This window comes from Phyllostomus hastatus, unplaced genomic scaffold (genome assembly GCF_019186645.2).
Source record: "Phyllostomus hastatus isolate PE091 unplaced genomic scaffold, TTU_PhHast_1.1 phas_contig_86, whole genome shotgun sequence".
NCBI classification, from domain to species: Eukaryota; Metazoa; Chordata; class Mammalia; order Chiroptera; family Phyllostomidae; genus Phyllostomus; species Phyllostomus hastatus.
Window position 1 is genome coordinate 58,144,436 of NW_025333977.1, and position 72,089 is coordinate 58,216,524.

A 72,089-nucleotide genomic window follows, 5' to 3' on the forward strand; every position below is an offset into this window, starting at 1 on the left:
CCCTAAGATTCTCACCCACAGAGAGAGAAAAATTCTCAAGACGAAGACTCTGCAGGCTCACTCTAGAGTACATCCATGTCTCTTCCCAGGGATAGACTTTTTATTTCCACCTAAACTCTAAGGGTCCCCATGAAAATTGCAACCAGGGAGAAGCGTGCAGCAGCAACTTTTCCTGAGATTACCCTCTGATTTTGTCTCCAAGGTCCCCTTTCCCTGACTTCTCACCAAGCTAGAAGCAGCCCTGACTTGGCTCATTCCTTTCCTATGATGTTTTTAGGTGTTAAAGCAGAGCACTGCCTAGGCTCTCACCTCCTGCTTCTTCTAAACTAAGTCCTCCCTTTGTTTCACTGTCCCTGGCTTGAATAAACATACTTAAAATCACCTTGGCTTGTGTTTTGAAATCTTTCCTGTGTGCAGTCAAGAACACACACTACAGGCCAACCTGAAACAGACTCACTCCAGGCTGTCTCCTGTCCAGTAACACTTAATGCTACCAATTTGCTATTTTCCTGAATTGGCAGAGTTGATGTGTAAAAATCTTGCCTCAGCTCTTAATTATTTTTTTCATCAAAACTTAAACAAATTCAAGAAGGACCTATATGCCTCATGCATATTATTTACCAAAAATAAGTACATTATTCCCTTAGGAATAATGGGAAAGGTACTAAAAAAAAGAGAAAAACTAAATAAAGTGAACACAAAAACACCATACAGGAGAGTTAAAGAAAAAGTAAATAAACCAATCAAAAATGTGTACATAAGTTAAGTGGAACTTCATGTGTGCTAAAAATAAAAACAAATATTAGGTGAAAAGTATAGTGCATAACAAATAAATTTATTTAGCAAAAAAAATGTATTGCAAGCCTCTCAGATTTTGTGACTGCTTGTTAGGTAGCATTAATGAAATTCATTGACTAATACAATGCCAAATTATCCGATTTGCTGATAAGTTTAATTCAGTCAGCATTGTATTCCTGAGATGATTTTTTAAAGGTCTAATTATAAAAGACACTGGAAAAAATAGCCAATATTTTAAGTAATTTATTAAGACTAGTTCTTAGCCCTGGCTAGCGTAGGTCAGTGGATTGAGCGCAGGCTGCGAACCAAAGTGTCGCAGGTTCGATTTCCAGTCAGGGTGCATGCCTGGGTTGCAGGCCATGACCCCCAGCAACTGCACATTGATGTTTCTATTGATGTTTCTCTCTCTCTCCCCCCGCCCCGCTCCCTTCCCTCTCTAAAAATAAATAAATAAAATCGTAAAAAAAAGACTAGTTCCTGATTAAGCACTGTTTAGTTCCATAAAATAGTCTAAAATTTAAAAGGTGTGGAATACTAACAAAAATAAAGGTTAATAAATGTACAGATTACAAAGATCCAAGAACAGTTTCAAATTTGTGTCAACATTAAATTCATTAGTGAAAGTTGGTATTTCAAAATGGTAGAGTAATTTTGATAACCCAGTTTATTTGGCTTATTTGCTGTTAAGTTTTTACTTCATGAAATTATTACATGAGTTGAGAAAACTTAAGATATAAAATAAGATATATAATCAGATAAATATACTGAAAGAAATAATATACCTTTATCAAATCTCACAATTTAAAATTTTGAAATGCAGTACATAATGCCAACATGTACTAAATGCTTTGAGTTTCTTAAAATGTTTAAATCCTAAAGCAAAAATAAAACATTTGAATTGTTCAAGACCTCTATGTTATGAATTATTCAGTTTAATGTCTAATTACATGTAAATTTAAAATTAACTGAATATCACTTAAATAAAGAAATAATTTAATAATAAAATATCTGAATAAATTGTGGACCTTGAAAACTATGATTATTATGGAACTGTTAGAATTGTGTTTATAAAAATTGTCAGGATATAATTGTCAAAATACAACAACTTTTAAAAATATATAAAGATTCCAATTCCATATATAAAGTAAGATTCTAATTACAATTAACTTTCTTTCATTTTATTTTTTCATTTAAAATGAAAAATCACTTATTAAAATCATTTATTTGACAAACATTTGAAAAGTATATGCATATAATAAGACATTATCCCTGTCAAGGAATTTAGGGTCATAACTACATCTTTAATATTAAGATCACACTCAACCAGTATTTTCCACATCAAACAATTGGATCTTGGACCGTGTATATCTGGAGTATCAAACGCATTTTCACTGAGGGCCACATCAGCCTCCTAGTCACCTTCAAAGGGCCAAATGTAATTTTAAGACTATATAAATGTAACTACTCCTTAAACAGGGGCAAGGAGCTTGGCACTGCTGCCGGGTAGAAACAAGGTGCAGGGCTGGATAAAACAAGGTGGAGGGCTGGACTCAGCCTGTGGGCCTTGTGTTTGCCACCTGTGGTGTAGATAATGAAAAAACTTTGTGATAAAATCTCTTAATATATAGTAAGTAAATTACTTGGGTAGAGAAATGACCAAGATGTATGCACCTTATGCAGTGGGTTTTTTTTTTTGAAATTAACAATGTTATAATAGAGCTCTTGATAATTTCACAAACTGTTCTGAGTACGTTATTTAAAAGTATTATAAAGCCCTAGCTGGTGTGCCTCAGTGGGGTGAGCACTGGCCTACAATCTGAAAGGTCCCTGGTTCAATTTCTGGTCAAGGTACATGTCTGGGTTACAAGCTGGGTCCCCAGGAAACAACAGATCAATGTATCTCTCTCACATAAATGATTCTCTCCCTCTCTTTCTCCCTCCCTTTTCCTCTCTGAAAAAATAAAATCTTCAATATGATACATTTTTATTAAGATCCATAGTTTACATTAGAGTTTACTCTTCATGCTTACAGTTTTATGGGTTCGATAAATGTATAATGTCATATATCCACCATTTCAGTATCACACAAAATAATTTCATTGCCCTAAAAATCCTGTGTTCCACCTATTCATCATTCCCTCTTTTCCTTCTTTCCTTCTCTGAACCCTTGACAACCACTGAGATTTTGACTATAGTTTTGCCTTTTCCACAATGTTATGCTGTTGAAATTATACATTGTAAAAGAAGCCTTTTCAGATTGGCTTCTTTTACTTAACAACATGCTTTTAATATTTCTCCATGTCTTTCAGTAGTTTGATAACAGTTCTCTATCACTGAATAATATTCTGTTGTATGGATGTACCTCAGTATATACATTTTCCTACTGAAGTCATGTAATATTGATTACTTTTAGTTTGGGGCTGCTATAAATATTTGTAAACAGGTTTTTGTGTAGACAGAAATTTTTAACTCATTTGGGTAAACAGCTAGGAGTACAATTGCTGAATCATATAGTAAGACAATGTTTTGCTTTGTAAGAAAGTGCCAAACTATTTTCCAAAGTGACTGTACCACTTTGCATTTCCATTATCCATGAATTAAAGTTCCTGTTACCTCACACCTCATTAGTATTTGGTGTGGTCAAAGTTTTGGACTTTAGTCATTCTAATAGGTGTATAGTGATCTCAGTTTTGTTTTAGTTTGCAATTCCCCAATGATATTTGATGTTGAGCATCTTTTCATATGCTTATCTTCCATGTCCATACTTTCTTTGGTAATGTATGAGTTCAGATCTTTTGCCTACTTTTTGATGGGGTTATTTGTTTTCTTATTGTTGGGTTTTAAGAGTTCTTGGTATATTATGACTTTTTAAGTCAGATATGTTTTGCAAATTTATTTTTCCTACTCTGTGCCTTTTTTTCTCATCCTCTTACTATAGTGAGTGTCTTTTGCAGAACAGAAGTTTTAAATCTTGATATTAAGTGTGACTTACAAATGTTTTCTCTTTTTTTAATCCAAATGATTCCTTTTTTATTGTTGTTTACAGTTGTCCTGCCCTTTTCCCCATTGCTTCCCCTGGCCCATACCCCCCATTCCCATAGTCAATCTCTCCCATTGTCAGTACCCATGAGTCCTCTCTTTGTGTTCCTTGGCTTGCCCCTTCCCCTTCTTTTCCCCATTATCCTCCTCACCCCTCCCCTCTGGTCACTGTCAGTTGGTTCTTTATTTCCAAGTCTCTGGTTCTATTGTGCTCCTTTGTTTGTTTTGTAGATTAGGTTCCTCTTATAAGTAAGATCATATGATATTTGTCTTTCACCACCTGGCTTATTTCACTTAGTATATGTTTTCCAGGTCCATTCATGCTGTCATGAAGGGTAGGAGCTCCTTCTTTCTTTCTGTTGTGCAGAATTCCATTGTGTAAATGTACCACACTTTTTTGACCCTCTCATTTATTGATGGGCACTTAGGCTGTTTCTAGCACTTGGCTCTTGTAAATAATGCCACTATGAACATTGGGGTACATACATTATTTTGAATTGGTGTTTCAGGATTCTTAGCATAAAATCCCAGTAGTGAGATCGCTGGATGGAAAGGCAGTCCCATCTTTATTTTTTTGAGGAAATTCCATACTTTTTTCCACAGTGGCTGCAGCAGTCTGCACTTCCACCAGCACTGCACTAGGGTTCCCTTTTCTCCATATCCTTGCCAGCACTTGTTGTTTGTTGATTTGTTTATGATGGTGGTTCTGACCAGTGTGAAGTGTTATCTCATTGTGGTTTTAATTTACAACTCTCTGATGATTAGCAATGTTGAGTGTTTTTTTTTTTTTTATGTGCCTATGTGCCTTCTGTATGTCCTTTTTGGAGAAGTGTGTGTTCAGGTCCTTGGCCCATTTTTTAGTTGAATTGTTTGTCTTCCTGGAGTGGAGTAGTGTGAGTTCTTTATATATATTGGAGATCAAACCCTTGTCCAAGGTATCATTGGCAGATATGTTTTCCCATACAGGTGGTTCCCTTTCCATTTTGTTGCTATTTTCTTTAGCCAAAATGAAGCTTTTTAATTTGATGTAGTCCCATTTGTTTATTCTTTCCTTTATATCCCTTGGTCTACCAGGGGTGTCAAAACTCATTTTTGCTGGGGCTCACACCAGCCTCCTGGTTGCCTTCATATCCCTGAATGTAATTTTAGGACTGCATAAATGTAACTACTCCTTAACAGGTAAGTGAGAGCTTGGGGCTGCCGCTGGATAAAAAAAGGTGGAGGGCTGGATTTGGCCTTTGGGCCTTATGTTTGCCACCTGTGGTCTAGGGGATGTATTGGTGAAAACATTGCTGCATGGAATATAAAATTTTCCTGCCTATGTTGTTCTCTGGAACTTTTATGGTGTCACAATTAATAGTTAAATCTTTTGTCCATCTTGAGTTTATTTTTGTGTATGGTGTAAGTTGGTGATTGGTTTCTTTTCTTCACATGCATCTGTCCAGATCTCCCAACACCATTTGTTGAAGAGGCTATCTTTATTTCATTTTATGCTCCTGCCCCCTTTGTCAAATGCTATTGATCATATTGACATGGGTTTATTTCTGGGTTCTCTATTCTCTTCCATTAGTCTATGTGTCTTTCCTTAAGCCAATATCAAACTGTGTTGATTATAGTGGCCTTATAATATAGTTTGATATCAGGTATTTTGATCCTTTCTACTTTGTTCTTCCTTCTCAAAATTTCTGAGGCTATTCAGGGTCATTTATGGGTCCATATAAATTTTGAAATGTTTGTTATATAGCTGTGAAATATATCATTGGAATATTGATAGGGAGTGCATTGAATCTATAAATTGCTTTGGATAGTGAGGATATTTTGATGCAAATTTCACTTCTTTTTATAGTTGTATCTATTGCATAAGTATTTTTCAAAAAATACATTATTTTATAATACTAAAAAGTACATATTAACAGAGCTAAAATTTATTATTGATTATATATTTTGTAAACTAAAATGTAACATGGCACCCTTTTCTTTTAAAAATAAATGGTTTCTAATATTTTTAGCTTTAATAATCTATAACTTAATACTTCTCCTAAAGAAGCTTTATTTTGGCCTAAATTTCAGCTATCATTTAGTGACTATCACCAACACACCCAGTGACATTTAGAGGTCAGAAAATAAGGTATACTGTTATTATCATTATTTTATTTCTAAATTAAAAGATCATAATTATATAATCTAGGTTTTAGCATAAAAATTGAGAAAAATAAATATTATGAATATAGATTTAAAATAATAATGATCAACTTGATGTTATCCCAGAATCCAAGAAAACCCAGGTAGTGTATTTCCAGAGCTATAAGATGTGAAGACTTTTCTAGAATCCCCATTTTCCTTTAGGTCTTTAGTTAAATTAGATAAGTAAGTATAGCAAGATTGAATTTTTGAGGAAAATATAAATTATGGTAAAATTACACAAAATACCTAATGAATAGAACAATGATAGTCACATTTTTATTCATATTAGGACTCTCACAAGTAATATGTTCTCCTAAATACTCCTTTTCTTGGCAAGTTGTTTTTGGAGAATCTGTTTCAAATTTAAACTTATATATCATAACTTGAATTGGTAATAATGATGTCATATGCACAGTGTGGTGCAAAAGTACTTTTTCAGTTGTGAGTATACAAAACAGTTTATTTTTGTGTTATTATTAATTATAGTATTTTTTCTACATGAACAACTGTAAACCTACTCTTGCCCCATCATGTAGTTATCTATTGTTTTAATCTTGTGACATTACCTAAAAGTACTAATTAAAAAAATTAAATATATTCCCTATTTCAAATTCTGAATATAAAAATTGTAATATTATATATAACACTAAATGGTAGGACACCAAACCATCATTGGAAGCAAAGTATCAAAATAGTTGCATGTTTCACCTTATTTTTTATTTCAACCTTTCTTAGGAAATGAATACTAAATAGTAACTGGAAAAGTTCAATTCAGAAATAGTATATCTAAGAAGCTGGCTGCCATTCTATTATTATTTTTTTTGCTAAATTGTATAGCCTGTCAATAAAGTATGTTGGAACTTAATTGATTTACTAACTCTTCAATAAAACCAAAAATATAATGTTAAGCTGCAAAAGGTTAGCCTGTTCTGAGGGAAATTGAAGAACTATGTCTTTCTGTAATTTTGTTCTTATAAATAAAATACAGTTTTCTAGTTCCTAGAGGAGGATATTATTTGTCACACTGACTGAAAACCTTGTTTCATATTATGGTAATTTAAAGTGGTGAAAAACAATGTTCTTAAAAAATCTGAGTCTTTTAGAAAAGCAAAAACAGCTGAAATTTTAAGACAAGAAGAAACCTTATGCTTGCTTGCTCTCCTTAAAGACATTGCATATCTGGTACTTCATACAAAAAATATATTGTGTTCTCAGATGTGTGCCTCTTCAAATGAATAGTTTATGACACTATTTTTAAAATATCTTTTTTTTTTGCTTATTGCTTATTTTTACTTGCTTAGACAGGAATTTGAGTGTAGAGAAAAATTATTTCCTCACAGGTTAAAAAAGGAAGTTATATAAAGTTATCTAGTAATCTGAATCATTGAATAGTCATTTACAACAATGAACAATGAAAACTTGAAATTTCCTGAATAGGTAGGTTTTCTTTTGTTGTTATTGTTGCTGTTGTTAGACTATTTGACTAAATTTGTTTTTGTTTTTTTCAAATATTTTATTTATTTATTTTTAGAGAAGGAAGGGAGGAAGATAGATATAGAGAGAGAAACATCAATGTGCAGTTGCTGGGGATCATGACCTGCAACCCAAGCATGTACCCTGACTGAGAATCGAACCTGCGACACTTTGGTTCACAGCCCGCACTCAATCCACTGAGCTACACCAGCCAGGGCTCTAAATTTGTTTTAAAGATATTGATTTGGTTTAAATTTTGCAGCTTTCTCTTGGGTTATTGTGCTGAATATTTTCCTGTTTCTACTATTTTGAATTTTTAAAAATAACTAATTACAAATTTCTAAGTCTTACTATATGTTAATGTGTACTCCTTTGAGAATAAGCTGACCTAGGCATTTTATGAAATCAACATACATACAGAAAATTATTTTTCAATATTTGCAAACAGATAGCATTTGTACAGTCTTAAATATTTGTATATAAGCACATATGTGACTTAAAACTTTTAACCTTATTTTCTTTTCTATCCGTATAAAAGCATAAAAACTAGTTTCTGAAGCTGATTTTTTGCTTTAGTTTTTAATTTTTTTTCAAACACAATAATAGAATTTATGGGAGAAAAAAATGAAGTGCAGCAACTTTAATTCTATCTTTCAACCTAAAGTGTCAATTGAGTTTCTTAAAGATTTTATTTATTTATTTATTTTTAAATATTTTATTTATTTATTTTTAGAGAGAGCTAAAAGGGAGAGAGAAAGAAAGGGAGAGAAACATCAATGTGTGGTTGTCTCTCATGTGCCCCCCCTGGGGACTTGGCCCTCAACCCATGCATGTGCCCAAACTGGCAATTGAACTGGGGACACTTTGGTTCTCAGGCTGGCTCTCAATCCACAGTGCCACATGAAGAAGGAGAAAATGTAATTTCTTTTTAATTTTCATGACTATTTAAAGCATATGACATTACTTTAATAAAAATCAAATTATGGTTAACTAACTTTCACCTTTTTGCCCTTTTCATGGTCTATATATCATCATTCCAACCATGGAGAAAAATTGACATAAGGACATAATGTGTTTTAGTGGAATGTTGTAATTTCAATGCAATTCATTTATAATGAGTGTTTCTCATCTGTTAGCATAATAATGTCCACAATATTTTAAAGAGATATAGGATCCTCATTGAAAAACAACAATGAAAATAGTAAGTGAAGCTAACTAAAATGAGGTCACTTTAAATTTATCACTTAAGTGGAAAAGGATTTACACTATTGAATGAAACCTGGTTAGAAAAGTAATAAACCTGTTTGTCTTATTTTTTCCAAAGTAGAAAGATGCAGAGAAAAGACATCCTCTGTCCATAAGATATATTACACACTATATATTGCTGAATAAGTGCTCAGCAAAAAAAAAAGATCACAAGCTTACTTCTTTATTAAATAGGAAAGAATGAAAATACACTATTAGTAGCTGGTGTAAAAAGGAAAAATAAAAAAAATCAACCAAAAATCATGGGAATTCAGAGAGAAAGATTTTATATGAAAAAATAATTAGGGGCAAAAGATGGGAGTGAGGTGGATGGAAGCTGAACCCACTGGCTCACGCACTCAACTGGGACATTTTACTGATCTTGTGAAGAACAGAGTGAACAACCATCGGAATCTCATCTTATATGAAGTTTGGAAGCCAAAGATTGGAGAGGATGATTAAAAACAGATGGTAAGGAGATTGTGTAGGCCCATGGGATGGTCCCTGGGGTCTGTGCCAGGGACTGCAGCTGCCCCAGGAGCTTTGCAGAAGAGCCAGACCAGCAACTGCAAATTTGCAGCTCCCTCTCCTCCCAGATCAGGGAAGCCAGTACCACACTTGGACAGACCTGGATGTTTGAAGTCCCTAGAGTGATAAAGACACAGAGGGGGACACACAACAAGTGATGTCCCTACTGGGATTGTGGTTGCCAGCTGGGACAGTACCAGAGAAATTGGAAAGTTGGATGACACTTGGAGATGAGAGAAGAGTTGGGCCACAACTGACCCTGACCTAGATAGTCTAGGGGCTGGTCAGAGAGGTGAGCTGTATGAAAAGCTGGGCACTTCTTAAGAATGGGCAGGCCACAACCAAGGTAGATTCATTCAAAATAAAAGGCTCTTAGCAGCTGGGCAAGGAACTCCCACACACTGTAGTTGGGCCACCTTAGAGGGAGGAGGAGAGGTATGATTTGTGCCAAATCAAGGTACCTCACGGACTGATCCAAGTGGGGCAGCAGGAGCTCAGAAGGGTAGCAGTCACCAGAGAGACTTAATTTATTAGAGGAACTAAACTGCCTTGGAAGGACTTTGTGTGTGCAACCTGCAGGCCAGCAAAGAGGGAGGAGGGGTGTGAGTTGCTCCTACTTGGTGCACCTCAAAGACTAAGCAAAGGGCAGCACAATGAGGTGGATTAAAGGCACCAGCTTGGTGCATATGGACAGTAGGGGATGCACAGCACTTTTAGAGCTTGGGCTGGAAGCTGCACACTTGTGAATATTGTTGCCTACACCAAGCCACCAACACAGAACCACAGGAAAGGAAAGAAAAACCTACTAGAAAGAAAAATCCCATAAGGTTAACAGCTGATTTTTTAAGAGAAACACTGAAAGTCAGGAGAGAATTGAAGGAAATATTCCAAGTAATGAAAAATAAGAACCTGCAACCAAGACTACTCTACCCACTGAGGCTCTCAATTAAAATAGAAGACAAAATAAGGAGTTACCCAGACAAAAGGAGTCTTGAATAATATACCTCCAGCTAAACCAGCAATGTAAGATGGGGTAAAGGGACTGCTATAAGAAGAGGAAGCAAGAGAAAGAGAGAGAAACACAGGTACAAAGGTGAAGATGAATCAGTACCTCTCAATAATAACAGTAAATGTTAATAGATTAAAGGCTCCAATCAAAAGACCTAGGGTAGCTGAATGTATAAGAAAACATGACCTGCACATATACTGCCTAAGAGACTTACCTCAGAACAAAAGACCTACCCAGACTGAAAGTGAAGGGTTGGAAAAAAATATTTTAAGCAAATGGACAGGAATAAAAAGCTGAAGTAGCAATACTTTTATCAGACAAAATAGACTTCAAAACAAAAGTCATAAAACAGACATTGAAGGACACTTTATAATGTTCAAGGGAAGAACCCATCAAGAAGACATAAACATTGTAAACATATATGCACCTAACATAGGAGCACTCAAATACAGAAGGAAGTCTTGGAGGACTTCAAGAAGACTATAGACAGAACACACTTATACTAGGGGTTTTAACACCCCACTGTCAAAAATGGATAGATGTTAAAATATATGTATCAACAAGGATATTGCAGAATTGAACAATGACCAAAATGAAATGGACTTAACATACACACACACACATATACATGTGCATGTGTGTGTGTGTGTATGTATATATATCCTTTCATCAAAAAGAAGCAAAATATACTTTTTTCAAATGCACATGGAACATTTTCAAAGACAGACCACATCATAGGACATAAAAAAAGACTTAATAAATTCAAGAAAATTGAAGTCATATGAAGCATTTTCCTGGACCACAAGAGCCTGACTTGAAACCAACCTCAAGGAAAAAAAAACTTAAAACAATTAAAATGTGGAGATTGAATAGCGTAGTATTATACAATGAATGAGCTAATAATAAGATCAGGGAAGAAATAAAAAAGTTTCTGGAAACAAATTAAAATGAACACACAGCAATCCAAAACTTATGGGACATAGCAATGACATCCCTGAGAGGGAAGTTCATAGCAATACAGGACTGCCTAAAACACATTTCAAATACACAACCTAACCCTACAGGTACAAGAACTGGAGGAACAACAACAAACAAAGCCTAGAGTGAGTAAAAAGAATATAACCAAGATCAGAGCAGAAATAAATGACATAGGGACTAAAGGACATTTTAATGAATCAATAAATCCAGCATCTGGTCCTTTGAAAAGATAAACAAAATTGACAAGACTGTGGGGTCAAGCAGACTCATCCAGAAAAAAAGAGAGAGGGCCCAAATAAATAAAATCAGAAATGAAAGAGGAGAGATTACAACTGATACCATAGAAACACAAAGTATTTTAAGAAATTACAAACAACTATGTGCCAAGAAATTTGAAACCCTGGGTAGAATGAACAAATTTCTAGAAAAATATTATCTTCTAAAATGGAATGAAAAATAAGTAGAAACCCTGAACAGACCAATAAATGCTGATGAATTTGAAGCAGTAATAAAAAAACAAAATCCCTGGAACATAAAAACCTTGGACCAGAGAGTTTCACAGGAGAATTTTAGAAAACCTTTAAAGGACAGATAACCCCTATCCTTCTCAGACTATTCCAAAAAGTCCAAGAAGAAGGAAGATTCCCAAACTTTGTTTACAAAGACATCATCATCTTAAATCAAAAAGCAAGTAAAGACACAACAATCAAAAAGCAAGTAAAAAGCAAGTAAAGACACAGTAAAGCAAGTAAAGAATGAAAACTACAGGCCAATATTGCTAATGAAAATAGAGGCTAAAAACCTCAACAAAATATTGGCAAACCAGATCCAGCAGTACATTAAAAAGATCATACACCATGAGCAAGTGGGATTCATCCAAGGGATGCAAGGATGGTACAATATACACAAATCAATAAACATACTACATCACATAAACAAAATGAACTATAAAAGTCACATGATCATATCAATAGATTCAGAAACAGCATTTGATAAGGTACCACACCCATTTATGATAAAAACACTTAACAAAGTGAGAATAGAAGGAGCATTCCTCAACATAATAAAGGCCATAAATGAGAGGCCTAAAGTCAACATCATATTCAATGGACAAAAACTTAGAGCTTTCCTACTAAGATCAGGAACAAGACAAGGATGCCCACTTTCACCACTTTTATTCAACATAGTATTGGAAGTCCTAGCCACAGAGATCAGTCAAGACAAGAAATAAAAGGCATCCAAATTGGAAAGGAGGAAGTAAGATTGTCACTGCTTGCAGATGGCATGATAGTATTCATAGAAAACCCTAAAGACCCCACCAAAAAACTTCTTAACCTAATAAATAAATTTGGCAAAACATTAGGATTGAAAGTTAATATTCAGAAATTGAAGGCATTTTTATATACTAAACATGAAATTATCAGAATCATAAATAAAGAAAAAAAATCCCATGTGTTATAGCAATAAGAAAAATAAAGTACCTAGGAATAAACCTTACCAAAGAGGTAAAAGACATATACTCAGAAAACTACACAACACTGAAAAGAGAATTTAAGGAAGACACTAAAAAAATGGAAGCATGTGCCATGCTCATGGATTGGAAGAATTAACATTATCAAAATATCAATATTACCCAAAGCAATTTCTAGATTCAATGCAATCTCTATTAAAATGTCGATGACATATTTCACAGATATATAACAAACATTTCAAAAAGTTATATAGAACCATAAATGACCCTGAATAGCCACAGCAATTTTGAGAAAGAAGAACAAAGTAGGGGGTATCACAATACTTGATATCAAACTATATTACAAGGCCACTTTAATCAAAACAGTATGGTACTGGCATAAGAAAAGACACATAGACCAATGGAACAGAATAGAGAGTACAGAAATAAACCCAAGTCTCTATGGTCAATTAATATTTGACAAAGGGGCAGAAGCATAAAATGGAGCAGTGATTGCCTCTTTAACAAATGGTGTTGGGCTATCTAGAGAGCTACATGCAAAAAAAAGAAAAAGCAAAGAAACTGGAGCACCAACTTACATCATACTCAAAAATAAATTAAAAGTGGATAAAAGACTGAAATATATGTTGTGACATCATGAAAGTCCTAGAGGAGAATAGGGACAAGAAAATCTCAGATATTCCACACAGTAATATTTTCACACATATGTCCCCTAGAGCAAGGGACAAAAAGGAAAAAATAAACAAATTGGACTTCATCAAAATAAAAAGTTTCTGCATGGCTTAAGAAAATAGCAGTAAAATGAAAATGGAATCAACTATATAGGAAAATATATTTGCAGATGGTACCTCAGACAAGGGTTTAATTTCCAAAGTATATAAAGAACTGACACGACTCCACACCAGGAAGGCAAGCAATCCAATTAAAAAATGGATAAAGGACTTGAACACACACTTCTCCAAGGAGGACATACAGAGAGCCCAGAGACATATGAAACTATGCTCAGCATCACTAACCATGAGAGAGGTGCAAATTAAAACCACAATGAGATACCATTTCACACAGGTTAGAATGGCCATCGTAACCAAATCAACAGACAAGTGCTGGTGAGGTTGTGGAGAAAAGGGAACCCTAGTGCCCTGTTGGCAGGAGTACAGACTGGTGCAGCCATTGTGCAAAACAGTATGGAATTTCCTCAGAAAACTAAAATTGGAACTGCCTTTGACCCAGCATTATACCCTAAGAATCCTGAAACACCAATTCAATATAACATACACACCTTAATGTTCACAGCAACACAACTTTTTATAGCCAAGTGCTGGAACTAACCTAAGTGTCCACCTGTACATGAGTGAATAAAAACCTATGGTATATTTACACAATGGAGTACTATGCAGCCGAAAGAAAGAAGGAGCCTGCACCCTCTGCAACAGCATGGATGGAACTGGAGGGTATTATGCTAAGTGAAATAAACCAGGTAGTGAAAGACAAATAGCATATGATCTCACCTATAAGTGGAACCTAATCAACAAAACAGGCAAGCAAAATATAACCAGAGACATTCATATAAAAAACAAACAGTAACCAGAGGGATGGGGTTCAGGGAATAATGGGATAAAATAAGGGAAGGACCATCAAGGAACATGTATAGAGAACATATGGACAAAGCCAAAGGGGGTAGAATCAAGGGTGGGAGGCAGGAATGGATGTGGCAAGGGATCATGTTGGGGTGAAAATGGAGACAACTGTACTTGAACAACAATAAAAAATAAAAAATGTAAAATAATATACTTTTGAACAAAAATTTATTAAAACTGAATTATTTAAGCATCCAAACTGTTTTCTTTATAACAAAATTACAATCTGAAAATACAAATTCTAAACTACTTTTATTTAGGTAGATGGAAAACAAAAATATAGATATTTTTTGTACATGTGAATAAATATTATTAAATGAGTAAGAAGTTAATCTTAGTTACAAAAAGTACAAATCACAACTTTGGTAATAAAATCATCATATTTTATGAATAACAAAATGATTAAAGATCAGAAAACAACCTACAACAACTGTAAATTAACTAGCATGCTAAAAAAAGGGGGTGGAAAATTTTCAGAATCTCTCCAAGGTCTGCTATGAAGCCATTAAGAAATAGGTAATAATGATATACTATTGAAATATACAAAGTTTGCAGAAAATATGAAAGTTTGAAAATGTTTTTTATCACCAATGATTTGAACCATGTTAATATTAAAACCTTGTGCTTTTACAAACAACAAACAAGACACTGAATATATAACTGAAAGAATAGAAGTTTACACCAACATACAGGGTAGGGCAAAGGGAAGTGTATAGTAATTCATACAGAAAATAATACAATAAGTAATTTAAAATAATGCAAAAATAAACTCTGTGTTTTGTGTATTCACAGCCATAAACCACTTTTGTGGTACCCTGTAATACTAAAGAGAGAAGGACAACTTTTTTTTTAACAAAATGTGTGTATTGAATTTTTTTTTTTTTTTGCCTGTAGTGGTGGACTGCTGTGCAGTATGTTACAACATACTGGTATTGTAATAATCGCTTGTAATTATGTGCATAGTCTGTATAACTTATTGTTTGATGTACAGAGGTTCTGGTAGTGGACTAATGGATATCCCTTACAGTAGAATGACTGGCAGGGCAAAGAACTACCCAATGGTGCAGTTTTATAGCAAACAAATTTTGCAAAATTTTTGTATTGAAAAGTCAGTGTATGAAAGACAAGGTGTTCTGTAAATTAAGACTTTAAAAAGCACATTAAAATGCTTTAAAATTACTCTCTGGGAATTTTGAGTATTGCAATAAAATTTTTTATATAGTTATGTTAATAAAATTTATTGACTATAAAAAACAAGATTATGACATAGGTCATTTCCAACTTCAATCCCTCTTGCAAGAAGAACCGTGAAAATCTAGCCCTTGCTGGCATAGCTCAGTGGATTGAGCATGGGCTGTGAACCAAAGCATCGCAGGTTCAATTCCCAGTCAGGGGACATGCCTGGGTTGCAGGCCACAGCCCCCAGTAATGGCACATTGATGTTTCCCTCTCTCTCTCTTTCTCCCTGCCTTCCCTCTCTAACAAAATAAATACATAAAATCCTAAAAAAAAGACACTATTGTGAAAATCCCAGATACTAGTGTGGGGGGAGCGGCTGAAATACCACCCTAATGCACAGAACCAAGAAGGACCATTTTGGAAGGGTAAGAGAAACAGCTATGCTATAACTACATTAACTCCCTCCCTCTGCTGGCACAATGCTCCATGAAGAGTACCTTCCCATACCTAAGGTTTTTCCAGGGGCTGAAAGAGAGCCTAAAGTAAACATCAAACTTCCCCAGCACTGGGATTCAACCCAGAGTCCCACCCAGATCTTGCCTAACAGGAATCAGGTGAAATCTGAAAGGCTTGACCACTGAGGATTAGATAGAGATGAGGAAGACAGGTGATGATAATTTATATATGATACTAAAAGTATAAAAAACAAAAGCATAAATAAATAAATAAATATCAAATTTTCTGCATAAAAAAGGAAACTTAACAAAAGGAAAAGGCAATACATAGAATAAGAGAAAATGATTTCAATTCATATATCTGATAAGTGGCTAATATTCAGTGTATAAAAATCTCATAAAATACAAAAGTAAAAAAGTGATAATCCTATTAAAAAAGGTGCAAAAGATCTGTATAGGCATGTTTACAAAAAGACATATAGATGGTCAACAATCACATGATATTCAACATCATTATCAGTGAGATGCATATCAAAATTACAATGAGATATGACCTGACACCTACTAAAGTTACTATTATCTCGAAGGCAGTATATGAGGTGCTAGTGAGAATGTGGAGAAATGTCGCGGCCACCCGCCTGCAGTGACCGTGGAATGCTGTGGATGGCTCATCAAAACACTAGAAAAACATACACAGGGACAACTGGGTCCTGTGGAGAAATAGAGACAAAACGGCCACTCTCTCTAGTGGAGAGCACTCCGTTTTCCTGCCCAAGCAGGCTTTTATTAAGTATACAGATACAGTTTGTGGGTTATAGTCTGGCACGGAAGACCAAAAGGAATAGGTAGTTTTCAAAGGGTCTGACACAACTCCCGCTGGGATTCTGGGCTGGGAGTTTGTGTTTTATTACTTAAAAAGACTACAGGAACTAAAAGGCTAGTCTTGTTTCCTGCCCGTGCCTTCATATTCTAATTCAATAGCATCCTCCAGCAAGCAGATCTCACAGGATCTTGCATATTCTGTGGCCCAGGCCTGATTACCCTGGGGGTCCACTGACTCTGGTCTGGACTGCACCACCCCTGTTATTTCCGCAGGCCTGAGTCAACAGAGGAGACAATGGCAGCCAGGAAAGTTGGATTTCTCACAACTAAGAACAAGGACTCAGGCTTTGACAAAGCCAAGGGGACAGGGGTCAATCATGATTACCCCTTCATTTCCACAGCCCCTAGTCTCTTCCCTGAGGCTTCCACATGATCATGCCTGTCTTAGGCGAATCTTACCCATCATTGGCTTACTGATCAAGCATAGGAGGCCAGGCAGAGAACAGGCAGTGTTCATGCCAGGGAAGTAAGTTTTGTCACTTTAGTAGGTCCTGGTTCAGAGGTCTCTCACTCAGCCTAAGTGAAGGGGGGTTACAGCTTCCTGAGACCAGGCAGAGCACACCCCAATAGAGAAATAAAGAACTCTTATGCACTGTTAATGGGAATGTAAATTGCTACAGCCAATATGACAGCTTTTTAAAAGTTACACCTAGAGCCCTGGACAGTGTGGTTCAGTTGGTTGAAGCATTGCCCCATAACCTAAGAGTTGTGGGTTCCATTCCTGGTCATCAGGGCGCATACCTAGGTTGCAGGTGTGGTCACAGTCCTAACATGTATGATGCCCGGTTTGGGTGTGTATGGGAGGCAACTGATTGATGCTTCTCTCTCCCATAGATGTTTCTTTCTCTGCTTTTCTCTCTTCTTTCCTCTCTCTCTAAAGGCAGTGAGACATTGCCTTTGGGTGAGGATAAAGAAAAAGAAGTTATGCCTAGAACTAGCATAGCATCCAGCACTTCCATTTCTGGGTATATATCTGAAGGAAATGAAATAAAGGAAATAGCTGTACCTACATGTTCACTGCAGTATACTTTATAATAACAAAGACATGGAAAACAGTTAAATATCTACTGACAGATAAATAGATAAAAATATGTGGTATATGTATATACAATGAAATAATGTATAGAAAAAAGAAGAAAATAATCTGTTATTTGAAATAATACCATTTTACATCATCCTAGTTTTGTGGTTGAAGGTAAGCAAATCTCTCACAGCTGGAATGACTGAAGTTAGGAGTATGTAATTTTTGAAGTTATTTCCTAGGATTCTTATACAAACATGCTTTTTATCTACATGCTACATATTAGTCAGAGTCAGTGTTTACAGGAATAATACCAAAACAATGGTGGGGGGTTACATATTGTTTCAATGCCACATAAACAAAATGAAGGATAAAAACCATATAGTCATATAAATAAATGAAGAAAATCATTTGACAAAAATACAGTACCCATTTATTTAAAAATATCTTATCTATGTTCATCAGAGGTATTGGCCTACAGTTTTCTTTCTTTGTTGTATCTTTGCCTTGTTTTGGAATTAGAAAGATACTGGCCTCAAAAAAAAGTTTTGGAGTTTTCCCTTTTCTTGAACTTTTTTGGAATAGACTGAGAAGGATAGGAGCTAGTTCTTTAAATTTTTGGTAAAACTTACCTGTGGAGCCATTGGTTCAGGGCTTTCGTGTGTCAGGAGTTTTTTGATTACTGCTTCCATTTCACTAGTTGTTATCAGTCTATTCAGGCTTTCTGCTAATTCTTGATTCAGTTTTGGAAGATTGAATGTTTCTAGAAATTTGTCCATTTTGCCCAGGTTGTCCAATTTCTTGGCTTATAGATTTTCATAGTAATTTCTTATAATCCTTTGTATTTTTGTGGTATCAGTTGTAACTTCTTTTTCATTTTTGATGTTATTCATTTGGGTCCTCTTTCTTTTTTTCTTGATGAAACAGGTTAAATGTCTGTCAATTTTGTTAATCTTATCAAAGAATCAAATCCTGGATTTATTGATCCTTTATTCATGGTTTTTTTTTGTCTCTATTATTTAATTGTGCTCTGATTTTGATTATTTCCCTCCTTCTTCTTGCTCTGGTCTTTGTTTGTTGTTATTCCTTGTAGATGTAGTGTTAGGTTGTTTATTTGAGATTTTTCTGTCTTTTTTAGGTAAGCTTATGTCACTATGAACTTCCCTCTCAGGACTGCCTTCACTGGGTCGCATAAGTTTTGGATTGCTGTGTGTTCATTTTCATTTGTTTCCAGGTACTTTTTGATTTCTTCCTTGATCTCATTGCTAACTCATTCATTATTTAATAACATGTTATTCAGTCTTCACTTATATGAATGTTTTTGAGTTTTTTTCTTGAGGCTGGTTTGCAGTTTCAAACAATTGTAATCCAAGAGGATGCTTGATATGATTTCTATTTTCTTGAATTTCTTGAGTCTTGTTTTGTGTCCTACCATGTGGTGTATCTTTGAAAATATTCCATGTGAGACTAAAAATAATGTATATTTTGCTTTTTGGGGTGAAAGTGTTCATATATATCAGTTAAGTCCATTTCATGTAGAGTGTCATTCAGTGCCACAATATCTTTGTTGATTCTCTGGAAAATCTAGCCATTGTTGACAGTAGAGTGTTAAAATCCCCTTCAGTGACTGTGTTGCTGTCGATATCTTCCTTGAAGTCCTCCAAGATTTTCCTTATATATTTTGGTGCTCCTGTGTTGGATGCATATATGTTTACAAGGGTTATATCCTTTTGTTGGACAGGATTTGGTCTACAAAATATATAAAGAACTCATATGACTCAACACCAGGAAGTCAAATAATCCAATTAAACAACGGGCAAAGGACCTGAATAGATACTTTTACATGAAAAACATACATAGACATAAGGCTCATAGACATAAGAAAAGATGCTCAACATCACTAGCCATCAGAGAGATGCAAATTGAAACACCTCACACCAGTCAGAATGGCCATTATTATTAAATGTACAAACAACAAATGGTAGTGAGGATGCAGAGGAAAGGGAACCCTAGTGCATTGTTGTTGGGAATGCAGAGTGGTATAGCCATTGTTGAAAACAGTATGGAATTTCCTCAAAAAACTAAAAATGGAACTGCCTTTTGACCCAGTGATTCTACTGCTAGGAATATACCCTAAGAATACCAAATCACCAGTTCAAAAGAACTTATGCACCTGTACATTCATAGCAACACTATTTATAATACCTGAGGGCTAGACACAGTCTAAGTGCCTGTAGGTAGATAAATGGATAAAAAAACTGTGGTACATTTACACAATGGAATATTATGCAGCAGAAGGAAAGAAGGAACTCCTACCTTCTGTGACATAATGGATGAAACTGGAGAATTTTATGCTAATGATATAAGCCAGTCAATAAAAGACAAAAAACATATGATCTTACCTATAAAAAAATGTAATGGGAAAAAAAACAAACTAGAACCACAGGTATGTAAACTTGGAACAGACTGACAGACACCAGAGGGAAAGGAGGATAATAGTGGAAAGAAGGGGAAGGAACTAATTAGGAGCATGTTAATGAACCTTGGATATGGACAACAGTGTGGGAATTGACTGAGGGAGTGAGGTGTGGGATGGGCAGAGGAGAGAGAAAAGTGAAACACTGGGACAATTGTAATATGAGAATAATACAAGAACTCAAAATAAAATAAAATAAAATAAAATAAAATAAGCTGTAATACTGCCAAAAAGAATCAAAACCAAAAATTCTCAGGAAATTACAAATACAAGAATCATATTTCAGCATAATAAAGGCCATACATGACAAACCCACAGCTAACATCATACTTAATGGGGGAAAACTGAAAGTGTTTCCCTTAAGATCAGAAACAAGACAGGGATATCCACTTTCATCACTCAAGTACTGGGAATCCTATTCATGGCAATCAGACACAAGAAAAATAAATAAATACAAGGCATCCAAATTGGAAAGAGAATATTAAAACTAATTATTCACTGATGATATGATACTTTATGTAGACAATCCTAAATATCCCACCAAAAAACTACTGAAACTGATGAATGATTTCAGTAAAGTAGATATATACAAAATAAATATTCAGAAATCAGTTGTATTTTTATAAACCAATGATGAACTATCAAGAAAAACTAGGAAAACAATTTCCTTTATAATTGTACTAGAAATACCTAGAAACAAATATAACCAAGGAGGTAAAAGACCTGTACTAGAAAAATTGTAAGACATCAAAGAATAAAACTGAGGAAGATACAAATAAATGGAAGTATATACCATGATCATGAAAAGAAAGAATTAATATAATTAAAATGCCCATACTACCAAAAGCAATTTATAGATTCAACACAATTCTTATTAAAATACCAATGATGATTTTAACAGGACATGAACAAATAATCCAAAAATTTATATGGAACCATAAAAGACCCCAAATAGACACAGTAATATTGAGAAAGAACAAAGCTGGAGGTATCATACTACCTAATAACAAAATATACTACAAAGCTATAGTACTCAAAGCAGCATGTTACTGACATAAAAAGAGACATGTAGACCAAAGGAACAGAATAGAGAGCCCAGAAATAAACCCATGTCTTTATGGACAATTAATATTTGACAAAGGAGACAATAACTTACAATGGAGTAAAGAGCGTCTATTCAATAAATGGTATTGAAAAATTGGATGAATACATGTAAAAATTGAAACTAAACCATCTTTTTACATCACATTATAAGAATACACTCAAAATAAATTAAAGGTTTATATGTAAGTCTTGAAACCATAAAACTTCTAGAAGAAAACATAGACAGTCATATCTCTGACATTTCTCTTACAATATTTTTTCTTATATATTATCTCAGGCAAGGGAAACAGAAGTAACAACAAACACATGCATCTATATCAAACTAAAGAAGTTTTTACATAGCAAAGAAAACCATCAATAAAACAGAAAACCAACCTACTGAATGACTTAAAGGATTAATATTGAAACTTAATAAAGACCTTTTAAAATTTAAAACCAAAAGAACAAACCATCCAGGTAAAAAAAAAAAAATGGGCAAAGCGAATAAATAGACATTTCTCTAAAGTGGACATACAGATGTCCAATAGTCACATAAAAGGATGCTAAATGTCACTATCATCAGAGAAATGCAATTAAAATCACAATGAAATATCACTTCACACCTGTCAGAATGTCCATCATCAATAAATCAATCAACAAGTGTTGGCAAGTATGTGGAGAAAAAGGCATCCTTATGCACTGGTGGTGGGAGAGAAGACTGGTGTAGCTAATATGGACAATATAAAATTTCATAAAAATGTTAAATGTGAAACTGCCTGATGATCCAGCAATTCCATCTCTGGATATAAATTCAAAGAAATCCAAAACATTAATTTAAATGAATATAGGTGCCTCTGTCTTCACTGTAGCCATAAATACAATATCCAGGTTATGGAAGCATCCAAAGCGCTCATCAATAAAGAAATGCTTTAAAAAGTTGTGGTTCATATATACAATGGAATATTACTTGGCCATAAAACAGGAAAAAATCTTACTATTTGCAATAGAATGGATGGTCCTAGAGCATATTATGCTAAGTGAAATAATTTCAGTCAGAGAAAGACAGATACTGTATGATTTCACTTATATTTGAAATCTAAAGAACAAAATAAATGAACCAAACAGAAATGGATGCATAGATAGAAAGAACAGACTGATAGTTACCAGAAAGGGGTAGAGTTGTGGGACTGGGTGAAAAAGGTGAAGGAATTAAAAATACAAATTGGTAGTTACAAAATAGTCACAGGGATGTAAAGTACAACATAGTGAATATAGTCAACAATATTGTAAAAGGTATATATGATGTGAGGAAGGCATTAGATATATTGAGAGAACAATTTGTAAAATATATGATTATCTAACTACTAATTTCTATTCTGTACTCCTAAAACTATTACAAAATTTTAAAAAAAATTTTATAATACATAAACAAAATGTTTATAATGGATGTGTTAACTATCATTTTTGTCATAATTATTTTGCAATATAAACATACAGAAATATGTACATCTTAAAGTTATACAATATTATATGTCAATTATGTCTAAATATGGTGGGAAAATAAACCCTCAAAAATACATGATGAACATCAAAATCACTTAAGGCAAAATTTTATAAACTATGTAAAATAATAAACAAAATATGCTAAAACACCAAGCCTATTTTATTAATCCTGACTAAACGTGTATTTCTTTGTCTTATGCCACATTTTGTAGCAAATCTTTCTATATATTTCTGATGTGTTTTAGCTTGGGAGACAATATTGATAACTAAATTATTGTCAGTATTTATAGCATATATTTTATATATTATTTTTTAGAAAATGAAAGCTAAAATACTACATATAAAATACCAATCTCCTCTAAGTTATCATACCTCATACCAGAGGAACTAACCTAATTTTATTGATTGTTCCAAGGTTATAAAATGTTCTACATTATTCAAAAGTATAAAGAAATTAAGAGAAGGACATACACTAGGTCATTTTTATCAAAAAACATTTTAGGAATATTTTCTATTTGAAATAAGCAAAGCAAAATGTGTAATGGGTAATATATTAAATATTTTAAAGAAAAAAATGCATAACTGAACACAAATTATCTTTAATGAAAATAATAAATGGCAATGTTTACCAAAAATATGGAAAGGCTGTGTTTTCTGTACAAAAAAAGTCTTGATGCATCTTTCCAAAAGTATATAAGGTACTAAAATGACTGATCACTTACTAATCATAGATGGTGACAATATTCTAGTCAAGGCTGTCAGTAATCCTCTGAGCCTAGCCATTTGTTTTCAATTTTTTTCTCTATTTATCATACTTTGGTTATTAGAAGCAACATATTAAATGTGTTTTGGAAACCTCTTTTCTGCACTTTTTAGAATTAGACAGGCTTATTTCATCAAATGGAAAAGAGAGCATATACTATTCAAAATATTTTCATGTTTTAATTATTCCAAAGAGACAAATTTAATATAAACAATGAAATCTACCTCCCTTCAAAAGTTTAAGTATTGTAGAATTAGTTTATTTTTAATAAAACCTTAGACAATTTGCATATATATACATACACATATATTCGTGTTATATATATATATATATATATATAGATGATGATAGATAAACAGATGATAGATGATAGATAGATGCTTTGAGAAATTCTCAGAAACGGAATTTTATGAATTTTACCTCTGAATCATTCATGGGTTACTAGGTTATGGAATGAAATATTTATATTTGGAAATTATTTCATAATTAATATTAAAGAGAGTGAGATATACTATATTCTGTGACATCTAACATACATACTTGCCTATACTTTACCATTTTGACCTATAAAATATCAATGTCAAATGTTCTGACTAATGTACATATGAATTACAAAATACATAGTTCTACTGAATAGCACATTTAGATAAATTCTCTACATGTATATGAAAAATAAAGTGTCATTCTAGTTGGTGTGACTTAGTTTGTTGGAATTATGCCCTGCAAACCAAAAGTTTGTAGGTTTGTTTCCTGATCATGGCATATGCCTAGGTTGCAAGTTCAGTCCAGTCAGGGTGTGTAAAAGAGGCACCTGATAGATATTTCTCTCTCACATCAACGTTCCTCCCCATCCTTCTCTCCCTCTGTTCCTCTCTCTAAAATCAATAAGCATGTACTCTAGAGAAGATAAAAATAAAATATAGTATTCAAATATATTTATATGAATGTGTAATTTTGTTTGTGATTGTGTGTAACCCATTTCTACTAAATGGAAAAAATTATTTGGTGTGGAAATAATATAGAACCAAAAACACCGGTATGACATGGTCTCCTGAATAACTGGGCATAGGAAGGTATCAAACACCACTACTGATAAATGGGCCATGCATCACTAAAAAGGTTACACTGTGAAATGATTATTACTTAGTTCAAGTCTTTGCCACTATAAGGCAAAAATAATGGCATCCCATCAATACTTTAATTTTGTTTTAATTTCATGTAAAATTAAGCATATTTTATCATGTTTGTTGATGACTTATTATTCCAATTCTGGAGATAGTCTGAACATGACTTTTTCCACAGAAGTTAGGGACAACAAAATGGCCAAATGCACACAGTCTCTTAAACTTTCATCAGTCCAGGGAGAAGTGTGCTTTGCGTTGGTCATGGCTGATCACACCATGAGAGGGACCCCAGGAGATGCTGCTAAACACTTTTATAGAGCAGTTAGGAGGGATGCAGAGATGAATAAATGTAAGTTCTCTCACCAAGGCAATGGTTTGAAGACATTTGTTTAGGAGAGTTTATATATCAGCATGTGGTCAGCTGGGGATCTTTCGGCTTTGCCTGATGAGCCAGTGGAGTACTAGAGAACAACCTCATTGCTAGGCTGTCATGGGTGTGGTGTCGCAGAGTCAGATGGTGGGACTATTCAGCAGAAAAGGGTTTTGCTTCTTAAAAATGAAGGTATAATAATATATTTACATGATAATTAGTATATTTTTATAATATGCATGTATATTTTAAGTACAAAATATTTTTGAACTCTTATGACATACCTTGTTTTGTGCTTGATTTTGAAATTACAGAGATGAATAAGGTAAGTTCCCTATTCTCATGCAACTCACATTTTGTTTCAACAGAAACAAAATAGTCATTCAAATGTAATACAACATAATACAAGCAGTGAGATGAAGATGACATGAAAGCATCTTTCTTAGAATGAGTGGAAAATAAATAGGAGTTAGGGTATACTCATCAGAAAATGTAACCCCCAAAATTGATCTGGAAGAACAAGTGAAAATTTAGCCTGCAGATTAGTGGAAGGTTATTGTTGGTAGATGAAACTCTATAGGAAACAGTATGTACAAAAGTCTTATGTTTAATTTTTAGGGAGTGAAGTAGTTCACAATTACATGTCAGTTGGGGATAATAAAAGAAAGGAGATGGAGGCCAAATCTTGCAGGCTCTGTGGAATCTGCTAAAACTTTTAAATTTTATTTCAAAAATATTCATTGGAAATATTACTTACATATGGTGAATAATGGAAGGAGAAAGTTCTCTCAATTGGCCTAGGCAATCATAGAGAGAGAGGAAGAGACCAATTTATTTCAGCCACATGACACATTGATGACGTATCTTGTGTATACTTCTAACAAGTTTAGATTAATTATTGTCAATCTTTAATTATAGGTGGACAACACTAAATTCTATGAACTCTATATCCCTGTCTTTCATTAACATTTATTAATATAAAATTTTGCATAAAATATTTGTAAAGTCAGTTTTGGACTGGTATAAAGCACATCACGAGAAGTTGTGATATAGTCTCTCAATCTGTTATCTCTTTTAGTTGATATTAGGTATCACTTAGGTATCAGTAAAATTGAGTAGCTGGAGTCAAATACACATCCAAGGTTCTGTCCGAAAGCCTTATTAATAATGTTACTAAATAGGAAATAAAACAGATAATTAATATACTTAGGCTGAAAATTATGGACATTATGAATTTCAGATACCTATGATGTATTTAAATAAAAAGAAGAAAAAAGAATATAATTACATGGAGTTTAAGAGAGAGAATTGAAAAGAAATTATAGTTTTTAAGTATATTTTATTGATTATGTTATTATAATCATCCCAATTTTTTCCCTATTAGCCCACTTTTACCCAGTAGCCTCCATCCCTTCAGCAATCCACCCTTAGTTCATGTCCATGGGTCATACGTATAAGTTCTCTGGCTTTTGCATTTCCTAAATATTCTTATCATCCCCATCTATTTTGCATCTACCAATTATGTTTTTTAATCCCTGCACCTTTCCCCCCACCTTTCCCCTAATTCTTTTCTTTCCTGCTCCCAGCTGATAACCCTCCAAATGATTTTCATAGCTATGATTTTGTTCTTGTTCTGGTTGTTTCCTTAGTTTTTACTATTTTTTTTAACTTTTTTATTTTTATAGATTTAGTTCTTGATAGTTGTGAATTTGTTGCCTTTTTAATGTGCATAGTGTTGATCTTCTTCTTCTTCTTTAAATAAATCCCCTTAACATTTTATGTAATAATGGCTTGCTGCTGATGAATTTTTTTAGCTTTACCTTGTCTGGGAAGCACTTTATCTGTGCTTCTATTCTAGATGATAGCTTTACTGGAGTAATCTTGGATACAGGCCCTTGCTTTCCATCATTTTTTAAAAGATTTTATTTATTTATTTTCAGAGAGGGAAGGGAGGGGGGGAGAGAGAGAGAGAAAGAGAGAGAGAGAGAGAAACATCAGTGTGTGGTTTCTGGGGGTCATGGCCTGTACCCTAACTGGGAATTGAACCCCTAGACACTTTGGTGTGCAGCCCATGTTCAATCCACTGAGCTACACCAGCCAGGGCTGCTTTCTAACACTTTGAATAGTTTTTGCTAGTCCCTTTTTGCCTAGAAAGTTTCTTTTGAGGAATCAGTTCATAATATTATGGGGATTCCTTTGTGAGTAACTTTCTGCTTTTATCTTGCTGCTTCTGTGTCTCTATCTTTTACTTTTGGCATTTTAATTATGATGTGTTTTGGTGTGGTCCTCTTTGGGTCCAACTTGTCTTGGATTTTCTAGGATTCCCACAGAAATATATATCTATGTCCTTCACCAAATTAGAGAAGTTTTCTTCCATTATTTTTTCAAATAGATTTTCAACTTGATAGTTTTTGAAGTTATTACCAGTATGTTAAGTGTATGGAGGCCATAAGAATAGATAGAAACTCTCCTCAAATTATAAACAAACAAATAAATAATAAATAAATAAATAAATAATAAATAGCAACAACTGCTGCTGTCCAAGTAAATTAAAAGACAATTTTAAAAAATTCTATCATTTCACAAAATAATATAAAACAATAAAATTTATGTATATCTATGTTGGAAAGCTGATCAATTAAAAAATGCACCAGGGTCAAGTTGGTGGCATATGTAAACATGGCTTCTTTGCACAACCACATCAAAATTACAACTAAATTTTAGAACAGCCATCATTCAGAACTGTCAGAAATCGAGCTGGATGTAAGTCCTACAAGTTTGGAATTAAAGAAAAAAACTGCATCATGACTGATATTAAGGACAGAGATGTGAAATAGGTAGTCCCACACCCATGTGTGGTGGATAAAAATTAGAAATGCTTTCTAAGGAGCAAAGGGTCCCAGTCCTCCACCAGGTCTCCCAACTCAGGGCTCCAGTGACAAGAATGGAAGTTGACATAACTTCTGGCTATAAAAACCAGTGGGGATTGAAGCTGTGGAAGACAGAGACTGCTGGACTCCCTGGCAGTTCCTTTTATACCTGCAGAGGTCATGCTCAAAAAACTTTTGATACAGGCCACTTGTATCTGAGAGATACATTCATTACTAGTATGTACTAAAATATAACAAAAATGAAAAACACTATAAAATTGCATTTATTATATAATAAAGCACATGAAATTACTTAAATTATAGTCTATGAATTATTAAACAAAGGATTATAAAAACTTAAAGAAAAAATTTCTGTTCAATAATGGAAACATGTATATTGCTTTAAAAATACAACCAAAATGTCTTTAATATGAATTAATCAGAGCTTTTAACGTTTGATTTTGCAAAACATTTATAATAGTCATCACAAATATTATTGCTATGCTCAAGGCATATATACTTTTCATAACATTTGCAAATGTATTTTGATAAATGATCAAGTAGAATTTGCCTGAAGTTTTTCAACATTTTTTGGATTATCAAATTGATATATATATTTCTAGACATTTTCAACAGAAAATGAAAAAAAAATAAACACAACACTGACTTCAAAGTTTGTGAAAAAAACAACTACACCAAGACTGACTTCAAAGTTCTCAGTATCTCACAGATAAAATTTACCCCTGAATGTCACACACCCTTATAAAATCGGTGTTATAAACAAACTGTTGGCTTAAATGTTATTGCTTAACAGTAGTTGTGTACAATTGTGCAGCTAATTGTGACCTTCAACCTATGTACCCGTTATTTGCAAAAATATTTAAGAAAAGAATTTGCTTGTATGATCTCTGATCATCCACAACCTCCACGGGGTTAATGGGCCTATGGATAGATTTTCTCAGACTTATTCTCTCTGAATTCCAATGCAAAGGGCAACAAAGGGAAAAGCATCAAAGGTGTACAGGGAGGAACTGAGCTATCTGACATCAAGATGGACACTGGTGGGCAGCTTTCTCACAGACAAAATTGCTGGCCAAGGCCACTGTGCCTTTCCTGAGCCTTCCCCTCCCAGAGACACAGAGTCAGCAGGTGGGCACCATATCTGAGTCTCCATCAACTTGACACATATTTTGTCCCACCCTGGTGATTCCCTGAGGGCTTTCCCATACAAATGACAGGTCTTGTCTCATGCTTCAGATTTTTCTAAATTATCTCAAGCAAGCAGCATCTGGCTTACCTCTTGCTATGTTGCCTTAGGCCTGGCACTAGCAATTGCTAGCCTTAGTTTAGAGCTTGGCCTCACCCGGGCACCTCCAAGCCAAGTACAAGGAGCAGCTGTCTGTAGACCATAGGGATGTAAAGTACAATAATGAAAATAGTCATGGGGATGTAAAGTATAGCATAGGAAACAGAGTAGGCAAAGAACACATATGCATTACCTATGGACAGTGAGTGGTGTAGGGATTGCCTGAGGGAATGTGGGGGTATGGGTGGAGAGAGGTAAAGAGGGAAAACTGGGGCAGCTGTAATAAAATAATCAGTAAAATAAAATTTAAAAATTACACCATATTTAAACATTTTAAGAGAAAGTATGACAATCCGATACCACTTGGTTAATGAGTCCAAAAATAAAATAAGATTTAAAAATATTTTTATATTTTGTGTACTGTATTAAAATTTAAAGATCATACAATTTAATCATTATGAGTATACAATTAAATACTTGTGCCTAGGTTATACAATTATTCAAATATAATTACTTTCCAATTTTAGAACATTTTATTATCCCTAAAATATCTCTCAAATTTATTTTAATCAATTCCTAATCATACTTCCCTGTCCCAAGAAACTTCTGATCTTATCACTATCTCTATAAATGTATCATCTCTAGATACTTCATACAAAACAGAGCCATAGAATATTTAACATTTTTCATGGAGGGTTTTTTTTTTACTTGCTATGTTGTTTTTTGAAGTTCACCCATGCCATAAGATGTATCAGTAGCTTGTTCTATTAGATTTCCAGAAGTTATTTCATTGTATACACTTGCCATATTTTGTTTATTCATTGGTTTAATAGCTTTGGACATATTCTGAAGTAAATTTCAGCATGTTTGAATATTTTTAAACAAGAAATGTTTAAAAAAATAATTGCTGAATAATCTGTCCTTACGTAGGTTATTCTGTGTTCAAAGTTGAAATGTTAAATTAATAAATATTTTTCTGCCTTTATCTAGATCCCCAGGTGACTATAAATTGCTAAGTCTATTAAATTCTTCCTTTGTTCTGTATCATACATCTATTTCTGTTTCCATTTTAAATAACACTTACTAGTTTAAGAGGTAAACAATCATTTGGAAATTATTTCTGGAAAAGTGTATTCTGAGTTTTTGCCAAGAAATAAACAATTTCTTTTATCTCCAGCAAAGAATTCTGCAGAGAGGATTTTCTGATCCCAGGAATGTGTGTCCTATCTATGCATTTCAATATCAGTCCAATGGGAGAAAAATGTAGACATTAATGTGAAAGCATTTCTAGCTCTCCAGAACATAGCTATCATTTCCTAATGTAACATAGGGGCTATTTTTAGTTATAAAACAGTCCTAATCCAAGCTACATAAATCAGAGTTTCTTCACAAGGGACATTAAACATGCTGTTCTTCTGTTAACAAAATATACAGTTTAAGATGCTTGACAAATGGAAATATAATGTATGTTTTAAAATAGCAATAAAAGAACTTTAATATCAGAACAAAAAGCCCTATAGAACATAAAAGCAATTTGATGTTGATGAGTTTCAATAGATAAAGAATATGGGTCAGGTAATTCTATGCACACAATGCATAAATATATAAACAAATAATTTGAATATAAGAGGAAATTGATAAGAACACCTTAAATTGCAGATATTATTAGAAATCTAGTTTTTGACAAATTGAATACTTAACAAATGAACAAAATTATTTTATACTTATATATTTGACTTATGTATAAAATACTGTTCATTATTTACAAAAAAATTATTGAAACTAGGCCATCCAGGTCTGGCTGGTGTAGTTCAGTGAATTGAGCACAGGATATGAAACCAAAGGATCACTGGTTCAATTCCCAGTCAGGGCACATGCCTGGGTTGTAGGCCAGGTCCCCAATGGGGGATGCGTGAGAGGCAACCACATTGATGTTTGTTTCCCTCTCTTTCTCCTTCCCTTCTCTTCTCTCTAAAAATATGAGTAAAATCTTTTTAAAAAAGAAAGAAACTATGTCACATAAAGAGACAATTTTTTGTGCAAAATACAAAAACTTCTGTTTGAATTCCTTATTTTAGGAAAATAGCATATTTTTCAGACCATGTGATATACTCCCCAAATTTGGGAGGAATAATGGTTGTTAATGCTGCCGTTGAGTTTTGTTTACATTTACATTTATAAAATAGTATGCTATTTATGTTATTAAAAATTTTACCACATTTTTTGCTTAAAAATTTCTTCCCTATTTTCCTCCTCTAAAACCTAGGTGCATCTTATGGTCTGAAAAATATGGTAATCAAAGTAGTATGATTTTAAAATATCATAAAAATATATAAAATATTGAAGGAGGAAAAAATAAATAAAAACTGTACTCATAATAATCATGATGCATGTAGAAAATTGATATATAAAAATATATTTATCATATTAAATTGATGGAAGTCAAAGGTGCCATTTGGACTACATCTTTGGTCTTAAACACCTTGATGTTAACCTAAAAAAGATGAATGTGAAAGATGAATGTGAAAAGATGAATGGAAATTCTGTGAAATACTAAAGCAGGAAAAAGAGATTCTAGGAACTTCTGGTCAAGATGGAAGTGTCAAAGAAAGCTATGCCTCATCTCTTTGCACAGCCACATCAAAATTACAACTACAATATAGAACAACCACCACTCAGATCATCAGAAACTGAGTTGAATGGAAATCTAACACCTATGGAAATAAGGAAACCACATCCATCCAGACTGGTAGGAGGGGTGCAGACGAGGACAGGATGTCCCTCATCCACATGTGCTGGATAAAAATTTGGGAGAGATATCTTGGGAGAGATAAAATTCCCCACCTCCACAAAAGTCCTTGCAGCCCAGGGTTCCTGTTCCAGGAAGATAAGTCCCAACAACTTCTGGATGCAAAAACAAGTGAGTTTGGACCCAGTGGAAGCAGCTGCTAGACCCCCAAGCAGTTCCTCTTAAAGAACCTACAAACAGACTCGCCTACTCAAACTTACTCCATCTGAACTCCTACACAGAGGTGGCAGCTTGAAACACACCAGTGGTGTGCATGGAGAAACTGAAGTGCTTGGTATCAAGGCAAGCAGAAGCCATTGTCCCTTTTCCAAGCCCTCCCACCCTCTCTGCAGAGCCAGTAAGCTGGTGTCACATCTGAGATTCCATTTATCTGGCTAACATTGTTTGAACTGCCTTAGAAATTCCCGGAGACTCTGTCCCACCCAATTTCCAAGCCCACTCAAGCTGCTTTTCCATATGAATGGCTGATTTGGGTTCAGGCTGCACAACTTAAATCCTTTCAAACAAGCAACAGTTGGCCTCTCTTATCATCTCTAAAATGAAGGCAAATTTACCCATGTTTTAATGTCTTTCCAAGTATAAAATTAACAAATAGCATGAGCCCAGTGACTTGCATATATATGACTGTTCAACAGATGATAAATATTTTCAGTAAGTTATATAAAACCCTTGATATTTGAGACCTTGTCTATATTTCCAAATTAATCATTCCCAAACTTCCATGAGTAGCTTAAACTTCCACCCTAAATTCCCACAGTTGTTCCATAATGATTGAACTTCTTACTCATTCGTCAGAATTCTAATCAAGTATCACCCACTGAATAAGCCACTATCTGTACTTCCTGGATAGTAAGACATTTTCACTTCTCTAAAATAATATATAACACAGTATATACAAAATTATGTAATTTTCAATTTTTTTACAATTCATTTCCTTCACTAAACTGAATTGCTAAATATATATTTCCTTAGCTATTATACATTTTCTATGCTTAAATATCTAACTGAATTAATGGAAAGCTCAGCAATTAAATATTACAACATACTACATATGAGATTGTAATATGCACAAAGACACTTGGTTGAAATTTAGAAATAATGATCTTTCCAATATTAATTAAAAAGTTAAAGTTAATTTTTCATTATTTTCTAATATTTTCACTTTTACAATGCTCTTTATTAGAGTAATTATAAATAAATTATTGTTTCATTTTATTCGTTCATGTATTTATATATGTACTTATATCATGATAAAGTTCTCTTTGAAAGTTTTTCCCTAAAAGAGGAAAATACTATAATCTTCAGATTTGTTTTCTTTTCTTTTGATAAATCCTGGATATATGTACAAGTCTAGAGCTATAGTGATCTAAAACTTCCTTTTCATTTAATTACACAAATATGAATTCACATATATATAGAATTATACTTTTTTATGAATGACATCATATAATACTATTTATGGTAGGAGGTTTAGGAAAATTACTTTCCCTTTTTTTATTACTTTTTTATCACTCTACAATACAGTCTTATAAGCTATATACACTCAATAATATCCATAAGATTATTTTTCATATTTCTATATCATCATAAACATATGGAAAATTATAAAATGCATATTATCCCTATCACATGCTTTTAAATATGTTTATATTGTAAAATTCTGTCTGACATTTTGTAATCAATAATTGTGAAAATAATTTCAAGGCATTTATATAGTTTTTTAATTTCTTCTTTTTGATGCTTCTATAAAATAATTGTAAATTAATCAATTATACCCCAATTGGTTTCAATTCGCATTGTTGCCTACTTTTGTCATTGTAAATGTGTGTTAGTACACATGCATATTCATTAATGCTTTACTTTAAAAAAATCATAGAAGCATCCTTGATGAATAAAAGGGCATATACATCTCTAAATCTTGGTATTGTGGTACAATTTACATTTGCCCCAACAATGAATAACATCAGCCCTATATTGCCTTTGTATATCTGATTGTGGTAAAATAATAAAGCAACTCTACCTAAATTTTTATGTTTCTACTTTGTAAAATCACTTATAATAGAGATTGTGAGCAACAGTTTTACATTTTTTGACCAATTATATTTTTATAAATGATCAATTCTTTTGTCTTTTAAATTTCTCAATAAATTGTATATTTCCTTCAATCTTTACTTCCTTCTGAACTCCCTTTTTTTAGGTTTTTAAAATTGTTATTCAGTTATAGTTGTCCCCATTTCCCCCCCCCATTGCTTTCCCTTGTGCCGTCCAATGCCTGCTCCCCAAAATATTTCCCATCCCATTGTGCTTGTCCACGGGTCTTTTGTACTTGTTCCTTGACTATAATATATAAACTCTTGCCATTTCCTGATTTTTCTACTGGGTGGTAAAGATTTTTGATTTGTTAATTAAGTTAACCTTAACTATATTTTCCTAAATTTCATTTTTTGTTTATTTCTGGTTAGGGATGAATCTCAAGTAAAATTTTTGAAAGATTTGAAGACTTGGAGAAAAATAGTAACTACTTTGTAGCTCACACCAATTATTTATGATTTACTGATTTACTTCTGTTCCTCCAGGAACATAGGCTTGAAACTTCTCTATTAACCTTTGGATATTATATATATATATATAATATATATTATATATTATATAGAGATTATAATATATATATTATATATTATATAGATAGATAGATACAGATTATATATAAAATATGTATCTATATCATCTATATTTATATCATCTATCTATATATCTATATCTAATCTATCTATATCTAATCTGCAATGGAAAAAAGTAGCATACCACATATGAGATACATGAAAGGAACAGGCATAGGATATTAATTAGTGTTGCTAACTTAATGTTGGTTGCAGTACTTTTTAAAAGATTTTACTTATTTATTTTTAGAGAGAAGAAAAAAGGTAGAAGGAGAAGGAGGGAAACATGATGTGAGAGAGAAATATGAATTCGTTGTTTCTTGTAAGCACCTGCACCCAGACCAGACCCACAAAACTGGCATGTGCCCAACAGGGAATCTAACTGGTGATGTTTTGCTTTGTGAGAGTAAGCGCAACCAACTGAGCCACACCTGTCAGGGCTGATGTAATAATTCTTACTGTTGATACCCTCCCATACAGAGTAAAAGAACTGATACTAAGATGACTGATTTCTCAATGACTGGCGGTTTCTTCTTTAGGAATGTTGAGAAACTAAGAGAAAAATGGAAAGTCATTTGTACCTACATTAGTGGACACATCCTTAATGTGATCCACAAGGACTTTGTGATTTTCTTTAGTCACTGTATGACTCATACCAATTCCTCAGGGCTTTGAACATTTTTTTCTTTTAAACAACAATTTGGTAATAAACATAAATCTTTAGGGATGTAGGAAGTGTCAGCTATTTGGATTCATAAAAATAATCTTAGATTGCAGCTGTTATTATTACTCTTTTTCTCTCAAGTACTTTATGTTGTCTTTCTCAAAGAAGGAATAATATTAAAAAGGCGTGTTAGTTTATCACAGAATAAGCCATAGATGTATCCCATGGTTTTTGAGTCCAATCTATACCCTCACTATATCTGTCAACATTTCATGTTGATAAAAACAAATGGGATAAGGGTAAGATTTGATAAGATTTGGAGAGTCTTTTAAGAGGAAACTGAACTCAGCAGAAGTGGATAAAAAGGCTAGATTTTTTAAAATAACCCTAAAATGTTCTGAAACTTCTGCAAACAGGCTTCTGTCATTTTCATGATGCTGCAGATGACAAGGAAAAGTATGTACATGTGGATCTTTTTACCCATTCATTTGGAAAATATAAAATTATAAATTTGTTCAAGTAAAGAGACTTTTCATAATATAAAGGTAAATAGCTTTGTTTTAGAGATATGAATTATTGCTTATCTTGATTAATCATTGGACATTTGTGAGATTATTTTTACTTTTTATTTAGTTCAATTTATTTTTTTATGTTAGACTTTATTTTATTAATTTATTTCATTTCATTTTTTAAATTTTTGTTCAGGTACAGTTGCCTCCATTCCCCCTCCCCAACACTCCCCACCTGTCCTACTCATCCCCACCTCCCACCCTCAAACCTACCCACTTTGGCTTTGTTCATGCATCCATACGATCTCACCTATAAGTGGAACTTAATCAACAAAACAAACAAGCAAACAAAATATAGCTAGAGACATTGAAATAAAGAACAAACTGACAGTAACCAGAGGGGAGCAGGGAGAGAGACAATGGGGGAAAATAGGGGAAGGGCAATCAAGGAACATGTGAGATTTTTTAAAAATTATTTTATTGTTGTTCAATTACAGTTGTCTGCATTTCCCCCCCACTACTCTCCCTCACCCCAGCCAGACCCACCTCCCTCCCTTGTTTCCACCCTCCCCCTTGTTTTTGTCCTTGTGTCCTTTATAGAAATTCCTGAAAACCCTTCTCCCCACTGTCCCCTCCCCCCTCCCCTCTGACTATTATTAGATTGCTCTTAATTTCAATGTCTCTGGTTATATTCTGTTTACTTTTTTCTTTTGCTGATTATGTTCCAGTTAAAGGTGAGATCATATGGTATTTGCCCTCACCGCCTGGCTTATTTCACTTAGCATAATTCTTTCCAGCTCCATCCAAGCTGTTGCAAAGGGTAGGTGCTCCTTTCTTTCTTTGTGCTGTGTAGAATTCCATTGTGTAAATGTACCATATTTTGTTATCCACTCATTTACTGTTGGGCATTTAAGTTGCTTCCAGCACTTGGCTATTGTAAATTGTGCTGCTGTGAAACATTGGTGTGCATAGGTTCTTTTGGATTGGTGTTTCAGGGCAAACATCTCTGGAATTGGAAGACAAAAGTTCCCAAATGAGAAGACATAAAAATACAGCAAGTAACTACAAGAATTCAGGTGAGGGAGAAGAGAAAAATAACTTGATCAAACAATATAATTAAAAGACCCCTGAGGAAAAGGACAGCTTTAGACTTATAATATTAATATTTTTAAGCACAGAAAAATTAGAGAAGTTTTTATCAAATATCAATATTATTGAAAGTAGATAATGAGTGATTATTCCTAGTGCTAGTAGTAAAAAATAACATGTGGATTATAGCTTGAGTATTTGGAAGACAACTATATCTCTCACTTACCCTCCTCTGACATAAACTGCCATGTTGTGTATGGTTTATGGAATTTTGACTTCCTAAAGCCCATTCTACTTGATTCCAACCTCTCAATTTTTTCAAGTCCTATACTTAGTTTCTAAGGTTGATATTTTTTAAATTAAACATACTAGAGTGAATTATTAACTATTTTTTTCTCAATATAAAATACATCTCTTTAATTCATATGCTTGAGTTATTGATAGAGAAATTCATAGCATATTATAAGACTAGCCTATTTTCTTTTATTGTAATCTACTAGAAAATTATGTTATATTTAGCCTCAAAACCTATATGTCGGGTCTTTATTTTAACTGAAAAATTTACTTGGTACTAGCTATTTGGCTACATATATATCTATAGATTATCCAAAAATTTCCATCATTCTCATTCATAAGTCACCTGATGATCTTTAATAATATTGAAACAATTAAACTATAAAGTGATATCTGTTTTCAAACTTATAGTATAAGATTTTTCTACTTAAACATTCTTTTAGCGTTCAACTGCATGTGTAGCTCAATTAATTAAAATGAATAATATGGTAGCCAACCCTCAGAATTGTGAGGAAAATAATTTTCTTTTAAGACACTAAGTTAGGGATAGCTTACTATGAAGTATTAGATAATTGGTACAAAAGTAGATAAAATAATACACAAATGGTTGTAGCCATAACCAAAACTCAAACTATGTAGTTTAAATTCCATATAAAGCAATAATCTAAGAATGGCAATACAATAGGGGAACTTAGAAAAGCCTGGAAAGTGACAATTTACATTAATAATATCAAATAATCAGGAAAAGATCTATAGATAACAATGGACAAAAGGCTACTTTGGGGAAGGAACATAGGCCAAGTCCAAAAGTATTCCATGACTTCAAAACTGGAAGAACTGTGTGGCTGTCACATTGCTAAGAGCCTTCCATTTTTTCCATTTTCAGATGGAGTTGACTATTATTCTTATTCTATCTTTATGTTATCATTATATGTTACTTCCATTCATTTTATTTTTTATTTTTAAAAATTGTATTTTTGTTGAATTTATGTTGTTTGCATTCTGAATCAAAAGGAGCTCTATTTGAGAAGTTACCATTTCCTATAATTTTAAATCACAAGATTCCAGACTCAGTATCTAATGTTATGATTGGATAAGATACTTGTATTGGGAGAGACATATATTGGGGAATATAAATCAACTGGGAGGAAATTACTGTAGATTTTTGCATTAGTATGTGAACTTCTCCTCCTGTGCATACCCTTTGATAATTCCCTTCCCTATTCACTCTGCATAATGTCTTCAAATTCTTTGACCAATGTAACACAAGAAAACTCACAACAGAAGAGATATGAAAATATTTTTACATTTCAGTATTCCCTCTTTTGCTGTTCTTGGTATTATATAGCTGCTGTATATAAAAGCTCCCAACTAGTGTGTTCTATGATAAGATACATGTAACTCAATTGCACCTGTTAGATCATCTAACAACTGCCTGCCACCTTCCAGATAAGTAATTGAATCCATTCTACATGCTGCTGACCTAGGTCAACCAGATTTGACTAAGCCAGTCCAAATTTAAAGAACAATAACCCAACCCACAGAAACTTGAGATGAATAATTTTTTCATTATTCAGGTATTTTGTTATAACAACAATCTAACTGGTAGAAGTATTCATATTTTATGTACTATGTACTAGATGATATAGATGTATCCAATTCCATTGACCTGAAAAAACTAATCATTTTATAGGATACTTTTTTGTTAATTTAAAATATTTTTTTTAATTTTAATAGTTTTTGTTGTATTTTTTCATTACCATTTATTCCTCTTCTACCCTATTAATATCACCCCTGCCCCTTAAAGAGAAAGCAGAACTGACAGTTATTTAAATCATGCTTTCTTTGCAATTCAATCTTCTTCTTTTCTTTTTTGTTGTTGTTCCACTCATTTATGTATTTATTGGTTGACTCAATTTTTTCCTTGATAAGCAGGCATCCAGGAAGATTCTGAGCCTTTGTGTGAAATGATGCACAGGTTAATGTTTTAAATCCCATGTTCTCAGAAGCTCAAGATTTTAGCTACATTTTATTATTCAATACTATTCTATGATGAAATGACTTGTCCTTGTACTGTATCTTCCTCCAGCCTAAGAGCAAACAATACTACCATTAGAGAGATGACAACACAGGTAGAACTGTTTCTATAATTATTAGACAAAACTCCAAATCTGTATAGGATCAAGGATGAAGAACAGAAGCAGTTACTGCAGTGTACTTTCCTCCCTCCACGGTAAGATAAGCTTAAGGACATGTAAATATAATGAATGCCAGTTATCTAGAAACTCAAAGGAGACAAAACAAACTTTGAACACTTTTTGCAATATTTCTACATCTAAGATTTTATTTATTTATTTTTAAAGAGAGGGGAAGAAAAAGAGAAAGACAGGGAGAGGAGCATCAGTGCATAGTTGCCTCTTGCATGACCCCACTGGGGACCCAGCCTGCAACCCAGGCATGTGCCTGACTGGGAATCGAATCAGCAACCCTTTGGTTTGCAGGCCAGCTCAGTCTACTGAGCCACATCATCCAGGGCACAATGTTTCTTCTTTGTGATCTGTCAAAATAATATTAAAAGTTATTATGTGAGATAAAAACTAGATATTTTTAGATATGCAGTGTGACAAAGGGAAAATTAATTTTTCAGGCAAGAAAAATAATGATAAGCTTGGAACATTTTTTTCCTTTTATGGTTTTCTGAAAATTAGTTGGTTCTTTTATTTTTACCTTAATTTATTTTATATTGTTCTGAAAAGGTTTTATGTGTTTATTCAGATCTGCATATGTATGTATATGCTTTAAATCCCAAATTGGGATTTAAATCCCAAATTGGGGATTTAAATCAACAAAGATAGTTTTGAAAATACATGAATAGAATAAGTTTTGGTTATACAAAGTTAAATATTAAAAGTCTTAGGTAATTTATATTTCTTTTTCCTAAAGATGTCTTAAAAGACTACTTTTCCTAAAGTAGTCTTTTGTCACTGCCTGAAACTGAGTTGACTGATTTGCTTTTTTAATTTTAATTTTTATTTATTTTTAAATTTAATCTTTATTGTATTTTTCCATTACCATTCAATCCCCTTATACCCCCAGTCCCCCAGGAATCACCACACTGTTTTCCATGTCCATGAGTCCTTTTTCCTTAAGGGACTGCTAACCAAAACACCTTCAGGATCTAGTAAGGTAAGTGGTTCTCAAAGTTCAGTCTCAGATAAGTTGAGCCAGTATAACCTCAGAATTTTTTAGAAGAGCAAGTTGTCTCACACCCTTAACACCAACATCAACCTCTTCCTTTCTTATCCCCACCTAATTATGTTAAGAAGCTGTAGGCATGGTACCCAAATCTGTGGTTTTACAAGTATTCCAGGTGCTACTAATACAAGATTAAGAATGAGAACTATTAATCCTTATAAAATATATGGAAAACATCACCTGCAACTCTGATTTTTTAAAATAGCTAATCTTATAACAGTTCTGATTTTTTCTTCTTTTTTTAATACCTAACTCACAATTTATTTAGAAAGAATAATAAATTTACTGGCATGACATTGGTTAGTAAGATTATATAGGTTTCCAGTGTTCATTTCTATAGTTAATGACCTGTATATTGCACTGTGTGCCCACCACTCAAAGTCAAATCATCTATCACCATAAATTTAACCCCTTTAATCTTTACTACTCCCTATCTACCTTCCCTATGGTACCCACCATGCTGTTGTCTGTCTGTATTTGTGAGTTTCAATTTCATATCCCACATGTGGTTCTTAGCTCTTTCTAACTGACTTATTTGACTTAGCATAATATTCTCAAGGTCCATTCTTGTTGGCACAAATGACAGTATTTCATCTCTTCTTATTTTTTTTATTTCAATTTTTCTTCTGGTTAGTATTTTTTAAATTTTATATTGAATTTTAACATGATCTTTATTTACATAAAGAAAACAATATTTTCACTCCTTAAAAATAAGAACTACATAAATAACATTGTTTTGCAAGTGTTTGCAAGTATTTTGTTTTTGTTTTTCATAGTGAAAAACATTTTCCAGGAAACACTCTTAACTTTTGCTGATAAGAACAACAGCACACACAAGTAATACATTTGAATTACTTATAGGAATATTTAACTAAGTTGTCTGGAAAAAAACTTTTAGTTTGATGTGGTCCCATTGTTTATATTTTGTTTCTTTCCTTGCCTAGGGAGGTATATCCAATAAAATATTGCTACCAGTAATGTCCAAAATTTTTGCTGCCTATGTTTTCTTGCATGATTTTTATGGTTTCAGATCTAACAATTGTCTTTAATCCATTTTGAATTTATTCTTGTGTGTGGTGTAAGGAGGTGGATATGGAAAAAAGAGTACATTTTTGCACTGTTGGTGTGAATGCAGTTTGGTACAGCCACTGTGGAAAGCAGTATGGAGACACCTAACAAAATTAAAAATGGATCTGCCTTTGGCCCAGCTATCCTACTTCCAGGAATATATCAGAAGGAACCCAAAACAGTAATTTGGAAGAACATGAGCTTCCCTATGTTTATTGCAGCATTATTTACAATTGCCGAGATATGGAAGCAGCCCAAGTGTCCATCAGTAGATGAGTGGTTAAGACAGTATGGAGTTATGCAATGGAATACTACCTGGCTGCAAAAAAGAAGATAACTTTACTCTTTGCAATGGTATGGATGGACCTGGAGAACATTATGCTAAGTGAAATAAAGTAGTAGTCAGGGAAAGACAAATACCATATAATTTTACTTATATATGCAATCCAATCAACAAACTGACCTAACAAGCAAAATAGAGAAAGACTCATAGATAAAGAGGAGGATGACAGTTAAGGTGGGGGAAATTAAGGGGTGGAGGGGTTAAGCAAAAAAAAGAAAAAGGACCACGGACATGGGCAACAATGTGGTGATTGCGTAGGGGGAGGAGAATATAAAAGACTAAATGGTAACAGAAAAAATACAATAAAAAACTTTTAAATAGTCTAAATCTTTTTCCAAATGTAATAAAATATTATTTATAATAAATGAAATATATGAAATCAACATCAAGAGTATTTTAAAAATGAACTGAAAGTCCTGTTTTTTTTGTGATAAACTTTTTGCATGTAAAGTGTGAAGGATGAATTTTATAGGCGTATACTAGATTATACCTCTTCATGAATTACACCACTTCAATATTTTCTTTATTGCCAATATTTTGGATGATAATAATAATTAAAGACTCAAACTTGTCTGATCTATTTGACTCTGTAAAAAATTTAAACACCTGTTAGTACAGTCATATCATAGGTTTTGAACTTCTAAACTTACACTATATTGCCAGTTATACTACTACTATTAACAGTTTATATTCTAGGCTCTGCAAATTTTTTAAAACTAAGAACATGGATAAAGATTTGTCTGTGTGCTGGTAGTCAGAACACTTATGATCTACTCTCCTAGCAAAATTTAGGTATATAATATGATATTGTTCCTTATAATATAATCACCATGTGTACAGTAGATCCATAGAACTTATCTTATAACTTAAAGTTTATACTCTTGACCAGCATCTCTCCATTCCCCACACCTTCTTCCCCCAGGCCCTGGAATCAACCATTTTGTTTTCTGTCTCTATTAGCTCAACTTTTTTAGACTACTAGATTATTCTTAATTTTTTACATTTTCACTTATGTTTTAAAAGTCACATCTAAGTGAGAATATTAGATATAAATTTGATAAAGGATCTTGACTCTAAAGTCAAGATTAAAGTCTGAATTAAATCTCTGAAAAGTATTTTTATTAGCAAAAATTTAGGTTAAATATTAATTTTAAAGAGTTTAAACCAAAAACACACTAGTCTTTTCATTTTAAGATATTATGTTTTGTACAGCTTTGAGTTTAGTTTCTGTGTTTTAAACTTCGAGAAGAAAATTAGTGAAATCTACAGATTGGGGTGTGTATGGTGTGGTGTGTGTTTATGTGTTGTGTGTGTGTGTGTTCCATGGAAATATTTTGCCTATTTTTATATTGAGTTTTTTCACTTTCCCTTAATAAATAATAAGAGATTTTATATATCCTAAATATAATTTCATTTTTAATTAGAGATATTATTGTCTTTAAACCCATGTATATTTTTTGCAACACTATCTTAATCTATTTAAAATTTATTTATTTATTTATTTTGAGGGGAGAGGGTAAGAGAAGCAAAAGAGAGGAAGAGAAACATCCATGTGAGAGAGAAACATAGATCTGTTGATTCTCACATATGCTTGACTGAGGGTTTGCCTGCACCCCAAGCATGTGCCCTGACTGGTTTGCAGAATGATGCCCAACCAATGGAGCCACACAAGTCTAGACAAATATCTTTTTAAATTTCTTTTAAAGATTTTTATTTATTTATTTATTTTAGAGAGGGAAGGGAGGGAGAAAGAAAGAGAGAAAGAAACATCAATGTGAGGTTGCTGGGGGTCATGGCCTGCAACCCAGGCATGTACCCTGACTGGGAATCGACCCTGTGACACTTTGGTTCACAGCCTGAGATCAATCCACTGAGCTACGCCAGCCAGGGCACAAATATCTTAATTTTAGTAAATTTTATTGTTAATTTTTTAAAATTTTGATTAGTACTTTTCTTCTATTTTGATGAAGTTATTTTTTAACCAAGTCAAATAATCTCCTGTCATCTCCTAGAAGCCTTTTTCCTTTTTATCTTTCACATTTAACTTTATGACATTTCTGAGCTTGATTTTGATGTATTCTGTGAGGTAAGAATATAGGTATATACTCTTTAAGTAGTTTCAAAATTACTATTAAAGCAGTAATTTGAATTACCACGTCATTAAAAAAATTGAAGAGGAGGGAATATTTCCTAATTCATTGTATGAGGTCAACATTACTCTGATACCAAAATCAGGCAAGGACAACACACACACTCACACACTCACAAAAATTAGTAGCCAACATCTCTGGTGCACATAAATGTAAAAATACTAAAAATATAATAAAACATTAAATACAACAATATTTTAAATGTATTATACATTATGGGAAAATAGAATTTATTCCAGTGATGTAAAGATGGTTGTTTCAACATTCAAAAATCAATTAATGTCACATACCACATTAACAAAATAAAAGATTAAAATTATATGATCATTATTAGTGAATGAAGAAAAAGCATTTGCCATAGTGCCACATCCATTTATAATTAAAACACTTAATAACTTCTTCATTACTTAGTTATAACTAAGAAATCTATTTCATGTGTTTAAAATAGAACTTGTAATTGCTGCTGTACTGTCCAATTGCTGAAATATTCTTATTATTCTTTTCTCTTATACCCTGATTTTTTAATAAAAATAATAAAAATGAAGGCACTGGAAAGTCTACTTATGTTCTCTTTTACAGAAGGGTACTATGCCTGAAATTGAAAACACCTACAGTAAAGGTCAGGCCTGAAATGAAATTCTTAACACAGAAAAAGAAGAGAAAAATGTGGATGGAAAGTAATGCATATAAATGTATAATAAAGAAGGTGAAGAGTGCAATCATTCTTTTCCTGAGAGAATATCTTAGAGCAAGTGAATAAAACTCTTAGTTCTTTATCTCATGGTCAATCCTGAAAGAAAGCTTTTGTTTATACTTTTTTTTCATTGTTTGATTGTTTTACCCTGAAGAGAAAATTGAAATAAAAATGTGAGATTTACTGAAGGTCTATACATGGGTGATTTAAATAAGTTAAATCAACCAATATCGCTAAAGAACTCAACTTTAGCATAACATATTAGATTGTCATGCTTTTTTAGTTTTATTTCTCTAATTGGTTGTTCTGTGGTCTTTAAACAAATTTTACCTTTGAAACTGAATGTGTCACTGAGGTATCTGGTAACTGCTGCTCTATTAACCAAGATGTCTTCCTGTTAGGGCAACTAGCCAGGCATGATATGAAGGAATCAGTAGTTTTTATTTTCCAAATCTTTCAATAACCAATATTTATATTAAGTGCAAAATAAAGTCCTAGAGCATCTTGATGCTATATTTCTTTAAATGTTTACAAATATTTACATTCATTTATTGTATATATCATTTAAATGAGTAAAAAAAAAATCTGGCCTGGCATCTTCCATAGGTCAAAAATGTAAAGCTTGAATAATATATACCATAGTAAAATGAATGATTTTCAACATTGAATATATTTAACTATAGAATGAAGAAGAAGGGAATGAAGATAAGGATCATGAAATAGTGTTTAGGTTATATCTGGCACTGAAGAAATATCACAACTAACATAACATAAGAAAAGGAGGGAGATATTTAACTTCTGAATATTTGCTGATAAACTATAATTAATTAAGACTAATAAATAAAATAGTAAAACTGAATAGTATGGAGAAGAGAGAAACAGAAGTTGGGTAGAATCAGTTCCTATACAGTTATAGTATTGATTAGTGCCTGGGAAAGACACTATCAAAAACATAGGTAAGAGAAAAATATTACTTAAAAGAATAGTAATGTGACTTCTCATTCTAGAACAAGGAGGCATAAATTCACTTTTTCCTGTTTTTTTTTTTCTAAATACAACTAAATATCTGGGAAGTTGTCAACAGGTAATGGTAAAATGACTCTGAAAGCTGGAAAGAAAGTGACTCTCTAGAATCCCAAAGACTTGGGAAGCAAGAACATGGTGAGTTCCCTGAGTTTTCTATTTCTCATAAAACCCCAGAACTGGGCTGTAATCTGGTAGAGCCAACAGGCATAAATAAAACTTTAAAAAATGTCCCTTTTTGGCAAAATAATTTAGAAACAGGAATCTTAATGGAGACTTAGTTAGGAAACCCCAAACTCACTCCAAACTAAACTTCCAGCAGATAGTCCTAGGTACAGACAATAGAGACAGCAGTGAAAACTGAAGCTGTTCTAATCCCTTCTCCACAATTTCTTCCTTAGTGTGTAATGCAACCTGTCTACCACAACATTAGCAGTGATGCCCTATGTCTCCTCACATTCCATACAGCAGAATAAGAAACCCATGCTCAATGGATTTGTCCTAAATTCCCACAAAGTTTGTCTAGCCAAAGCAATTGGCCCAGAGAGGTTCCTTGTGATCTGTAAATATCATTAGCAAGGACTCAAAAGAAGTTCTATACCATGAAAAAAAATAATGGATAAGATCAGAAAATCCTGTCAAATGTTCAGTGAACCAAACTGTCATAGAATTAAATCCCACCAAAGTAGAAAAGTACATTCATGTCAAATTTGAATAAAATAGCTAAATGATAAAATACAAATAAATAGTGTTAATTCTCTCAACATAGTGAAACACAGGAAACCCTGAATTTAAGTAAAAATAAACAAGCAAACAAAAACTCAAATGATTCCAGAATCATGTGGGGATTATATGACAAAGATTTTAAGGTGACCCTGACAGTTGTCAGAGAGCTGTCAGACAACAGTGTGGTGATAGCCAGAGGGAAAATGGGGGGAGGGAAATAGAAGAGTGTGAGGGATGATAAATGAGATAAGAGAGGATGGAAAGATAATTTGCTTTGAGTGATGGGTGCTCAATAGAGTATGCAGATGATGTTTTGTTAGATTTTACACTTGAAACTTGTATGGTCTAGTTAACCAATGTCACCCAATTATCTCAATTTGAAAAAAAAAGAAAAAGAAAGGGAAATACCAATAAGTAGAAAAATAAAGTGACTCATAAAAGTTCTGCAAAAAATCTATTCGAGTAGCTAAATAAATCCTAATCAGAAAAAATACAAATAAATCCATACAAGGAAAAATAATAAACTTTGTAGAACTAAATAAAAAAATCTTAAAAGCAGCCAAGAGAAATGATTCATTACTTATAAAAGAAAAGCAGTTCGAAATGACAACAGATTTCTATGTAACTCCATAGAGACCAGAATAAAATAGCACATCTTTTTCTTTTTAAAACATGTATTGTTTGTCTAGTTAACATCCATCAAAATAGTTACATTTATTTTTTTTTAAGATGAGAATTTCAAGATCTACTCTTTTACCACTTTCAAATGGTGAAATATCTGTCAAACTCAAAATGATCCTTTAGGAACAAAAGAGATATACAAGTATTCTCAGACAAAGGGAAACTAAAAGAATCGTTTTTCAGCAAACATTTAAAAATTCTAAAACTAATTTTTATAATAAAAAAATAGCAGATTATGTCTGAGTTCTTCAGAATGGAAAGTAGAACAATAGGATGGTTAAAAATACAATTAACATAATACAGTATCTTTATCTAATGCATTTCTTTAAAATTATATTTGGTACTTGAAACACATGTTGAACACCATCAGATGTGTTAATCAATTGTACAGTGGGAATACTTAGTAAGTATACTTAAAAAGTTATGATAACAAGAGACCTAAATGAAAGTAAGTGTTTGTCACTTCTTGAAGTGAAAAAATATCAACATGAATAGGCTGTGAAAAGTGATATATTATGATACCTATATTAACCCTTCAGAAAACAATGTGAAGCAGTATACTAAAAAACATTGTAAATAAAATAAAGTGAAAATACATAAATGTTTAAAACATCTATAGGAAGGCCAAAGCAATGGAATGGATAAATGAGAAACAGAGGACAAACCCCAGCTGATATGGCTAACTAGGTTGAGGTAAACTTAAAGGTTGTGGTTTTAGTTTCAGTCAGGGCACAGCCTAGGCTGCAGGTTTGTTCCCTGGTTGGGGCACATACAGGAGGTAATGGATTGATCTTTCTCTCTCATATCGATGTTTCCATGTTTCTCTCCGTGTTTCTCTTCCACTTCCTTGCTTCCCTCTCTCTAAAATCAATGAGCAAGCTCAGGTAAGGGTAAAACATAAAGAAAGAAAGAAAAGGGAGGACAGAAAGAAAAAACTAATAATAAAAGAAGCAGTGTGAAACTCTAATATAATGATTACTTTGAATATAAATTTCTTGATACAACAAATAAAAAAAGAAAGATTAGCAGAGTGTACAAAAATCACAATCAACTATACAGTGTCTACAAGAAATTTCAGACCTAACAATATACATTATATGGAAGTAAAATAATATAAAAAGGTGTTATGCAAAATTGATTTAAAAAAAGAGTTGAGCCCTGGCTGGTGTAGCTCAGTGGTTTGAGCATGGGCTGCAAACCAAAGGACTGTCAGTTTGAATCCCTGTCAGGGCACCTGTCTGGGTCGTGGACCAGGTCCCCTGGGGGAGCCACATGAAAGGCAACCACACATTGATGTTTCTCTCCTTCTCTTTCTCCCTCCCCACCTCTCTAAAAACAAATAAATAAAACCTTAAAATGCATTTAAAAATAAATAAAAAGAGTTGAGAGTAGTTATATTAACATCAGATAAAAATATTTCAGATGAATAATTTACCAGAGACAAAATAAGACATTACATAATAAAAGGCTCTACCAAGAAGATAGAATGGTTCTAAACATGTACGCATCAAAAACAAGAGCATAAAAATACATGAAATAAAAACTGATATTCTTAAAATATAGAGAATACCATATCTGAAGTTGAGGAATTCAACACTATATTATCAACAATTGATAAAATTACTAAACATATAATTATAAGTATATGAACAAAGTGAATATCACTAAAAAACAGATCTAACTTACATTATAGAACACTCATCCATGAACACAATACATATTATTTTCAGGTTCCCATAGAATATTGAGCAAAATTAACAATATCCTGTGTCATAAAAGAAAATTTAACATGTTAAAATAATTTAAATTAAAGTATATTTTCTGACAATACTAAAATGAAACTAGAAATCAATAGCATGAAGACAACAGAGAAATCTCTAAATTAATATAATCTATGGTTTAAATAAGTACAAAAATGAAATCAATAAAATGAACTGAATACAAACACAGAACTGAAAAAAAGGAAAAAAATGAGAATATAATCAAATGTGTGAATTGCAGGTAAAGCAGTACTAAGAGCAAAAACTTAAAATGCTAAATAATTACATTAGAAAAAAAAAACCTCATTCAATAAGTTCTTATCTCCAGAAATAAAGGGGAGGGGGTGGAGACACAAGTAGGAAAAAAGGGCCAAATGGACCTAAAGCAATGAGTAAGAAAGATAGCAGAAATCAATAAAATCAAATGCAGAAGAACAATAAAGATTATAAACAAAACATGATGCTGGCTCTTTAAAAATATTAAAATTGCTGCACCTGCAGTGAGACTGATAAAGAGCAAAAGAAAAAAAAAGACAAAATTACCAATATCAGGAATAACACCATATCGAACTATCCCTGCAAACATTATTAAGATAATAAGGAGATTAGTGAACAATTTTATATTTAAAAATCTGACAACTCAGCCATGGCTGATGTGGGTCAGTAGACTGAGCATCGGCTTGCACACCAAAGGGTCAACAGTTCGATACCCAGTCACAGCACATGCCTGGGTTGCAAGCCAAGTCCCCCATGGGAGACACATGAGAGGAAACCACACATTGATGTTTCTCTCCCTCCCTCTATCTTTCTCTTCCCCTTTCTCTAAAAATAGATAAATAAAATATTTAAAAAATAAAAAATTGACAACTCAAGAGAACTTGAAAGCTTCTCAAAAATCACAAATAACCACAACCCAGTCAAAATGCAGTATATAATCCAAATGACATTGCATTCATAATTTTAAAGTTCTCAAAAAAAGAGACTGCTAGGTCCAAATTATTTTACTGGACAATTTTGTCAAACATCCAAAGAAAGATTAACATCAATTTTACACATTTTTTTTCTAGAAAAGAAAAAAGGAGAAAGCAATTTTCAACTAATGTTATGAAGTCAGTACTAGGCTGAATTGAGAAACAACAACAACAAAAATAAATTATAAAGAAGAGAAAGAAAGAATGAGAGAGAGAGAGAGAGAGAGAAGAGAAAGGAGGGGAAAGAGCAGAGAGATAGGAGAGGAAAAGAGGAAAAAAAGTTGTAGTTCAGTATCTTTTGTGACATTCAATACAAACACTTCACTTAAGTTTTAGCAAATTCAGTAAAACATAAATACACCATGACCATATGAGTTTATTTCCAGTATTTTGGGTTAAATATTTAAAAATCAATCATTTACCATATAAACAGATGAAAATAGAAAAGTTATATGATCATATCAATTGACACACAAAAAATTAACTGGCAAAATTCAACATAAAAACTCTCAATGTACTATGAATAAAAGGAAATTTCCTCAACTTCATAAAAAATGTACAAAATCCTTACAGCTCTTATCATACTTAGTGGGTAAACTTTCTCTATGCTTAAAAGGCAAGAATAATGTTTTTACCACTCTACATTATTCAACATACTAATGTTTTAGACACTGTTAATAGGCAAGAAAATAATACAACTTTTGGAAATGAAGAAATAGAACTCCCTATTTGTAGAGAGTGTAATTACATGTATAGAAATTCCCAAGGAATCATCAAAATAAATTATTGAAATAACAGTGAGTTCAGTAAGTTTGCAGAATAAAATACAGACAGAAAAATTAATCACAGTTTTGCATACTTACAACAAACAACTTGAAACCAATATTCAAGCACAATACCAATTACAATTATTCCCAAGAAAATGAAATACTTAAGTATATACCAAAAAAATATATAAAAGAAATGCATGATAGAAATTAAGAAATATTAATTAAAAAATTAAAAAATATATAAATATATATAAAGGTGAACTATGAAATATGCATAGACATAAAGCATGTTACATTATGATGGTTGCCATCTACAGCTCAGGTTTACAATAAACATGCTGAATTTGATATCTAGAATAATATAAATAAAGTGTTCCCTAAATAAATATGAAATATTAAATGTTATAATAGGATTCAAAATATTTACTCCTCATAGCTTCAAAAGATAATTGTGTGTATGCAATTTATAAGATTTTTTTCTGGACTGCTTTGGCTGTAATTACTTAATTTATGGTATTTTATATAACATATGAATATGTGATTGTGTGATGATTATTTAAAATACAGGGTAACAAGTGACTGCAAATATAAATGTCTCTTAGACTAACAAATAAAATCACAAGGTATAGTTTAAATTTAATAAAATAATGTTTTTATAATTTAAAACAAAATTTTCTCTTTTTAAAATATTTTTTTAATTTAGTTTTAGTGAGAAGTGAAGGGAGGGAGAGAGGGAGAGATACATCAATGTGTGTTTGCCTCTATCGCATCCCCTGCTGGAGACTTGGCCAACAACCCAGGCATGTTCCCTGACTGGGAATCAAACCATCAACCCTTTGGTTAGCAAGCTGGCATTCAATCCTCTGAGCTACACCAGTGAAGGCTAAACAAAAAATTTATAAATATGCCAAAATTTCTCCTTGTTAGTACTTCATGTAATAATAATTCACTTTTCTCTACGAAATTCCTTTAAAAAAGATAAAGTGCTTCCCAGATAAGGTCAAGTTAAAAGTGCATCACCAAGCCATTATTATATAAAATGTTAATGGGATTTATCTAAGAAAGCGAAGATAAAAAGTATGAACAGGAAAATGACAAAAACTCACAACTATCAACAAATGAACCTAAAAGAAAAGAAAGACAATGAAAAAAAAAACTAAAAAACAACTAGAAAAGGAACAGAATCAGAGAAATGGACATCACAAGGAGGGATTTCAGTGGGGAGTGGGTAGGGAGGAATAGGGGGAAAAAAGTACAGTGAAGAAGAAGCATAATTAGTAGAAATAAAATAGGGAGAGATAAAAAATGGTATGGGAAACAGAGGACTAAAAGAACTTATATGTACAACCCATGGACAAGAACTAAGGGGGGAATTCTGGAGGTTTGGGGGGACATGTAGGAAGGAGGATACAAAAGAAAAAAAATTGGGAAAACTGTAATAGCATAATCAATAAAAATACTTAAAAAGAATTACATAAATAAATTATTATTATTATTATTTAAAGATTTTATGTATTTATTTTTAGAGAAGGAAGTGAGGGAGTTGAGAGAGGGAGAGAAACATCAATGTGTGGTTGCTGGGAGTCATGGCCTGCAACTCAGGCATGTACCCTGACTGGGGATTGAACCTGCGACACTCTGGTTCGCAGCCCACGCTCAATCCACTGAGCTACGCCAGCCAGGGTGAATAAGTAAATTATTTGAATTTTAAAAAAAATTAACTAAAAGTTATATTAATATATAATCCAATTTTTTACTCAGTATTTTATTTTTTTCTAAAATGTTTTTCATTTTAATTTGAGACTTTGGTATCCAATTGTGTATTCTGGTGAAAATAGTGGTCAGCATATTTCATATTATAGTATTATTAAATTACAAGGCTCTAATAAAACCAACATTTAGCTATTGCTTCTTTTTTAAGTATATTGTATTGATTATGCTATTACAATTGTCCCATTCTTTTTTTGCTTTTTTATCACTCTCTGCTTGGTACCCCCTTTCTTTCCATCATTCCGTCATAATTTCATGTCCATGGATTGTACATAAAAGTTCTTTGGCTTCTACATTTCTTATACTGTTCTTAACCTCCTGCTGCCTAATTTTTGCCTATGAATTATGCTTCTTATTTTCTGTGTTGTTGCCCCACCCTTCCCTCCCCCTCTGGGTTGATAGTCCTCTGAGTGATCTCCATCTCTATCATTCTTTTCCTGTTCTAGTTTTTGCTTAGTTGGTTTTTGGTTGTTGTTGCTTTGTGGTTTTGATCTTCTTTTTCTTAGATAATTCACTGTAACATTTCATATAATAAGGGCATGGTGATGATGAACTCCTTTTACTTGACTTTATCTGTAAAGCACTTTATCTGTCCTACTATTCTAAATGATAGCTTTGTTGAATAGAATAATCTTGGATGTAGGTCTTTGCTTTTCATGATTTTGAATACTTCTTCTGAGCCCCCTTTTACCTGCCAGATTTCTTTGGGGAAATCAAGTGATAGTCTTCTTGGAACTATTAAGTGATGAAGAAATAGCCAACCAATCAAATGAAGAGTTCAAAAGACTGGCAATCAGGATGCTCACAGAAATGACTGAGTATGGCCACAAAGTAAAGGAACAAGTGAAGGCTATACAAAGTGAAATAAAACAAAGTATACAGGGAACCAACAGTTGAGGGAAGGAAACCAGCACTCAAATCAAAGAATTGAAACAAAAAGAAGAAATAAACATTCACCTAGAACTGAATGAAGAATGAAGAATTAAAAAAAAAATAAGGAGAGGCTTAGGAACCTCTGGGACAACTTGAAACATTTCAGCTTCTGAATCATAAGGGTTCCAGAAAGAGAAATTGCTTCTTTAGAGTAGTGATTTCAAATTCTGCTATATTTTCTCATGGAAAGTATGAATGCTTTTTTATTTTAGGGAATAAAAATTAGCATTTATTATTTTTTATTTACAGTTAAAATTCTGTTTTTCATACTTAGTTTAACATTTTTATTTAAAAATTTCTCCAAAAATATATTATATTAAAAAAGTCTATTCACTAATTGAGCTAGAAGTTATACTCTTCAATGAAATATTTGTATTGTTTTATCAATAGGCTATAAACAATAATCAAATATTAATGTGATTAATCAAATATTTCCCACTGTCCCCCAACTTTCCTGGCCAAGTGCAGTGTTTTTCTGTGTGAAGCATGCCTTATATATTTATTAATTTATATGCTATTAATATCTCTCTGAGTTTCATTAAATACAAAACATTCCTGTTTTCAGACTCAATATTTCACTTCATTGCTTCTTGGTTGTCACTTGTGGATAAATATCTCAGATATTTTGTAATTAGTGATAGTCTGTCACAATTCATAAACATCCTACTCTCCCAGTAGTTTAAATGATATTCATGAAGATAATGGAATCCTTCTCCCTTTGTATTAACTTTGTGTGATTTTTTTTATGCACATACTCGTAATGAAATAACATCATATAATTATACACACAAATTCAATAATATTACAAGGTAATAGTGAAGAGCTCAGTGATCGTATGGTGTGAATTTCACCATTACGGATATATATTTATTCATTCTCTTGTTTTTTATATATTCAGATAATTGATAAATTGTTAAGCCACTTTGATTTATTTATGTTTTGTATTTACAGAATAACCAATAATATCAAAGATTATAATGTCATCTGGAATAAACATAGTATAAAACTCTGAGGGAAATATATCATCTAATCTTTCTTGAAGTTAAATAGATAAATGAAATATAGATGAAGATTTTTGTTTGTTTTTCTTTGTAAGTATAGAGTGAATGAAAATGAATGAGACAGACAAAAGGTGGATGGAATTGTACATTTTGCTTGAGTCATGATAAAAAATAAATCAATGACAGTTTTTCTTTATAACAAATTTATATTTTCTCTAGAGTACATATTTTTGATGAAATTGATTTTCCTCAATCACTGTCAAGATTGTTTTGTGTTTTTCACTAACAACAATAGCCTTTCTCATAGGGCAAATTTTATGAAATATTCTTGGGTGAAAATAGATGTGACATGTATTATATAGCTGTATCGATCAAGGCATTCTTACTTAAAATAATACTGAAAGTAACTAAATATTAATATGAACATATATGAGGTCTGTCCAGGAAAAGTCCAACCATTGTTAATATAATAAGAATGATTTGTGCAACATTGATTTAACCTGGCAGCCAAGGAGTGTGGACTGGAATATGCACGCATGGACAATGGCAACTTCACTATACTAGTCAGTGGGGGCAGTAGACACCATTGAGTGAGCATGTGTACTGTGTGGCTATCACATTCAAAATCACTGAGCAAATAGAACAATGAATCTGCATCAACTTTTGCATTAAGCTTGAACACTCCTCCACAGAAACTTTTTGGATGATTTGGAAGGCCACAGCTATGGGCAACTGGTGATTGGCAGCTTCATTATGACAACGCATTCACTTATGCATCATATCAAATGCAGAGTTTTGGAAGAAACATCAAGTCACCCAAGTGACTCAGCCACCCTACAGTCCAGATTTGGTGACCTGAGACTTCTGGCTATTTCCAAAACTAAAATCACCTTTGAAAGGGAGGAGATTTCAGGCCATTGATGAGATTCAGGAAAATACAATGAGATAGCTGATGACAACTGAAAGGAGTGTGTGAGGTCCCAAGGTGCCTACTCTGAAGGGGACTGAGACATCATTGTCCTAGGTACAATGGTTTTGGTATCTTGTCTTGTTCAATAAATGTCTCTATTTGTCATATTAAATGGATAGATACTTCCTGTACAGACCTCCTGTATTAGAATCAAACTTCAAAAAAAAAAGGGAGAGAAACAATTGAAAACAACAGAGAATTTGCTAGTATATGTGTAGTTTCCTCAATTAGATTAACAGTTGATTGTCATCCAAAACCACAAAGTCCAGATGACAGCAAGATGACATATTTGATGTGTTGAAAGAAAATAAAATTTTTCAAGCAAAACTTCTATATCCAGTAAATTAATACTACTAAAAATTAAGAAGAAAGTATAGCATTACTAGTAAACAGAAACTAAGAGTTTATTGCTAGTAGACCTTCTCAAAAGAAATGGTAAAGGGATTTCATTAACCTGACTTAAAGAACAATAAACAGCAATACAAATACATACAGATAAACATTGATAAAAGTAAAACCCTCAGGAAATATTAAAAAAGTATTTATTTGCAATTTTTCCTGGTTTAAGACAGCAATAATTATAAATACATATTTAATGAATGCAAAATATACAAAAACATAATTTGCGACATTTATAACATAAAGGGAAGGAGAGATAAGTTATATAGAAGAAAAGTTTTTTGACTATGATTGCACTAAATGTATTTATTCAAATTCAATTGTTTTATATTATGGATTAATTATACTATCAAGGCAACAGCTAAATCTATATTTAGTTATATTATTATAACTACATGATAGAGAATACAAATTTTCTATGATATCATTTTATTTTACTTGTATGAAATTAATGAAATAATTAAAATTGTATGGTAGAAAAACTATTTTAACACAAAATGAGATAATAATAGAGAAACTTAAGAATAAAAACATATACAAATTTGGAAAACAAGGAACAAAAATGTAGAAGTAAACCCTTCCCTGTTAGTTACATTAAATGTGAATAGATTACAATCTCTAATTAAAAGACAGAATGGTGTAGCCATTTTGGAAAGCACTGGTTACATGTCACATGATTAAACATAAAGTAATCATATGTCTCAATGTTTTCATTCTGAGATATGTATCCAATAGAAGTGAAAACCCATATCTAATTGAAAAAATGTACATGACAGTTTATAGCAACAGTATATATAATAGACAAGTGGAAAAATTCAAACATCTATTAACTAATAAATGGATTAATAAAGTTATAGTACAACAGAATATTCAACTTAAAAAGGAATGAAGTAATCATATATATGACAACAAAAATGCACATTTCACATCATTATGTTAATTGAAAGAAGTCTGACATAAAAAGCCACAAATTATTTGATACCATTTATGGGAAATGCCTAGAATAGGTAAAATCATAGAGCCAAAAATGGATTAGTGATTATCAGGGGTCAGAGGAAGAGAGGAATTATAACTGACTACTCACAGGTCTGGGCTTTCCTTTTTGGATTGTGGACATGTTTTTGGGTTAAGAGAGTAATCATGGTTGCACAACACTGTGAACATACAAAACTCACAAAATTGTAGACTTTAAAATTCACATGTAAGTTACATGTAAAATTTCATATGTATCACATGTAAAATGATAACATTGTCTTATGTGAATTTTATCTAAAAAATTCTATAAACAGAGTAAAAAGATTTTTAAAATAATGAAAAAATAACTAGGTTTTCAAAAACAAATGATGACAAATTCTATTGTCAGCAAATACTATCTATAAGAACTAAAGGAGTTCAAAGTGTAAGAAAATGATTTCAAATAGAAATATTAAACTATTTTTGAAACAGAAGGCCTCTGTATTAGATAAATATGTAGACAGATATGAATAATATTTTAATTAAAATATAATTAAATGGCATATTAGGTATATAAGTAATATAAAAAAGTAAAATAATTGACAGAAAAAAGCAGGGGTGGGGGTAAATTGAATCTATGTTTTGAATTCTTTTGAATTTCTTACATTTGGAGAAATTATTTAAGTACTAATTAAGGACAGACTGTAATAAGTAAAGATGCATATTTAAATATGTACTGTGGCCATTTAGAAACCATAGAATAATGTAAAATTTAAAATATGTAATTTTTAAAAATGGAAGAATTATAAATGTTTAATTATGCCAAAACCAGAATAAAATGTTGATGCTGTGAATATTGTGGTGCATGATCTCACTTATGAGTGGAACCTAATTAACAAAACAAACATGCAAACAAAATAGTACCAAGGGAAGGAAATAAATAACAAACTAACAGTGACCAGAAGGGAGGGAGGAGAGAGATAATGGGGGAAAGAAGAGAAAGGTCCTCAAAGGACATATGTAAAGGACCCATGGACATCCAATGGTTGGGGAAGGATTAAATGTGAGAGGTGGGAGAGGGTAGAACAAGGAAGAGTAAAGAGGGGGAAATGGGGACAACTGTAACAGAACAACAATAAAACATACAATAAAAAAGAATTAAGGAATAATTAATAAGCACCAAGAAATAAATAGAAATGTGATAGACTTAAGCCAAGCTATATCAGAAATTATACTGATATGTGAATGGACTAAGTACTGTCATTGAAGGCAGAAGTTAATTATGATAAAAAAACATAATGCATCTCTATGTTGTTTTTATCTGAAATACTTCCAATATAAAAATACAGAAAAAAATAAATGTAAAAATATAAAGAAATAATTTTCACTAACAGATTACTCCTAAGATGTTTGTGTAACTCCCTTAATATGAGACAAATTAGACCTTCAGGCAAATGTTACTGGAGAGAGAGTATTTATAGTAATTTAAGGATAATTCAATAGAAGATGAAGCAATTCTAAATCTGAATGTACTAAAATAATTTCAAAATCTACAAGCAAAATTTGACAAAACTAAAAATAAATAAATAAAATCAGAGTATAAATCAGAAGTATAATATACTTCTCTTATAAAGACCATATTTAATGATAACCTATAACATGTTGTGTATTATAGTTTCCATAACACTATGTTAGGGAATGGCTATATTGATTTTAAATCAGTAAAGTATATAGTGATTTTAAATCCCTGATAACTTGAGAGGATTAGAGCCTATTACTTATAGTTGTTGACTGTATCAATAAGTGTGACATGCAGATATTTAAGATGATCCTGTGATAGCACCCTGTTGTTACATCCTTTGTAATTCTAGATGTGTATGGGGTCTGTGATTTGATTCTAATCAATAGAATATAGTGATGGTAATTACTGTCACTTCTTTGATTAAGTATGTTAATGTCAGAGATGAATGAAACATTACTCCCTTGATAAGGTTATATTGTAAGGCAATGGTTATAGGATATTGCTAGCATGATTGTTATATAAGACTTCATTGTAGAATCAAGGGATACCATCTGCATTGGTAGAAGTAAGCTGCTTTGTTGTGTGAAAGTCCTTTATCAGAGCTATGTGGGTGTCTTCAAGCTGCTGAGAAAACCCTCCTTCTGAACAAGAACACAGTGTTTTTAGTCCTATAACGATAGGAAAATTAATTTTGCCAACAACCTGATGGATGACAACAACTTTCTCTGGTCCAGATTTAGGGGAAGACACAGTCCAACAAACATCTTCTTTTCAACCCAGCTGATCCTGAATAGCAAACCAGATAACCTGTCCTCAAATTCTGACCTACAATCAGTGTACGATAACAATTTTTTTCGAGCCTTAAGCTGCTGAATGAGTGATAATTTTTATACAGTAATAGAAAATTAATATAATTATGAGTACTCAGGCACTCAATATCAAATTAATTATGTTTTATCTTGTGATTTTACTGCATATAAATTGTATATCAATAATTTAAATAAAAAGAAAACACTTTAACCTTCCTGTCTAAAAAGTGCACATCACAGAAATATAAGATAGGTAATCATATAGACATACATGGAAGAGAAAGAAGAGTGAGGAGATTTGTGAAAAGAGATGAATAAAGTAGAAAAATGAGTAAATTTATAATTTTGTAGTTTATTTTACTTAAAAATATTCTGTCACTACTAAATGCTAATAATTTAGGCATTTAAGAATGTAGTAAAACACTATTCTCTCCCTAGCTTTTAAAAACTGTCTCAATTTTCTGAGTTCATCTCCTGTTCTTTTTTTTTCAATTACACTTTATATCCAGTATTATTTTGTAGTATTTTCAGGTGTCAAAAAAAGCAGTTAGACAATCAAATACACCCCTCCTTTCCATGATACTTTCACTACCAACCTGGCATTATACATAGTATTACAATGTTATTGACTATGTCCTCTATACAGTATTTTACATCCCTGTGACTATTTTGTAACTATTAATTTTCCAGGGGGGAGGTATAAAGGGGGAATGAATGGTAATGGAAAATACAATAAAAATAAAATAAAATTAAAATTTTTAAAAAGCTATGAAATTGTACTTCTTAATCCTTTCAACCTTTTCACCTGTCCCCTAAACCCCCTCTCATCTGGCTGTTCTCTGTATCTATGAGTCTGTTTCTGTTTTGTGTATTTTAAAGATGCTTCCTTTCATCTGTCATACTAGTTTCACTTCAGCACCTTGAACATGTTACATATGCATTTTTCCCCATATGACTTTGTATCTACTCTAATTGGAATGGCTGAGGTTGCCATTTTTATGTCCTTCAAATCGTAGGTTAAATCACCACCTCAGAAGGGCTTTCTCCTCTCCTTATTCACAGTAGTCTTAAAATCACTGTTGTTACATCATTCTATGTAACATTTTTTGTATAGACATTTTCAGTGTTGTGTGTGTGTGTTACATGTGTTTAGTTTTCCATGATCCCCTAATGGAATTTACATCAGAAAGAATTAGGACATTCTGTGTCATACCCTACTATATTCTAGTCCCCAGAATAAAGCCTAATCCATTATAAACACTCAGTAAATACTGTATGAATGGATAGTTAAAAGAATAAAAAATAGTCTAGATTTCTAGTCTTCCTTTGAACTAGGCCCTTCTTAGCTTAATTTTAAAAGACAAGTCTATATTCAGATTTATCAGTATTTTTCATTATATTGCTTTTTCTGTACCCTAAAATTTCATTGCTACTTTTATCATGAATAATCTCAAAGTAATACTCAGAAAAATATTACTTATTTAAAATTTGTTTTTATAAAAAACTCGCTGGTCATTGTCCAGAGGGGAGGGGCATAACATGGGAAAGAAGAGGAAGGGTCAACTCAAGGAACATGTATAAAGGACCCGTGGACAAAGACAACCGGAGGATGATTGACTGTGGGAGGTGGAGGTGAGTAGGGCAGGGGAGAGTAATGGGGGAAAAATGGGGTCAACAGCAATTGAACAACAATAAAAAAACTAACTATAATTAGTATGTATAATAATTGAATAACAATAAAAATTTAAAAAACTCTCTAAAATTATTTTGTGGTTATGATGTATACTGCTCAAAGAATGGCTGCAAATTTATTAGAACAGGACCCATTTTTTAGTATTGACCAAAAAAGAATGGTGAGTTTGATTCTACTATAGTTTTAAATATTTTTCCTGTTATTTGACTGTGGTTCATAGAGTGTTTTCATCTATTGTATTCATTGCTAACAACATGTAAACTCTGGTATTGAATTAATTACTTGTTCTTTTTATTTATCCCAGTGAATTTCATATGATTATAAAATATTCATTTGATCTTGTTCAAGTAAATTATGATTTTCCACAGGGTTATCTTTTAAATTATATCCTCTGTGTTATTTGCATATTTGTATTAGAATTATTTTTAGGATATGAGTTGTGAATTATTGCTGTTTCATGCATCAAACAATCTTATCTGTGTCACACTGAAGATGTGAATATAAATTCTTATCATGAAATAGATTAAAACCGATTCCTATAAACACCTAATGATTGAAATTGTATTTGAATTCATATAAATCCTTTCCTGGAATCAAAGAACACAAGCACTCGTATTTAACTTAGTTTTGTGCTGACAAAAAGAAAAGGCATTATAATTGATAGGACTTATCTTTCTAACTGTCAATTTGACATACTTATATTAATACACTAATAATGTTTGACATAGCCCAATGATAATGCATGCACTTGCATCATTCTAAAATAATAGAATCATTTATTAGATTTGAAGTTTGAAAGTATTTATATTCTGTGCTAGGCCATAGTATATCATAGAATTCATGAATGCTACTTTTCTATGAAACTTTACCAAAAGCTCAGAAAAAGAGATGCTCTTATTACTCTATTTCCAGGACATGGATCGTGTTTGGATTATGCCTTAAACCAGTGAGGAGAAAAATATGTTAAATTCAACTGGCCTGTGACCCATTTATCTCTCCACACAGGGGCTTGGGGGGAAGAGAGGAGAGGTTTGTTTTTATTTCCTTGTAAACAGATAACTAAAAGTTTTTAGAAAGAATTATTTCTATGTCATGCTTTTAGTCTTGGCTTAACATTGATTATTACAAACAAACCTAAGGTACATTGATTGATGACATATTGCTCCCTGGAAAATGTCACATATGATATGTTATTATTTAACAGACAAAAAAAAATTTATAACCTAAGTATTCCCTGCTGATACTCTGGTCTAGAGATGGTTGTTTGGTGCAAGAAAAGGGGTTTTGGGGAGCTCCCCTCACTTTTTAGTATCTCTGCCTTTCTCTTGCCTCTTAATTGCTTGTCTTGAAATTATTAGCAAAATTTGATATTGAATAAGATCTCTGATCCAGATGAGTTTGGTTTTATAATACTATTCATTACGTTAGCTCACCCAGTTTCAACCCCTAGGATCTTTGGCAGGAAGCTAGAGGCATCAAGTTTTGTATAAGTGCCATCATAATCTCAAGACTGTCTTACATATTGCAAGGGCAAAGACAGGTAAAGATATTACAAGGAAATCATCTCACAATAGGCTTTCTTGCTTGCTTCCTAAGTTCTTCTTGTGTTTACTTTCTTTTTCTTCCTTACAAATTTTACAAAGTTCTAGCTGTATGTTAGTATAAGTTACAAGCAGTGGCCCAAATCTGAAACAGCTTCATAATCAAATTCCTCTCCAGTGGTAGTGCTCACAATTTACATGTAATCTTCCTTCTGGGCATTTTAAACACACACACACAAAGACGCACACACACACTGAGTAAATATGTTGCTTTGTTTATATTGTTTACTTATGATTTAATTTATAATTAAATTTTTGATAGTTTAATTACCAAAATGTATCAGACATCTCTCTCTCCCTTTATCTTACTCTTTCCTACTATCATTTTCCCTTCACACCTTATCAGTGTGCATTGAATTTCATATAAAACCATACTGTGCAAATGCATTTTATTTAATAACACTCAAATTATTGGACTTTAACATATTTATAGTTTTTCTGTGAAACAACAAAAACAAAACACTACAGTGAACATTACTGTGAATGTAAACTTGCTCTTACTACCCAAGCTATTATCAGAATGCTAATTTCCAAAAATTTATGCAAAAAATTAATAATTACTTAGTTACTAGACAAATAACTCTGCTTAAAGGAGTAAAACACTTTTCTATTTTTCTAAATTTTGTTTCATAGAGATAGGACTGTGATGATTAAGAGAATTAAAAAATACTGTTTTAATTTTAAAGCCAATGAGAAAGATTGAAATAACTGGAAAATAACAACATAATTTATAAGCAAATATTTGTGAAATTCGGAGAAAAGTAGAATATAGAAAAGATTTTGTAGGACACAAATTTGGTTTGGGGTGGAAATTATGTTAATTTTTTTTAATTTTAGAATTTTATTTTTTTTATGACTGAGATATTTATTCTATTTTATTTTTAAGTGATTTATCCCTGGTGTGTATTAAGTAAATGGTTACTTTATATATTTAACTTGAAGTACATTATTTTCTTGATTAATTTATTATTAATGAATCACACTTTGACTAAACTCTATATATTAATTTGCATATCACCTGAGAAAAACACAGTATCTTGTATAAGCATTCATTTGTTGATTAGAATTTTAGACTGAAGGAACATATTGAATAAACTTATGAAATTCTGATAATGTGGATTACCTAATCTATAGCTGTAATTAAACTAGCTAGGAAGGACTATGGAAATCATCAACATTTTTGCTTCTTCTTTTTTTTTTTGTTCATTAGTGGTTAAAATACTTGCAGTTTTTTAAACATAATTTCCACCCCAAACAAAATTTGAGTCCTACAAAATCTTTTCTATGTTCTACTTTTTTCTGAATTTCACAAATATTTGCTTACAAATTATGTTGTTATTTTCCAGATATTTCAATCTTTCTCATTGGCTTTAAAATTAAAACAGTATTTTTTAATTCTCTTAATCATCACAGTCCTGTCTCTATGGAATAGAATTTAGAAAAATAGCTAGAAAAGTGTTTTATTTCTTTAAGCAGAGTTATTTGTCTAGTTTGCTAGGACATTTAATTTAAAAAATATCTGTCAATAATGACTAAAATAGTTTGATACATTTTTAGAATCAACAGTATAATTTTCTACTATTATTAGCTACACCTGGGAATAAAGATGCTCAATTTTACAAATGGGATTGAAATAATGTATGATTCGGTCATGTTTTAAAAGACATCTATTCAAATTTTAAGTTTTTTAAATGAAAAATTGATACATACATTCACCATTGCAAACATGTGTCTCAAGACCCAAATTAGATGACATCTATTAAAAATAAAATAATTAGGTAGTTAGCCACAGAGCTAGTCTTTATATCCATTATACAAAATATGTGGCCCTTAAGTCCCTTTCCAGTCAATACTCCCTATGTAAAGCTAATAGCTTTTCCAATTTTTATAAACATAGAATAATTTTACTTGAATTTAAACTTTATATATAAATGCAATCATATACTTTATAGTATTTGATATGTTTTTTTTTCCACTTAGCATTATACTTTAACCTGTTTTAATCTGTTCTTTTTAAGCATAGCAGTAAATCTCCCTTATTGCCATTTAAAAGTTCATTTAAATGTACCACATTTTACTTATTCTATGTTGATGGGCATTTGATTGTTTTGCATTTTTAGCAATTATGAGTAACTAATATATGGCTATATGTATAGATTTATTAAGTAGTTCATAGAATGATTATATTAATATTTGTACATTTTCTATATGTATGCTAAACTAAAATACATGTTTAAATCATAATATTCAGATGGAATGAAAAAACAGTGATCATTTAAATTTTAAGATTATTATATTTAAGAAGTATAAACCTTCCCTTTTTTAGGATCTAAGAAGCAAAATTCTTTAACTTACTACCACAAACATCATTTATATACATGAGGCCTGTCCAGAGAGTACCCAGCCATGTAATATGAAAAATAGACATTTATTGAAAAAGACACAAGAAACATTGTACATAGGACAATGGCATCTCAGTTCCCTTCAAAATGGGTACCTTGGGACCTCACATAGTTCTCCCAGCATCTCTTCTATTCTATAAAACACTGCAAAATTCACTGTGGGAATCACTATCAGCTACCATCAGATTTTTCTGAATCTCATCAATGGTCTGAAATCTCTTCCCTTTCAAAGGTGATTTTAGTTTTGAGGAAAACCAGAAATCACAGGGCACTAAATCTGGGCTGTAAGAGGGCTGAGTCACCTGGGTGATTTGATATTTTTTCAAAAAATTCTGCACAAGACATGATGCATGAGCAAGTGTGTTGTTATAATAAAGCTGCCAATCACCTGTTGCCCATAGCTTTGGCCATTTTTGTCATATTGCATCTCTCAGCCCAAGAAGAGTATTGAGGTAGTACTTCCTATTATTTGCACTGCACTCATTGCATCATCTTCAAACACTTCTCAATTGTCTGAATAGTTTCTGTGGAGGAATGTTCAAACTTTACACATTTGATGCAGATTTGTTGCTTTACTTGCTGAGAAATTTTGAATGGGACAGCTGCACAGTACACATGCTCACTTAATTGCATCTACCACCTCCACTAACTGGTACAGTGAGGCATCATTGTTCACACATGCGCATTTCAGTCCACTCTCCTCAGCTGCCAGCTTACACCAATGTTGCACAAACCATTCTCGTTATATTAACAATGGCTGGACTTTTTCTGAACAGATCTTCTATATACATTTTTATGCAGCATACATATTGTTAAAGCATTGTTCCTTGTAATTTTGCTCAGTTCAGAACACAATTATAAATTTCTGTAAACATATTTAAATGCATATGTAAATAAATAAGAAAATAAATGTATTGGGAAAATTATTGGAATAGTATATTACATTACTTCATATAGCATAATTATATTAAATACCATTTTAAGTTATTATATTAATGTGTTGCCTAGTATAATAGAAATTGTCACTGATATGATGATTTAAGGTGTAACATGATGATCATTTTGTTACAAAATATACCTCTCAGGCTTATAAATAAGTCAAAAATACATGGGTAAAAGATCTATTTTATTGATTATTGCTTCCATTTATTGTATTGTATTGTACTATATTTCTTCTATCACTATTCCCCCCCTTACCTTCCACTACATCTACCAGCCCCCTTCCCCTTGCTATCACCACCTTGTTGTATATGTCCATGATTTCTTTCTCTTTTATTTCTTTTTTTGCTCAATTTCTCCACCCTCCAATGTCCCACATCCTGAGCTGTCAACAGTTCTCTATGAGTTTGTCTCTATTTTGCTTGTTAGTTCATTTTGTTCATTATGTTCTACATATGAGTGAAATCATATGGTGTTTGTCTTTCTCTGGCTTATTTCATTCTGCATAATGTTCTCTAGAACATTCTGATAATAAAAATATAATACTATGTTAAAAAACTATTGTTGATTCTGAATAATTTTGAGAAAGATATTAAATAATTTCTTAAATTAGTATCTAATTTTAAATTAAAATAATTACAATTTATTTCTCAAAACTTGACTTAAACAGTTCTTTTCCAATAACTATATAAACAATTTATTTTATTCCTGAAACAACACTAGATAGTAGATATTATTATTGTCAAGGCAAATAAATAAATTTGGTTTAATAGTGGTAACTTGCTTATAGCTTACAACAAGTACATTACAGGATCAAACAGTTTGGTTCAAACCCCATACTCTGTTCAACTATAATATTGTCTCCAAATGGTTGTCCTAAATCTGTATTTCCAAAATACTCCCTGCACCCTAGATACGGTCATAGCCATGACTCAACCCTATATCAAAGCTTCAATTTCCAATCTTTTGTCATAATCATCTTTTTTTATATTAACTATATCCTCCAACTTCTCTGCTTTTGTCTGAAGCAAAATCATTTTTCTAAGCTCTGGAGCTGGAGAAACTCATAGTGCCATCTCTAAACTAATTCCTGTTTTCCACCTCCATGTTCACAAAATTAAGAAATATCTTTTGGGGAAAATATATTAAATATATTCTGTTTGCATCATTGGTATACTAATATTAAATCACAGTGATTTATTTTAATTTAAACAGTTATAGAGCTCCAGAATATATAAGATATTGTGCTAAGTAATATACAAATTAAAATATATATATATATATAGTGCCATCCTTGCCTTCAAGAAATTTATTATCATGCAGGAGATGGTTATAAGCACTAAAGGGAATAATGGGAACCCAAAAGAGATACAATACAAAAAGATGCAAGAAGATCTCAATTGCTTCTAGCATTTGGGCAGGGGTAGAGAGAGGAGGTCAGCAACTAATCATTGAAAATTAAACAAAGTTTCCTTATAAATTTTACTAAAGATAAGGCTGAAAATTCTAGTGTCAAGAGATATCTATTTTTTCTATAATCAAGGGTAAAATCCACTACTCAAGATTGTGTAATACAGGATTTCACAGAAGCAGATACTGGGAGAATAGGACAAAGACCAGAATATAAGTAATATTGGGAATGTAAACCCAGGAAACACTAATAGAAATTGAAGAAGTGAGATGGGAAGGGGAGGAAAGACCTAAAAGAATATATAATCAAGTGGCCTCTGTGAAAAATAAAGCTTAATTTCACAAATAAAGGGAAATAGAGTAGACCATGCTTTGCATTATCCTCCCAAGACAAGGAAGCTAGGATATTTATCAACTAAATCAATGTTTGAAATTTGCTAAGAGCTGCTTCTGGGAACATTAACTCTGATAATCTTGATGACCTACCCTAAATCTGAGCAAGCTGAAGAAGGCTTACCAAGTTCTGTGCCTCTTTCAGTAGTTACAGGTCAAATGCAATACATTTTTCTTTTTCTTTTTTTTAAGGTTTTATTTATTTATTTTTTTAGAGAGGGGAAGGGAGGGAAAAAGAGAGAGAGAGAGACCATCAATGTGTAGTTGCCTCTCATGTGGCCCCTACTGGGGACCTGGCCTGCAACCCAGGCATGTGCACTGACTAAGAATCGAACCTGCAACCCTTTGGTTCGCAGCCCGTGCTCAATCCACTGAGCTACGTCAGCCAGGTCACAATACATTTTTCTTTACCTTAGGATAGTCCAGTATAATGCATTCCACTGACTCACAAATTTTATCAATGCGATAAGCACCTGAATATTTGTTAGATATTTCTTTCACTCTTTTATGTTCCATATGTCTAATCAAGGTATCCAGATAGAGGATGCACAACTCTCTGTGCATTTGTGCAATGGAATACTACACAGCAGAAAGAAAAAAGGGGCTCCTACTCTTTGTGACACAATGGTGGAACTGGAGAGCATTATGCTAAATGAAATAAGTCAAGTGGTGAAAGACAAATACCATATGATCTCACCTGTAAGTGGAACCTAATCAAAACAAACAAACAAGCAAGCAAAATATAACCAGAAACGTTCAATAAAGAACAAACTGAAAGTAACCAGAGGGAGAGGGATAACAGGGGAAATAAGGGAAAAGGTCTTAAGGAACATGTATAAAGACCCATGGACAAAGCTAAAGAGGGGTAGTATAGAGGGTGGGAAGTGGGAGTAGTTGGGGTAGGAGAGGGTGGTGGGAGGAAAGTGGAGACAACTGTGCTTGAACAACAATAAAAATGTTCTTATTGTCTGAACACATATTCTGTTGGCATATTTTGCTATATTAACTATCATTACAGATAATGCCTAATGAGTCTTTCAGTCCTGTTGCTTGTTATGATATTCATTTCTACCTTGTATCTGTGAGTTCAGTGCAACTATGTGACCTCTATTATTCTAGAATCCTGCCATTCTCTTTATTAGAAGGAATCCGGTTCTATATTTCCACTCCCAGTTCCATCAACCTTAATCTACAAAAGACAATGACCTTTTCTTTATTACCCAGTAAAGTTCCTTTGGACTGGTGAAGGCTCTCTCTCTCTGACCAATTAGTTAAGTTTCCCTGAGGTCTCTTTTCTACTGGACATCACTTTTGGTACCTATGCTATCTTTGACCTAGCTGGCCCAAGCCTAGCAAAGAATCCTGATAAGTTCTTCCTCACTCTTGATATCTGATCATATTTGCCTGCCTTCAGCAAGAATCCTGCTATTTTGATTCAGCAAAAATGTTCTTACACTTGATGTATCATCTTAGTAATTTTCCATTCATTGATTTCCTAACCCTGTTCTTTGGTTATAAATCCTCAACTGTCTTGGTTATATTTGAAATTGAGATCAGTTTCATATAATTTTTTAAATTATAATAGTTACTGAACAAAACCTGTTTTGGTCCTTTAACCAGCTCTAGTTCTCTTTAGTAGGTTGCTTATGTGGAATATAACCAGGTGATCAATTATGGGTTTCACCTAAAAAAATCTTTTACTATATGGGTATTCTGACCTTCCCTCAGTCTTTTTTCAAGGAAGGTCCAAAAATTTCCCCTAGTTTATTATAAGCCATATATATATTTAAATTTCTAAGATCTATTCCAGAAGAATATTAAGATTTATTTTAGGCTTTCTAAATCATAAGAGTCCCCATATCAAAAAGTATTTTCAAGCTTTATATTTTATATCCTAACTCAAATTCAACTCCATAAAATCTAATTTGCAGGCATTTCTCTCATTTTCTGTTAGGAACTAATACCCAGGCCTTGAACATTCATTAAGGCTTAAAGCCTTCCCTTGCAAAGCAAGGGTAATATTATTCTATTTATTAGTTTAAAACAGGTTCTCAAAATGTGTTATGCATCAGAAAGAACTGAAAAGTGTATATAAATATATATTGATGGCCCTTCCTTGTTACTAAGTTTGGGATGTGTTCCAATAATTGGCATTTTCAATATATTTTCATGTGAATATCATGCTGTTGGTCAACTTTTTGAATTGTGTGAGTTAAAGGAACAAGAAAAGTTGGGGACATATTTAGAGGAAGGGAAGCAACACCTTTAAAGGCATGTGCCTCAGGTGAGATTTTTTAATGGTCTACAAGAAAGAAAAATCTGATCACCTAGAGCAACAGGGAGGCAGACAACTCTGTCAACCTAGATGGTTCAGGCGACATGGTTCGATGGTTTTAGAATGATCTACCAAAATGTCTGCATGCTGTGTTTCAGGCTTCTATTCCATCTGTAATAAAGTATTAATCTTTTTCCACAACAGATTTTCTAGGATTGTAAATTTTACCAGTCATATAGTCAGATCTTGTGTTCAGTTTTTAGCACACTTTGCCCACCAAGAGAAGATATCATTAAATGCTGCCACAGAGGGCTTCTGGATTTTATACTATATTGTATGTTCAATATTAAATAGGTTGGTAGCAGGCTGTCTGCTGTGATTTTCTTTTTCTCAGTGTTTCAATGGGAGGTAAAAGCCATCTACAAAGTCCATTTTAAATGGGGCAAATCAAAAACTGTCCATTCTACCTTATGCCAGAAAATAACATGCAAAATTTCTACTCATGTTTTATACTATCATTTTATTATATTTTTCCATTAACACTTGTCCCCCTTATTCCCCCTCCCTCTCCCTCAATAATCATACTATTGTTCATGTCCATAAGGACTTTTTCTTTATGCTCATACCCTCCACCCCCTAAATCCCCCTAGTTGTCAGCCTGCTCTCTATCTATGAGTCTGTCATTACTTTGCTTGTTAGTTCAGATTACTCATTTTTTTTCACATATGAGTGAGATCGTATAGTATTTATCTTTCTCTGACTGGCCTACTTCACTTAACATAATGTTCTTTAGCTCCAACTACTCTATCACAAAGGGTAAAATTCTCTTCTTTTGTATGGCTGAGTAGTATTCCATTATGTAAATATCCCATAGTTGTTTTATGAACTCAACTATGGACACTTGGGCTGCTTACATATCCTGACAATTGTAAATAATATTGCAATGAATGAATATAGGGGTGCTTATATTCATTCAAATTAGTGTTTCAGGTTTCTTTGGATAAATTCCCAAAAGTGGAATTTCTGGACCATAAAGCAGTTCCATTTCTAATTTTTGGAAGTATCTCCATACTGCTGACCACAGCAGTTGCACCAATCTGTATTCCTACCAAAAGAGTAAAAAGTTCTCCCTTTTTCTACATCCTTGTCAGCACTTGATGTGTGTTGATTTATTGATGATAGCCATCCTGACTGGTATGAGGTGAATATCTCATTGGACATCTTTTTCATATGCCCATAGGCTATCTGCATGTCTTCTTTGGAGAAGTGAGTATTCAGGTCCTTTGACAATTTTTTAAATTGGATTGTTGGAGTTTCTTTGTGTTGAGTTTGATGTTTGGGTCCCTTTGTGTTTTATATAAGTTTTTGAAATATTTGTTCTAGTTCTGTGAGATATGTTGTTGGTATCTTGATAGTAATTTTGTTGAATCTATAGATTGCTTTGGGTAGTATGGACATTGATGATGTTAATTCTTCCTTTCCATGAACACAGTGGGTGCTTCCACTTATTTGTAATTTCTTCAATTTCTTTCTCCAGTGTCTTAGAAATGTCTGAGTACAGGTCTTTTATATCCGTGTTTAGATGTACTGCTAAGTATTATATTACTTTTGAAGCAATTGTGGATGTGATTGTTTTCTTGATTTCCCTTTCTGATAGTTCATTATTGGCATATAAATAAAATTGTTTTCTGGATATTAATTTTTATCCTTCTATTTTACTGAATTCATTTATCAGTTCTACTATTTTCTTGGTGGAATCTTTAGGGTTCTCTATAGACAGTATCATGTTATCTGTAAATAAAGACAGTTTTACTTATTTTCCAGCTTGGATGCCTTTTATGTCTTCTTTGTGTTTGATTGCTATGGCTGGACCTTCCAGTAGTATGCTGATTAAGAGAGGTCAAGGTGCATAGCCCTATCTGGTTCCTGGTTTTGGGGGAACAGATGTGGTTTTTACCAGTTGAGTAAGATGCTGGCAGTAGGTTTAGGGATGTTCCCTCTGTTCCCACTTTCCTGAGAGTTTTCACCATAAATTGGTGCTGGATTTTATCAAATACTTTTGTGCATCGATTGACATGACTGTGTGTTTTTTATCATTTATTTTGTTTATGTGCTGTATCACATTTTTTGATTTGAGAATGTTGTATCAACCTCACAT